At 33.2% G+C, this 72,089-nt stretch overlaps 2 protein-coding genes and 1 long non-coding RNA gene across 3 annotated transcripts; 1 reads left to right on the top strand and 2 right to left on the bottom strand.

The window, feature by feature from the left end:
* Window positions 1-1,894: 1,894 nt before the first annotated feature.
* On the bottom strand, window positions 1,895-2,708 carry LOC111392585 (oleosin 18.2 kDa-like). Its single transcript, XM_023017941.1, has one exon. It carries the CDS (start codon window positions 2,641-2,643, stop codon window positions 2,143-2,145), a length of 501 nt encoding a protein of 166 aa, XP_022873709.1. The 5' UTR covers window positions 2,644-2,708; the 3' UTR covers window positions 1,895-2,142.
* Window positions 2,709-25,289: 22,581 nt separating this feature from the next.
* On the bottom strand, window positions 25,290-27,790 carry LOC111392588. Its single transcript, XR_002702289.1, has 4 exons — window positions 27,681-27,790; window positions 26,066-26,323; window positions 25,667-25,968; window positions 25,290-25,534 (listed from the first exon to the last, which is right to left on the bottom strand). It is a non-coding gene; the product is annotated as an uncharacterized LOC111392588 (long non-coding RNA).
* A 42,212-nt stretch (window positions 27,791-70,002) lies between these two features.
* On the top strand, window positions 70,003-70,299 carry LOC111392582. The gene has a single exon (XM_023017939.1). The coding sequence runs from the start codon at window positions 70,003-70,005 to the stop codon at window positions 70,297-70,299; it is 297 nt and encodes a 98-aa protein (XP_022873707.1).
* Window positions 70,300-72,089: the final 1,790 nt, after the last annotated feature.

Raw genomic sequence — 72,089 nt, 5'->3', positions numbered from 1 at the left:
TATCTTGTAAAGAAATTCAACCTTGAATGTACAACACCCCAGAACTCCTAACAATACCACAAAGACCGATTTGAAAAGGATTTGGAGAGGCAGGGATCAAAATGAAATATTTTTTAATCGATATCCAAAATTCTTGTCCACCAACTCTATGCTTAAATCGGAATTTCTCGCCTACAATTAAGGTCACAGGATTTTCACTTTATTACATTTTATTTAAGTAAATTTATTGTAAGGACCGTACTACATGTACATAAAGATTTATCTAACCGTTTACACCCCACTCACATCATCAAGGTAGGGATCACAGCTTGACATTATTAAATACACGTGGGGCTCGCGTGTTTGTGAAAGGGGGGGGGGGGGGTAAATGCTTTGGTAAACCCCCTCAGTACAAAGAGAATAATCCTTAATGTAAATTCTTTTACGTCGCAATCTTCTCACATCGTGTTTAATCCAAATTAAGACTTGGCCGGAAATCTTGATTTACATTCACTCACATATCCACGTGTATGCATATAGGTTATAGGTATATATATGTGTGCGCTTATTGATTTTTGGGTTATGTGTTGTACATATAAATTTGTGGGCATGTATAGAGGTGTGTCTACCGTATACTTTATATATGTAAACAATATAATATATGTTTTGTGTTTTTATTTAAAAAAAATGAATTTTGTAGATTTTTCTAAATAAACGATATTTCCACTCCCATTGAAAAAGTATATCTCCTTTTATTTTAAAGGTTGGACCCCAACCTTTAACTTAAATTGTCCTTATGTGAACTTGATATTAATTTTTACATTTTATGTTATTAACGCTTCTCATGACATATTCATGCACATCAACGCATTCATAAGCATACATGATGTATGTCGAATATTTTTATTACGAGCTATATGTCCATGACATAAAAGGTGAGAGTGGGAAATGGGACGTAAGGGATTTACGTACCCGACCAATATTCAATGATAATGTTATCCGCTTTGCGATACTACTGATAAGATTCAATCGAGTTCCAAATAATAATTGCCCACTGTATTTCGATTGACTAGGCAAATGGTGATACACTAAATAAACTCACGACATCAATGTTAAGTTATTTTTTTATTTTATTTTATAAAGGAATGAAAGAAATGAAATACATATTAAGAAATGTTTTTATCTTAAAGTAATTCATATACATATGACAATCATACATTGCTTATTAAGCGTTAGCTCATTCCACGTTATCCTTCCTGATTTCAAATGACGAAAGCAAGATGATTCAAAATGATTACTTACTAATGCATTTAATGTTGACTCGAGTTGAAATAAATTTAACATTTAATTTGATTTTCTTATATTTTTATTAAATATAAAAGTTTTCTAAACTCTTTCTTTAAATGAAAGCCATTAATATTTTTATGTTCAAGAAAAATTTATAATCAGTTATTTAAGAAAATTAATGAGAACAAATTTAAATCTGGTATCTAGATTTGAGGGTGCTTAAAACTCTAATCGAGTTTGTAAATGTAATTAAGCCCTTATTTGATAAATTTTTCTTAAACTTAATGATTTTTTTAATAGTGAATTTTTTGAGAATGTGTGGTTAAAAATTAGGAAAAGTTTTTAGGTTTACATGACATATTTATGGTTAGAATGTGATTAAAAATGAGTGTGAATTTTTTTTCAGAAAAATGATTGTCAAAGCTAAGCGTCTATTTGGTGGCATTTATTTTTAAAAATCAGATAAAAAATACGCTTTAAATAGGTTTTTTTTTTTTTTTTTTTTGATGCTAAAAAGGAGGAATTTTTTTTTTTTTTTAAATTTACATGTAAAATAATTTATTGTGTGAATATGTATGAAAAATAAAATAAATTAAAGAGAAGCAAAGGAATCAAACTGAGGCTAAGATTGATAAAAATGAAGTAATTGTCTGAATTATGAAAGATGAGCAAGGTTAAACCCAGCTTGCATTTTACAAACGTTTCTCCATTACATTCCACAGTAAGCAAGCAACAGATTAAACACACACAGCGTGCGCGCACACATACACACACTAAAAAAAAAAAAAAAAAAAAAAAGAGAAACTTATGAAAACAGCAACAAGCATTTATTCGAGCCATGGAACCTGGATCTTAATAATGTACCATCATCCATCTTCAAGTTCTACCACCACTACTTTCTCTACTTTCCTGTGCTTTTGGCTGTATCACCTGCCCAGTCTCCTTCGTTTTCTGCCCAACATGCGTGGCCGTATCTGCCATCTGCCTCTTCGCGTAATCCAGCTGCTCCTGCATGGCCCCAGTAACCTGCCTCAACGAATTCACAACCCAAGAAAGTGACGACAGCCCGGTTAACCCAAAGGCACCGGAAGTAAGGAAAGCAGTGACAGCAAGGCCAATGAGAATTGCGGCTGGAACGAGAACCGGACTGAAGATGATGAATAGAGGGGTGGTCACAGCAAGGCCAATAAGGCTTCCAACAAGGGTCAGTCCGGCTAGTGCCAGTAGGGTTCCACCGACAGGGAGGAGAGTGACGACTGCCAAAACTTGGCTAGTTGATGGACCCTTTTGTGGAAACTTCATCCCGCCGCCTTGATCGTAGCGTGACTGAGTGTGAACTTGGACTTGGTGGGGCTGTGGACGATCACGATCCGCCATGAAAATAGTAGCGGAGTGAAGAAATTGATTGTGTGGTTTGTATGAGAGAGGAAGAAGAGAGAAAGAGGAGATTGAATGAAGAGAGATTTGATAATGAGGTGGAGTTTTAAAAGAGAAATCAAAGAGCAACGTGTTGGAGTGCATGTGTAGATCCATCGTTAGGGCATTTGCATGATGTACAAGTTGCATTGTGTGTTGCCACATTTCTTTCCTCTCTTTTTTTATTTATTTTTATTTTTTAGTGGGTCGTTTTATTTTGGTTTTCATGTAAAGAAACCGAGTTCTATGGGTTTAGTCTATTAAGGACTCGTTATTCATGTGATTAGTGTTATAACGCTCAGATCAATCGGACCAGACCAATCGATTCAGTCCAAAAGCCATTGAATCAAACCCATACTCGGTTTGGACCACTCATTTTCATAACTGTATTTTTAACCCATTTTAAAATCCATTGAACTAGCTACATTGTGCAAGTCAGTGTCCGAGTTGAGTTTGACAACTATGCATGTGATAGTAGCACAAATTGAAATAAGATTAATTTCATTTTTGGTCGGTAAACTTTTGATAAAATTTCAATTGAATAACTTATTTTTAATTTATCACAATTGGATCATTTAACTATGATTTACTTTCTAGCATTTTATAGTTCAGGACTTTATGTAAATATGTCACCTAATTAAGTCTCGAAATTTGCAGCCCCATCATTGAGAGAAAATATTTACCAATCGACACCTTTCACCTCCGCCAAGATGATAATCAAGCTCCGAAACATTGCCACCATCTTCCAAATTCTACTAATACCTCCATCAACATTAAGGTGACATGTTATATTTGTAGGGTAGCCCATGTCATACCAACAACATAACTCGATATATCTTAGCAAAAAATTCCAAACACTGCAAATCAACACCTTCCACCACCATCATTGTCGCTATGATCGGATCAAGCTCCCAAACACTATCTTCAGCTTCCAAATCCAACCAATAACGCCATCATTATCAAACATTAAGTTGTGATTTTAAGTAAATTTTGTGTTTATTTCACATATAAACGTCATTTTTGGTCACCTAACTTCGAAAAGAAATTTCAATTGGGTCACGTATCTTTAATATATCAATACACATTTAGTTATTTCTAGACAACTTTTTTGGGGGGGGGGGGGGGGGGGGGAATCCAAACATCAATTGAAGACAAAACTATTTAATATAAATTTCCAAAAAATGAAAACTTGCAATTAACACGGATTATTAAGACACAAAATTTTTATGCATCAATGACGCATGAGAGCATTATGTGGCTCCTGAATCTCACTAATTGCTTGGACTTTGTAGCATCTTCTGAAGAACAATCAACACGAAATGATTTCGAATGCCAGTGAAAAATTGTGACCTTTTGTATTTCAGGCTGTATCGCGAATAAATTAATGTAATAATAACTCTCATTTGTGTAGAAATTGGAAGTATTATAGCTTTGTGAAGTAGAAGACAGAGATTCGTATTTGGCGGTGTCCGTGAAATTTATTTTTCTTTATTATTTTTATTACTATCGGAATTAGAACTTCTAATTTCTCTTTCTTGAATTTATTCATCGGTGGTCGTGGATTCAACCTAGTTTTTTCTATTGGAAATTGTCTCAAATGGTCTTTTTCATAATAAAATAAGGTTTAACAATGAAATCATCAAATTGTAAAATCGAATCGAAATCACTTTTTTGAAACCTTTAATTTTGTCAACGTAGATTCGTGAACGTTTTGGTTTTGAACCAAACCTCATGGCTTTGAAGTGGTTTGGTTTATCTTTGAATCTTTGCAAATCGTTTCAAACCACTATATTGTTGACCAAAAAAAAAAAATTTAATTTAAATTTCATCCAACCAAATTAAAATTACACACATCCCACTTAAAAAGATACATCCATATGATACATAACCCAATCAAACTCAATACCTAGATAAACAATTATTCATTCTAATTAATAACTTAAATCATACACAAATACACATCAGTTATCACAATGGTGAATTCAAAACCCTCAAATTGCGTGAAGTATTGAACAACTACTGTTGAATCATATTTATCGACCGTCCATTACAATTGAATAGACAAATAAATCTAGATTTTAATTCAAATTCACACATTTCTTTTTCTTCTATTAATATTTTTCTCGAATTTCATCAAAATTTTCCTATTTTGTTTTGATTATTTGCTATATTTTATTGGTTTTGTGTTGTTATGTTCTAATTTTGTCTAGCTCTTTTAAATCTTTAGCGGAAAGCATTTTTTGTTTGTTTGCATCTCAACTTGCTAGTCAAGTTAATCAATTAATTATTTACAGTTTAACTTAATTTTTAAATTTTACAGTTAATCTCTAGGATCTAGCAATTGATTTGGTGGACTACTTAAATGGTCGTTTTGAAGATTTGACCAATGAACCTTTCGAAATATTGCTTTATTGAAAATTGAATGCAAATACAAACAAAATTATCTCCCAAGTTGCTAAAGATATGTTAGCTATTCGAATATCCACAATTATTTCCGAATCTGCAATCCTTATTAGATCCTCGATCTTTTAAAAAGTTCGTTGATTGCTAATATATTGAGGTGGTGATCTCTCCTAAAAGAACGTGTATTGAATCGTCAATGGTAAAAGCACTAAATGATTCATAAAAAGTTATAAGTTGTATTATCGTATTTGATATTTCTATTTATTTTCTATTATTGGTTGTTTAGATATCATTTAACTATAATAATCTAATAAATGGTCATTTAAAATGTTTATAAAATGAAGTGTTTTGATTTGGTATGGAAAAATTTTAAACCATTTTAATTGGTTTGATTTGAAAATTTGTCATAGACCACAAAAACCAAATAGTGTTCACCCCTATAATACAATTTGAATTTTTATCCTTTAACCATAATAATATTTTTAGTCAAAATCTATAAACTACCTAATATATCCTTATTCAACATCACAGAAAACTCTATTTCCCCCTTTGCTCAATGGAATCGATTGAATCCCTATATCCTAAACCTAATCTCCTCTCTCTTCGCAACTTCTTCATCCTCAAATCCTTCTTCTCTCTTTGTGACTTCTTTGTCCCAAAGTCCTTCAATTGAAAATTGGCTACTTCATCTTCTTGAGCGAAATGGGGAATTGGATATGAAGGTTTCATCCATTTCCCAAGCTCGATCCAACCGAAACCCAAGAAAAGTCACTGCCACGAAAAACCACTTTTAATAACCAATTTAGTAGTGGGCTATCCTCAAGTATGAATGTTTCATCCATTTTCCCTTATTACTACGATTTTATTCGGATTTATTATTTATTCATTCATTTATTTTTTAGAGAAATTCATGTGTATGTGCTTTTAAGTATCAGCAATTGCAGATTTCTGGGGTTTTAATTTTATTTCTTAATAAATTTTAAAATTGTTTGGACTTTGTTTTATTTAAAACAAGGTTTCACATTTTGAAACACAAAGTTCTTGAGTAAGTGCTACCTACTCTATTACTTTTAGTTGATTGAGTGGAGATTCATGTGGATTTATTTGATTACGAATTTGTTTGTATTTATACTATATACATTTATTTGAAAGAAATAATGCATTGTATGCATGTATTTAATTGAAGGAAACACGAACATTTACTAACATTTACCATACCATGTGCATTGATGCTTTTATTCCTTTTATTTTTGTATATCTAGAGGATTTGGCTGTGCTTTCTAAAGCAACAAACTTGTTGGGTATTTTAACCCAAAGACCACAAACAATAATAAATTGAACGAAACACACAATACAAAAATAGTAAATAATATAGGAAATTGTTCACCCAGTTTGGCTAAGGCAACATTTGTGTTCAATAACTGCTAGAAAAAAAAATTCAATTGAATTAACGCTGCAAGATTTTCACATTTGCAGTCCTACTTAGTCTTGTAATTGCATTATAAATACATTGCATGGTATTGCCTTTTCTATTCTCTTGCATTTTCTTGAAAAAAACTACCATTTTTATCTCTACAAATTTCTATGAAACAACTTAAATGGATTTAATGAGAGGACCCTTTGAGATGCTACTGAGTACAGAGTAGGAGGCTCAACAAATTGTGTCTACTGCTAAAAACTTAAAAATGAAATGATTGAGGTAAGCTAAGGAAGAAGCTGAGAGGAAAGTGGCAAACTACCGCTCCCATTTGGAAGCTGAGTACAAAAAGAGTATTTCTAAGTTAAGTGGGAGCTCAAACTCAACAGCTAAATGGCTTTACACAGAAATCGAAGGGAAGATTCAAAGCTTGAAGCACATTACAACCGTGAGAACATTATGTGTGAAGGTTTGTGATCGATATGTCAATTAATGACTTGCTTGAAGTTCAACGATTGCGAACTCGTGAACAAATCATTCTTTGATTTGACTATAAATTATTGGTTTTTCATTTTGTTATTTCGATTTTTGGTACTATGTCTGATCTCACAGTAATAAATTTGAGCAATGGAATAAAAAAAATTGCATTATAACATCCAAAATTTGAAAAATAGAATGAGCAATACAATATTACAACCTACTGGAGATGTAAGATTTGAAAACTTGAACACATAACAATGGATCCCATGAGAAATAACGAAAATCTTACGTGAAAAATAAAAGAAAGAACAAAGTTACCAAATAAAATGTAAAAAAATGACCATATATAGTGTAGTCTTCGTCACGATTAAGGCAAAAATTGGATGAGATTCAGTACCTATGGCTATGGGAGATTAATGGCAGGCGTGGGCGACTGAGAAATGGTGACTGGCATGAGCGATTTGTACAGGGAAATTGGAGAAGAATGAGAGATTTTACTAGCTATTTTGATCTCGTCTTCTTTCAATTAGGTCCTCTTCATTTGTTGTTTGTGGACAGGTAGGGTTAATTGGTTAATAGGGCTATAATTGGGCTACTTAAGTGGATGGGTAGGGTTGGAGTAGGTTTTTCTTTTCAACAACATTTAGGAAACTCGCAAAATAAATCGTTATAGCAACATTAAAAAAATGTTGCAAAAGAGGTAGATTTAGCAACGCTATTACAAACATTGCAAAATTTAGTTTTCACAACAATCAATAAACGCTGCAAAATTGGGTCGATGCCTTAAAATTGGATTTTTTCGGCAACGTTTATAAAACGTTACAAAAAATGAATTTCAACAACATTCATGTAAACATTGCAAAAGTTAGTTTCTGCAACATTTTTCAAACGCTAGCAAAAGTATGCATTTTTGCAATAGACAATAACTGTTGCAAAAGAACTCAAAATGGCTAAACTTTTCATAACAGCCGATAAACATTGCAAAAGATAATATTAACAACATCCATTTAAAAATGTTGCCAAACTTCAATTATGTTAACAAATAGCAACATTCACTTATGAAAATATTGTCACAGACCCTTTTAGTATTAGTGAATGTTGCCTTTTGTGTATTGCAAAAGCCAATTTTTGGTGGTGTCTTTGGGGTTTATTACACTTAGGACAAGGTGTAATACTCCCAAGGATTTTTATTCTGTCATTGTTTTGATTATTCCACTTTTTTCCCAATAACTCCTTGCTCTGCCGAGCATACTACTCAAATGTAATATTCTGATATGAAAGCATGAGCCCTCTCAAAAAATTCATGATATGAAGTGAAACGATGTGACATAATGTTCACGCCTATTACTTTTGAACCTTCTGATCTTCATAACTTCTGAATCTACCAAGTGTGGTGTAACCTTGAGAGCTACTCAAATTGCTCCTCGTAATCAGTGAGCAACATATCTTCCTATTTGAGCTGCAAAAACTCTGTTTCTTTGATGTCTCTCAAAGCCTATGAAAAGTACATTGCCATCACTTCATCCTTAAACTGCTCCTGAGTTAGTTTACACTACTGCTCTTTGGTACTATTGCGTGAGACAGACTCCCACCAGTGATTGATTGCTCCAACAAACATAAACTCTACACATAGTACATTTTGTGCATTTGTACAAACAATGTGTCGAAATATGCCCTTTAGACCTCTAATCCTCTCCTCAATAGCCAGTGGGTCGAAACTACTGTCGATAGTAGAAAGCTTGTACCTACAAAATTACTAAACTACTTAGACAGCTCCAGAGACAAATGGAGGTACATTTTGTTGTGGTGGAGGTTCTTGATTTTGTCCTCTCAACTTTTGTAACACTAGCAATACACTATGCATTAAATTTGTGTGGGAAGGTGATGTCATTTCCTAAAATTTATATCAAGTCACCCGTCACGTACAAGTATCAAGTCTAACATAATAATAATAATAATAATAATAATAATAATAATAATAATAATAATAATAATAATAATAATAATAATAATGGTTATTTAGTAAGAGAGTTAGTGATGATGTGATATTAAATTTTTATGATTTTACTTGTGATAGATGTTTATGTGTTTAGCATGATTTTTGCACAATGTTCGTTAATAATTAATAATTTTTCTTTAGACATAAGCTTAAATATTATGTAAATCTTATATAAAATTCTTAAATATATAATAATATTGAAGATTGTGGGCCCTCAACGACCACTGATTGATCACTCTCCAACGGTTTAAGATATGTATAGGGTAAAAAAATGATTATTCAAATCTTGTGTATAATTTTACATTTTCCAATTGTCACCTTATTGATAAATTTTATGATTTATATTTCAAGTAAATCATGATTAATTTACTTGTATACACAAGCATGAAATACATTATGTCACCATGATAAGAATGTAAGCATAATATGTTAGGCTTAATGTTTTGGTGGACAGGTGACTAGTCCACATAGGGACCATAATAGAATTGTACTACGTTACATTGAAGATTGACCAGGATGATATTTTATCATAAAGAAGAAGAGTTTAGGAACGAGTATCCTAAACTCCTCGATTATCCAAAATAAATTTCGAGAACGATATTCTTTTAAAGAGGAAAGATTATAACACCCGGAATATTTTATAGAATAAAATTGTATGTTCTATTCGCTATATTTTTGTAATCTTGAAAAGTTGTGGGATTGAAGTGATATAGTATTAAATTCATTTTTTATTGAGCCAAACAGTTATATTTTGATATAGCGAAAATAAGTATATCAATATTGAGCTTATTTTATTGTTCGTATTAAATAACGTAATATGGATTCAAGAAAAACTTGAGGGAAAATTTCATAAGTAAGAGTTTAAATATCACACATTTCAAAATCAAGAAAACAAGTTTCAAACTTCAAAAATCATATTTTAATTAAAATTTATTTATGATTTAATTAATTAATTAATTAAGTTATTATTTAAATATATTTAGGTCATAAATTTATACAATTTGATCCCAAATTAACAATTTAATTAATTACTTATTATTTTTTTGTCATAAATCAAAATTTTATGTCACAAATTATTTTATGACCACAATTCATAAATTTTGTAGGTCACAGTTTGTTCATCGATCACAAATCAAAAAATTAATTAGTCACGGGTTAATTTTTTGTCACAACTTATCAAATTATTGGTCACAACTAATTTTTTGATCACAAATCAAAAATTTTATAAGTCACATATTATTTTTAAATCACGAGTCAAAAATTTTGTAGGTTACAAATTATTCATTGGTCACAGAATGAAAATTTTTATTGGTCACAATTCATTTATTCATTACAAATTATTAGATTAATTGGTCACAATTAATTTTCCGAACTCATTCTATTGTGAGTTATAGTTACAACTTTTAGGTCACATTTTACAAATTAACCGATTATTAGTTACAATCAACCAAATAATTGGTTACAATCACCCCCCAAAAACTGTGTCTCGGCAGCCCTGTTTGTCATATCTGTTTGTCGTCGCAACAGTACAAGGAGCGGAGAGAGTGGTTGCAGCTGTGTGTCGTCCCAAGCAGAACCATGACCCTTTTTGGCCAACACGAGATAGAGATCAAAAGCCAGTTGCACATCTCGAGCAATTCTGCTTCTCTTGCAATAGCTTCCTGTACTGCTGATATGTCTTCCTGTGAGCTTAATCCAAGAATTTTTGCAATTTCAACAAGTTCATCAATATTTAGATAAGCATCACTTTGACAGTTAATTGCCAACTTAATGATTTCCATAGGATCTTTAATTTGCCTAAATGCCAATGGTAGAAGGTTCACCCCAAGATTTGGAAGTCTGACTGTGAGAGCATCAACAATATCAGCCTCTACTCTGGCATTTCTGCTGGTTGGAAAAATATTTAGACACTCCTTAGCCTTCCATATCTGATACAAATTGAAGAGATTTATGAATTATCAAATCGTGGGTGCCTTCTTCCGGACTATATTTGCATATGATTTTGAACTATCAAATATCAATTTCGGAACAACTGGTGCATGGTGAAGGGTGGGAGATGTAAAGAAATATCTTTATAGATTTCTGACTAAGCAATTGACAAAATCACCAAGAAAAACAGCACATTGAATGAGGGGATGATGGAAGTTAACTTCTCATTCTACTTTGCATCGCACATCCAGAACAGCATAAGATATTCACCAATTATTGCACTTCTTCTTTCACTAAAGCGAATATTTTCTAGAATAACTCCCATAGCATAACCCAACCTCACACAAATCAACAAGAAATCACCACCAAAACTCCGGAAGGCTGCTGAGAGTAGAGAGGCGGCAGCTGAGAGTGGAGAGGGAGACGGGTGAGAAGAGAGGACAACCACCACGCCACCGCCACTGCCAACACTACCAACTGTCGTTGTCGCAGCTGTTTTTCATTGGTGACATGCCACTGGAAGGCTGCTAAGAATGGAGAGGTGACGGCCAAGAGTGGAGGAGAGATGGGTGAGGACAGAGGGGAAAAGAGGAATGAGATAAATTAATTAGGGTTTGTAATAAATTTTGTATTATAATATTTAATATTTAAATATAAAATATCTGATTTTTGAAATGTCAAATTTTTAAAGTACAGTTTGATGTAATTTTCAAAAAAATTTAATTTTGATAAGTTGGGCCCAAGATATTGAAATTAAAAAATATTATCTTTTATTGGTATCGTTTATGATACAATTTTTATGGCATCCTTATTCTCGTTAAAGATAAATCAAAATCCAATTTTAATAAATGTTAAAAGATTAATTGTGATCTTAATCCTTCAGCCAAACTACGCGTGATTTGTTTTACTATTTGACTAGAAAATAATGGACTTGATATTATTCCAAACTCAAATACTTATCCAATTCCTTGTATAGCACGACTCCACTTCTAGTTGCACCAAGACTCTTTTCTTTTTAAGACTGCATAAATACTCTGCAAAAGTTCGGCTTTAGTCTCATATTTTTCCAAAGCATAAATCAATTCTCCATCCTTAAAAAGAAAAAAAAAAAAGGTTTATGGGAGCATTAGTAGAAAGTAAAAGATTTGGATTGAAAAGTTTATTTGATATAACGGTTAGAATGGGTCGTTGGTTGGCAGGCGATAAAGTGAGTCGTCGGGCCAAGATTCTTATGGGACTCAATAAAATAATCTGGTATAGCAAGACAAATATTTACAATTTTTATTACATGAATAATTCTTTTATGAATTTGAAACAATGATTATGTTTTCTACTTTTAAATATTGTGTGCCCATTAATCTTTATGCACTCATTGTTCAATGGAGCAAATTATTTGTGAGTTTGAGTTGTATACCAGGTGATAAATAGATAAATTAAAGAATATGGAAAATTTCAATTTAATCTTGTTTAAACCACCTTTACATAAATTTATGAGTTATTATTTGTCACGTAATTTTTTTTGATGAAATGTTTGGTAGTGATTTAAATTCTAAAATTTGGGTCGTTACATGCCATGGACAGCTTTCTGTTTTGCACTTGGCAATTATGCAAGGGTTGTCATTTTTCTTATATTTGTAAGCGATTAATCCATGGGCAATTGAGTATTTATGCAGTTGCTGATGGAATTCAGTGAAACTATTAAAGCTTTGGTACAGCACAGTGATGATGTTCTCCAATTGGGTAGCTGCTCTTTGACGCTTATCTTCGTTGCTAAATGTAGACAAGTCTAGTGGTGAAATTTCAATTGGCTCATTCGAAACAATTGCATCATCATCTTGCATAATATCCATAGGGTCATCAGAAGGAATCACTGCCTCTGACACAATTCTGCTTCACCTGCATAATGATGGAGATATAAGTTTTTAACGCATTCAATTTATGTCCCCCTTCAAATCACAATTGCAAACTCAATTTGTTCATGATCCGATGGCACAGAACAGAAGCACATTGCAGGAAGTAAGACCTTTAGATTTTATTTATTTTTTTATTTTACTTCATATGAAACCAGCGAAATGACACTAAGTTACATATGTAGAAATTGAATGTTAGAGAGAAGCTGAAAATAAATGGAAATGTATCCAGTAAAGCGGTGATTTAAAGACTACTTACAAGGGAAACAGATTGTACGGTATTCAGTGAAGTCATTAACATAACTTAGCTTCATTTTTGTTAATTTAATAATTCATTAATCATGGATAGGGATATGAGATGACACGGACAACACTTGCACATGGTAATATTTACAAAAGTAGAATAAGAACAGTGCAAATACCTACTACAAAGTTATTTCCAATGTCACTTTGTCGGGAGACTGAATCACTTGCTGCTCCTGTTAAGTCTCACCTTTGCCTAACATCCATTTCCTGTGAAAAGAGGCACTCAAAATTTGTCAAGCGATCAAAATCATGAAAAGCATTGTGTAAAGACTTCCATTACTTGAGCTAATAGATAAAGCCCATATAATGTGAAGCCAACTTTAGGTGAAAACTGCAACATTTGATGCACATCTGCTTCAAATGATGGTATCGAGTAATAGAACTTGCTATGTGTTATAACTTATATGGATATAAAGATTTGTCTCCTCTTTGATTATATTTAGTTCAGTTGTTGTGCTATATGGATCATGCCTCTAGCCAAGTCCAGACATCAATCAACAGATATAGTGATTCAATAAGTACATTCTTTAAAATCCTTAACACTGGTCATTAGTGGCAGTTGCACCTTATTTGAAATAACAGTTACAGCAGACGAATAGAATTGAACAAATTTTGAAGCCGTCAGAATAACAATATAGAACAAACAAGCAGATTAGTAGAATTTTTGAAGGTGCCAGATCTGCTCTTGTGGTAATAAATCGATTGCCAGAAACATCATTCTTAGGTTCTTCACTACATGATGGAGTACTTTACATTTTCATACTTCGGGCTAATGATTTCCCTTTGTGGCCATTTTGTATTGAAACTCTTCCCATGAGATTCTTCTCCTTTAGCTTTAATACATGCAGGCACAGAATAATTCTTAAGAGAGAAATGGCTAGGAGAGTTCATTTCAACAAGAACACTATCCTCAGAAGTCAGAACTCTCATTTTTTATGAATCTTCTATTATTTTCTCCGGAGACATTTCCATACAAAGAAGTGACTTTCCCTAGTATCAAAGTTTTAGAGGTCTTGCAACTTGAACTCTCCTGCTTGTCAAGTTGATTTGCCTGACACAAATTGTGCTCTACTGTCCCACTGGGCGTGCCAAATTGTTTCGCGCGGGTTAACTCGCTAACAATTAAAGGGGATCAGACGATTGTGTAAGGGACGAAACCTCTTGAGACAAAGTCCCAAAAAGGGGTGTTCTTTTATTGGCGATGGACTTTACAATTGGAAACGAAAAACAACGTGCCTCCAAGGGGCGCAAGCACACGAGTTACAGAAAGGAAAGTATTTAAGTCTAAAAGCTAAAGAAATGAAAATTACATATTCTCTTGTTCGAGAGTTTTGGATTCGGTCCTTTGCTTCTACGCCTTTTCTCCCTTTTATACCTCATAGACGATCTCTTTGTGATTAACTACTCTGAAAACTGCTTGATCGTCCTATAACTACCCACTTTCTTTGTAGTGGCCATTTTGTCATGAAACCGCCTTTTAACTGCTGCCATTATCTTTCATCGTCCAACTGCTTTCGATTGACTTCCTTGAGTTGTGGAACGTGATAAGGCTACTTTAACAACTGCCTTGATAACTGCATTCCTTGATAATCACGATGCGTTATGTTTATTGACACCTTGGGCGACTTGAAGGTTTGGGCGAGAGTAGAACAACAGCTCTGGGCGACCGTATGACACTCGTTCGTTCAGATTCTGAGCGACTTGCAAACTTGGGCGATGGCATTACCGCATTCTTGGGCCTCTTGTTTGGGCCTTCACCTTGACTCGTTTGATTGGACTTCATTCTTTGGGCCGTCTGTTTTGGGGATTCTCCCATTGGGCTTTACTCCTTGGACTGTTCGACTTGGGCTGAATTTTTATGTGTCAACAATGACTATCAACCAATTCAAAGTCGCATTACGACAATGATTTTGTGGTAATTACGCATCAGCTAAGTAAATACAGGACATTCTGTTGTATATGGTAACTTGTCTCGCTTTTGTGCTTGTTATCTATATTGGTCTTGTTAGATTTGGCCTTCCTATCTGAATATTCAGTAATGCCCGCAATAGCCTCTAAAAAATCTCTCCTTACACATTCAGAAGCTCCAGTTGAGGGAATAGGAACTTGCAAAATACGGGCCATAATTTATTACAGAAATATCAGGTCTTAATCCATCAGGAATTGAAAATTAAATTTACAAAAGCACATTGACATGCCTTAGCAACAACTTGAGCAAGATCTTCTGACGGAACTATAAGTGTTTTACTATCATTTGCAACATTTGCAGCTCAGTTCCCCTTTTTATCATCCTTGCGTTCTTCAGCTAAATAGCTGGGTCAAACATTTATAAGTCATAAAAAGTATCAAGCCAATAACTTTAATCATCATTGAGCCTGATAAGTAAGCAGTAGTATAAATTCGCAAGATACTTCATACGCACTTAATCTAATGTACGCAGATAAGGAATTGAAAGCTTTGTTCTTCAGTAGAATAAGATTAACAGAATCCGACTCTCAAAATCATAACTTATAATTTAATCAGCAAAAAATGATAAATAAGTTAACTGTGTGATGAAAAAATCAAAGATCAGATGGTAAAATTGAACTATAAATCATCAGAAAACAGGCAAAAGCATCATCAGTTGCCAATATAACTGAATCCCATAAAGGATGAAAGGTAACATACAAGATGCAGAAGGGATCTTGGAAAATTGCAAGAGTACCATAATTATTGTTGACACAGGCAGTATAAAAAATTCAGGTAACAATAGAGCTTTGCATGAACATCAGCTGGGAGCTTAATTCCACAAACCCTAACTCTTGATCAAGAACCCTAATCAATTGTTAGGTTGTGACTCGAATTCCATGTGATTTGGAATTGTAGTTCACGTTGGAAGCCAAGATAATTAAAGACTTTACTTCATCCATAACGCCAAGATTTGGCTCCTATAAATACTCAATGAGGTGTAGGCTCTTTAAAGGCTCATCATAACAATTAGTTCATTGTTTTACACATTAGAAACTGGAAAGAATTATTTAGATTTACATTAAGAAAATTAAATCTTGTAACTACAATTTTAGTTTCTTAGTATAATAAATTCTCCTTCCACAAAATTCTTGTTTGTTGTGTGATTTAATATTTTCATATTGTTCATATTTTCTCGTTCTATAATTATTTGGCCAAATTCTCAACAAATTGCTCAAAACTGTTCTGCTTTCAACAAAGTGATTTCGGATCTGGTCCGAATTATAAAATCAGTCATTTAAGCTTTTCAATAATATCAGAAATGACCACCCCATGTCTAGTGCCTTCATTGTTGTGAAGGGTCTATTCATGTTCAGCAGACTCACAAAAATCTCCCCACCTTCCTCGTAAATTTGAAAGCAGCATCACCTTGGCTTCTTGAGGTTGACAAGCATGTTGGGTCCCTCCAGTCCTTTCTCCACCACCTTAGATCCTTCGATTCCACCTCCATCCCAACTCCAAACCATCGCAAGGTCAAAGAAAAATAGATCAATATTTTGAGAGGAGGAAAGCATAGAAAGCGTGTGAAGAGAGAGAAGCAAAAGGCACTTTGTGGGAAGATATTTAGGACAAAGAAACATCATTTAGATCCAACTAGTCACTAAATAGTAGAAACTGGATTGGTGTGAAACTGAGATTTCCAAAATGAATAGTGAAGTTGGTATCCTCTCTCTCTCTCTTTTCAAATGCTAAATATATTCACACCATAGTTTTTAATAACTGGACTACATTTTAATTACATTATATCTCACTTTTTTTCATTGCATTCTTATTTTCAAATTAACATAAATTCTTCATGATTATGATTTCTCTTCAAAATTTTCTTTAAGATAGAGTATAGAGATTTATTTTCCGTTATATTTTTAAATAAGCAAAACAAATAATAATGCAAAAATGTGAATAAATATTTGACCTTAATTTTAAAGTACGTCAACAATATTTTTGGATGAAATTTATGACTACGAACAAAATTTTATGATTAATGAAATGTTAAAAATAAGAATGTGATAAAGAAAAAAGTTAAGAAAAAGTTAAGGATACAAGTGTGATAATGAATAATGGTTAATGTTTATAGTAATTAAAATGTGATGTAATTATTAAAAAAAATGTGGTGTGAATATAATCATCCTCTTAAAAATATCTCTGAAGTATGTTTTTAACCTTATATAAATTTACTTAAATAGACAAGAATAGACTAAATAAAATCTGTCACTCTAATTTCATCCACTAATATTTATCATCATTACGTGTTTTGGGATCTTTTATACTCTTTTAGACTTTACGTTTAACCAAAACACTAATATTCATAAAAAAAAATTCAACTAAAGTTGAAACAAACAATGGAACGATATCATTAGAGCAAATACATACAGTAATAGTAATATATGAAAAAGTCTTTAAAAGGGTAAAGGTTATCTTTTACATCTGATTTTACAGTAACATGGAACGCGCCAGCATGGAGTGTGACAAAGAATTTTTCCAATATTTCGTGGACAGTGAACTATCTGTTTGTTCTATCTTATGCAAGTTATCCTCGCGAATAACTGATTTATCAATTCACAATGAGGAAATTTTCTTGATATCAATGATCGCATTCTTGTAGGAATCTAGCAGTGAACTTTTGTTACCAGTTTATGAAAAGATACTTCAATGCAGTGTCCTGTATGTTTGTTTTTCACATTTTCTTTTTTGCGCTTTGTCCGAAATTAATTACTCAAAGAAAATATTTTTAACAGTTAGTTAATTTAAATGAAATTGATTGTATTTTCAGCCAAATAATGTTGGGTTTTTATACCTACTAAATATCAAGCGATGATGTTAAATGGTTTGAATTAAGTTTCATAGGTATCGGCTGATGAGTGAAATTATTATCTTTTGTTACCAGTTTATGAAAAGATACTTCAATGCAGTGTCCTGTATGTTTGTTTTTCACATTTTCTTTTTTGCGCTTTGTCCGAAATTAATTACTCAAAGAAAATATTTTTAACAGTTAGTTAATTTAAATGAAATTGATTGTATTTTCAGCCAAATAGTGTTGGGTTTTTATACCTACTAAATATCAAGCGATGATGTTAAATGGTTTGAATTAAGTTTCATAGGTATCGGCTGATGAGTGAAATTATTATTAACATATCAATCAATTGACTCAACCCGAAAATAACTTGGGGCCATTGGAAGCAACTTATTTAAGTCAATTCTTTGATGATCTCTTTTATGTTCATGCCCCTGTACCATTTTTTATACCCTAGATCTATTTATGGCCTTATTTTTGGAAGAAGCCGGGTGTGTGCACAATAGCGAAAAACAGGGAGCCAATCCCTTGTGATTTTTCTATTCATGTTGGAGATAAATGGAACCTATCTTCCTCTCTTCTTGGTTACATATTGCAGTCACCCTACTGTATTCTTTTTTGGATACATTAGTTGAGTAACTGAAGTAAAATATAGTTGTGGGTTGGAGTCGATTGGTTGACTTTCAATGTTGGTATAGTTAAACTGAGCCCAAGTGCACTAATTCAAGATCTAGGACCGAGCTTCCACAGCAAATGTATCAGAGCTCATGGTAATGTGAAATTTGTGTAAATTTGGGTGCAAAAGAGCTAGAAATCGACTAAAAATCTAGCAGTAAATCAGGTTTTAAAAATGTCTAGTTTTTTCTCTTGCATACGCACCTGTAAACATGATTTTTGGCCAAACCAAGGACCCATTAAAAAAAACAAGGGCAGATCCTAGGTGGAGGCAGTGTTGGGCTGACGGTGGATGCGGTAACGAGTGAGGATTCCTACAGCTATGCGTGTGGGTGCTTGAGGCCTCTTCTAGAGACGATTTCTTTAGACAGTTTTATCTCGATGATGAGATGGACCTTGCGGTGGTGTTTATTTCTGATTTTTCAACACTACTGTAAAATTTGGACTATTTTGCCTCTTCAATTCGGAGTTGACTTTTGCTCAATTGCTTGCTACAATTGTTGGAGACTTTGGGGCCAATAATGGAGCCCTAAAGTGGTAAAGTCACATCTCTCATTTTTGATGAACAGTACATTGGTCTGCTATGATATATTAGCTTATTCAATTTAAATTTCAGCATTAACGAGTCATCATGTAATGTGACAGTAGGATTGGGATTACCGTGAAGGATAACCATTGCTTGTGCTAGAATTTAGAAATCATTTCCTCTATTTGAAGTGTTGAATTTAATTGTAAGTTAGTAATTGCTATTAAGTAATTATGTGAGACTGCAATGTATGAGAAACTAAATTTTTGTTGGCATATTTTCGTGTTGCATTGATTATTTTAGTAAAACAATGGTATTTGACTTGTTTGACCATTTTCTCAATACCGAGATCTGGAACCTCACGGGACCTTAGAATCTAGAGCAGTGTATATATGTGAATCTAGGATTACATTGTATGACATAGTTGTGCATTTTGGTCATTCTATTTTTTCAAAAATGTTTTCAAATATCGAAATGGAAAATTTCAATGGAAAATTAGAATTTTTTTAATTTGGTAACAAAAGATGAAGAGGATTTTGGTTCAACAAAAGTTTCAAAAACTATAGATAGCAAATTTCCTGTCAATTTGACAGAAGCATAGGAAGAAAATTATGATAAACTTGCTTACGCTTCAATTATTTTAAACCCGTCGGATGTAATTTTGAGAAAAATTGAAAAACTTGATTCCACAAAAGAACTTTGAAAAAAGTTGTAAGACATATATTCATTTAATCTACTGCTAATAAATTATACTTGCTCCAAAGATTTTTTAGATTTAAAATGGATTCTTCAAAGTATCATGATTATTTTCCATATTTTTTAACAAGCTTGTCCAAGAAATTGTTAATTGTGATGAAAAGGTGTCTGAAACATATAAGGCCACTATTCTATTTAATTCTATGCTTAACTCATATAGGGAGGTTATGAATGCTATTAAGTATGGTAGGGACACCATAACATCTGAGATTGTCATTTGATTTTCTTAGAAGTAAAGGTGAAAATTAAGACTTAAAAAAGGATAAGATGAATGAAGTACATATGATGAAGAGCAGAGCGAAGTTTAGGAAAATGAATCTGGATAGGACTCAAGGCAGTGGTGACTCGAGTAGTGATTTGAGTTATGAGTGGTAAGAAGAAAGGCAAAAGTTGAGACAAGTCTAAGTCTAGCGGTAAACAGTGTTACAATTATGGTAAAGTCGAACACTTTGTAAAAGGCTATCCTACGAAGAAGGATAAGTAGAAAGGTAAAATTAGATGTAAGACGAATGTTGCTTTTGGGTCGAATAATGACCCTAGTAAGGTTTATTTGAGAATAAACATAATTATTGCATGTGCATCTGTGTGTAATCCTTTCTGCATATGTGTGATTTTTTAATTTTGTTGCATGGTTATATATTATATTTCAATGTGTTTGATATATGCATTTGCACAAATTTGAGATCAATCTAGTTTACTTTGTGTAATATGTTGGCATTCATAGTGGGTTAGGATGCATTAACAATAAGTGTGGTGTGTGTCTTTTGGTATTGTGGAATATAGATTCCTGATGGTACATTGGTGATGTGCATAGAGATGTGGAGAGTGACATTTAGATCGCATATGGAGAGGTAGTTAAATGTTTAGAATTCTCTATGACCCTGATCAGATGGAGTGTGAGAGATACTTCCATCACTTCTGTTGGGTGAAAACTCATTATCCACTTAAGCTAAGAGAGATGAGGTAGAGGTAGAGGATTATCCTATGGACTTAGGATATAGTTTGGTTTACCAATTAGATTTGTTTTATTGATTAGCCTAGTGAGCATGTTTGGTGATGAGAGGAAATACATGTTCTTGAGGAGCCAGCAACAAGAAATGTGGTAGGATAATTATGGTGAGATGTTTTCACGGGGTCATTTATGCAATGGTTGTATATGCTGGCCATACTTGATTAACTTGACGTTAATTTGTTGAAAAGATATGAGTATTATCTAATGTTTTGTTCTCATCACGTGTGTGCCATTATATGCTCTTGATTGATTACAACGATTACTTGTTTCTACTTAAGTGTTTTTTGACCTTAGCCCTGATGAGTATATGGAGTAGGTATTATATATTTTTTGGGTCCAATAACAAGGTTAGGTATGTTATTCCAATTTCATTTGCTTGCCTTGATTAAGCAAGTATAAACTTTGTGTTGTTTGCAGGTCGATAGGATATCAAAGTGGAGATTTGTTAGGTTTTGATATCCAATATATCACATGTAATGATTTTAAACGATTTGAATTAGTTTCGTAGACCTCGACCAATGAGTGAAATTATTATGAACACATCAATCAATTGGCTCGACCAAAAATAACTTGGGGTCGTTGGAAGCAATTTAATTAAGTTAATGTTGTTCACAATCCATTTACTTCGTGGACGACTCTCTTTTATAATCCAACACCTTTACCACTTATTGGTTCATAAGCCCATTATTAGAGCCCACCTAAAATACCTGCCAGACCTATATATGTCCTTATTGTTGGAAGAAGCCACGTGTGTGCAATAGCAAAAAAGAGGCAGCTGATCCTTTGTATTTTCTCTCTTCGTGATGGAGATAAACAAAACATGTCTTCCTCTCTTCTTAGTTACAAATTCCAGCCACCCTATTGTGTTCTTTGTGGATACATTGAGTTGAGCAACCGAACTAAAACATAGTTGTGGGTTGAAGCGGATTGGTTGATTGTGTTTGATATTGGTATACTCAAGCTGAGCCCAGATTCATAAATTGTAAATTTTAGAGCGAGCTTCCGCAACAGATAAACTCGTTAAGTTGATTTTGTTTTAAATAATTTGTTTTTGATTAAACTTTGTTGATAGGAATCAATTTAACAAGAGTAATGTCTGAAAATTTTAAAATTGTAATAGGGATATATTTTGAGTGAAACATGTATTTAAAGTGATGTGGATATATAGTGTTTGAATGAAATTAATAAGGATAGTGATGGAATGTAAGGTGGTTAATTATAGTACTTTGTTCTAATCGTAAAATTTTTATAACATAGGTCTAGAATGTAATAAATATTATAAGAATGGTGGATGAAAATTGCGACTCTCGAAAATAGCAAAAAAAATACACAAACATCTATGCCCTCGTAATTGGCTTAGCCATATACACACCGTCACTACAGTTGGTAACAAAATGACTCTTAACGGACCTTGAACAGTCCCATAATATCTTCTCTCACCACGTTGCTAACTTTCAGTCTTGTCGCCATCACTTTTACTTTCAATCTGGATTAAAGTCTTAGATACGATTCATTATGGTAGGTAACTTGCAAAAGGCGATTTGTATTCTCAAAGATGGCTAATGTTGGAGGAGATTTCGGAAATCAGTAGGATAGGAAATGCTAATTTAATATATAGTGGCTACAGGATTGTTCTTCAATGAATCAATCTGGAACTCATGTTCATAGATTTACATCATTAGTCATCAAAGCATGTTTTGGAATTCTCTAAGACGATGTTAAATAGAAACTCATGTGCTGCAATATAATGGAAACCTTATGTAGATAATATATTTATAATTGAATACGATGTTATGAATTTTATCATCTTTGCATATAAAAATTGGCGAGAGTACAATTTCATTAGATTTGCTAGATGTTCGGGTAGCAAGAGATTTTGCTCATATCCTCAATGCATTAGGATACTATTGGGAATTTACTTAATTATGTATAGCGAAATTTAAACAAAATTCCAATTCCTATCAAGGATCTGCTTTGTGTTTAGATAAAAATTGTGATAGAAATTATACCTTTGTTGAATTATGCAAACTCCTTTGCTTTTCTTGAACTCCAACAATGATGATATGTAATACACAGTTGTCTAATTGTTCAGCCTCTAATGGAAATCCACATAGGAAAAAGATTGAGAGAGTTAAGGTTTTTACTTTTCTTATGCTAGCAAAAATATAAAATTCTCTCTACAGTCTCATAACTTAATTTGGTCCAATATTTAATTAATCTAATTAATTAAATTTTGCACACAAATTAATTAATTCAGGCAATTAATAAGAAACCTAATTAATTAATTTTCCAATATTTGTTAATTAATTAATTGGTAAATCTCATTCTTCTAATTCTCTTTTTGTGTGTGACTTATTAGGTTCCCAATCATGATATCTAACGACGAAAATTATTTTTTTAATCTAATCAAAATCAATAAATTAAAACACCCCTTTTCGTTTATAACTAATTCACATTTCTCATCCTAGATTGATATCTAGCAATATGTCGGGACAATACATATAATAGGAAATGTCAAGTGGTATGACAAAAATAAACTTGTTTGTTTACAGTGAAACTATAATCCTTTTGTTAATATAATCTGATAAATTACGAGATATGAATATGTATCAATCTCAATTGTCGATCATATTTTCTACTCCACTATAAGTCAAATAAGTCAAAAACTCCTTTTCGACTTACGAGTACACCTTGGCCAAGGATTTCATTATCAACTTAATTGTATAAAATGTAGATAATAATCTCTTACTATCTAAGAGTGATGAATCTTTTATTAATTATTCACAATCTTCATATGATTATTGACATACCTGAACGATGCCGTATTAGCGACTTTGGCAGAGCAAAACATCTAGCATCACCAAAGTACGACTATCCTCATATAAGGCACTATGATGACCCAAAGTTGAAGGACTAATTCTACTACCGAACATTATAGATTAACCAATAACACTCAAATAGTTGTCCTTGTAAAATCTCCCCAATGGGTCTCAAATGTTTTGTTCTATAACAAAATATCCGCATGTTCATTTAAGTGTCATGATAAGACATAAAATGTCATGTTTTATATCCAGTAATACTTGCATTTTTGTGATTAATTAACGCCTAAATGTACTCAGTACACTTATATTTTGGTTTAGGTTGTAAATGGAAGGAAAATATGGATTTGGAAGAAAGCAACGAAAAACGTGTGAAAATGAAGGAATTCCTAAGCTTGGGGACTAGAGTGTAAACATCCAATAGTTGATTCGGATCACAAAATAATGATTGAAGATCATATGACATCAATTGGATGCAATTGGAGGTCAAAGGAACGAAATAATGTTGAAACATTTTCACAAATCAAATTCCAGTCGAAGAAGTTATGCGCCGAATTTTTAGCCTCAATTTGAGAGCCATTTTTCGAGTATCAAAAAACGAAATTGGAAAATTTGTATTTAGAAAGAATTATAGCTCATTAAGTCATCTTTTCAACGCACTTTGAATCACCTCAATTGAAGTTCGTAAGAGAAAGTTATGATCAAATTATCGAGAGCTGTCCAGGGACGACGCGTGTAACACGGTGCGCGCACTGACAAACAATTGCGCGTGCAGCACCTCTTTTTCTCCAACCCGAGAGCAAAGTCATCCAATGATGTGAGTCCAATTAAATATATGGTGCGCGAGCATGGGCCAAAATTTCTGTAACGAACCAGTTTCCTTATTCTGATGAAACTCTACATGGAAATAATATTTTTGATATCATATATATACCTAAAGATGCCAGAACGAGGGGAACCTCTTTCTGAATTGATGATGTACAACTAATTTCTCTCTTGGTCGAAGGATATTGAAGCCTTGGAATCGTTTTCAATTGCTAATTTCTATTTTTAGTATTGAATATTCTTCTATGCTTAATTTTATGATTGTTATGTTTGATTACTAAAAGGATCCATTATTTTATCATGCGTTTCAATCTATAGCTAAGTTAAATATCAAATTCGTAATTGTTCGATTAATTTAACTTGTGAAGCAACTAGGATTAGTAATTTGCTGTTTTGGGAAATTATTAAATCTTAGGAAGAATATTTATCTAGGTTAAATGCAAACACTTGGCTTGTGTTATCTAGTTCATTGATTTCTCTAATTCGAAAAGTCATTATTAAATTAAATTCTCCCGCTTGTCTAGGATTGTTTGGTAATGAGGATTAAATTCATAGCATCACGACATGCCTAAACACGCCGTAAATGACCATTCACTTTTTACGGTGTGCAGTTTTACGCTATATAAAGTGTTATACTCATGGCATGACGACATGCCTATACACGCCATAAATGATCATTCAATTTTTTTAAAATTCATTTATTTATTTTAATACCAGCAAACTTGCAATATTAACAAAATAAAATTACTCCATATATAATCAAGTTTTCCATTATTTCGATAAAAAGAAATATTGACTACGGTTCAATACAATATGCCAATGTAAAATTCATCTAAACAATTTTAAAAAATATTCGACTACTATTGTATGCGCCAATCGCCATTCAACTAATAAACCCGTGGATATTGAGGTTCCGTCATATAACAAAAAATTATTAAACCTATCAAAGTTCACTTCTTTGACCGACAATTTAGCTACCCCACAAAATATGGATCCTCTGCACACCACGAAAATAATAAGGATATAATTAATAAGCATCCAAATCAAAAATATATTAAACAACACAATCTTCAATAGAGACCGAACATAAAGGGAAATGGAATTAAAATAGAAAAGAAGTTAAGCATACCTTCGTTGTGATTACAGCGAATCCACTTCGATATATCTACTTGGCCATGCAATTGTACTTCCTAATGCATCTTCTAGAAGAAAAAGCTCACGCGTGGGACGATATAAGCTAACATTATTGATCACTTCATTAACCCAAACTCTCCAACATTCATTACCAAGGGGTACATGATGCAGTAGATCATTTGAATTTGTTGATGCAATTTCACCTTTTGCAACAATATTAGCTTTCCTAAACCAAGATAACAATTTGCACTTCTTATTTTGAAGGTTATCTAAACCATTCAAGCTTCTGTCTCTAGACTATAAAATTAATATCCAGTTGTACAATTTATTATTTTGAATATAGAAAATATATGTAATTTAAAATAACATTCATTGATTCTAGATTTCCACTTACATTATCTTCTTGTTCAGCACTTTTACTCTTCACTTGAAACAAAGCTTTTAGTTCTTTAATTTCATCCCTCAACTCTTGAACTTGAGTTTGCAAGTTATGATTGTGCACCAAAGCATTCAACTTTGAAGGAGTCGCACCGAAACCATGACCTCTTACCCGTCCTGGACGTTCTGGACCAAGTACTTTTGCAACACTATCACCTTCAAGTGAGTGTTTGCTTGGAGAGGAAATCGTCTCTGAATATGCTTTTATTTTATTCTGATATGAGGAAATACATTAATGAGCTAAAATTACCTAATATAAGCTTTAAACTAAAAGAAAACAACTCCATCAATTTCACTAGCTACATGGACCCATATATGCACCAAAACATGCAGCCACAGCCTAAACTTGAGGATTTTTTTGGAGGCAACTCGACGGAGACTCAAGATTCATCCCTAACTCACATCTACGACCACCACCAGACTCAAGATTCATCCCTAACTTATTTTTGGTCGGGGGGTCGGTTTTTAAAACATTGACAAGAAAGTATAGCAGAAAAAAATCTTTACACTTTATTACGAATTCTCAGTTTGATCAAATGCCTGGTAACTCAACTCTAGGTGTACATCTTTAGACTGAATTCTGGTACAAAATTAAGCCTGCCCCAACAAAATTAGGTGGTATCCAACTGTAATGACCAGTTCTGGGGGTGTACCGGCCAGTTTTGTAACTAACTAATTTTCATTGTGAACTCGCCAATTTCGCTGGTTAACAAACTACTTGATTTTGTTGGTTAACTGGCTGGTCCTTGAATGATTTTATCGAGTTTTTTTCTTCAAAATTAGGAAAGCGTTGTAATTTATTAATTAAGCGTATATTCTTGAAATGTTACTATTTCCTTTCCCAGGAAATGAGAAAAATTCCAAATAAAAAAGGAGGTGCACTAATTGGGCACATAGTTACTGAGAGGGTTATGAATTAAGAATAGAGATGACAAGAGTGCAATGCAACAATTGTAATTTAGCTACGATTATAATATTTAATTATCACTAACCATATAATGTATGCATCACACAGGTTGAACCAACGCATTAAGAAAAGCTCTTACAAATTGAAAAATGACTACGTGATGCATGAAAATGTAATATTATTGTTCATTTTCTAAATTAATCTATCCAGAATGCATAATATAATGTTAGAATTTTGGTAAGAAAGATTATATATGATATATAGACATTATCCACTTATCTTCTTCCTTAATTTTGATTAAATTTCATTAAATTGAGTGCACCAAATATCTGCATCAAAATAAATCACGAGATTAAAATAACTTATCACTACATTTACCCACTAAAATAACTTATCACAACATTCAAACTTATGTTTTCGTAAGTGATATATATACGGAAATTCATTGGTGGTGAATGATATATATACGAACAGAATCGATGGTGAATGATGACAAAAATGGCAAAAATTTGATGGCAAAAGTTAACTTAGACATCGACTCGTCATCCTCCACTATACCTAAGATGCCGTCCTCCGACAAGGTGGAGTGAAATCGGACAAAAAAAAAAATGCATGAGGAAATATGCAACTCCAATGAAATTTTATAAAAACAGCAAACAATTACCTTGAAATAATGGAGAAGACGGTTTCCAGATCAAACAATTGAGGGCTGGGTCTCGATATTGAGAGAGAGATCGAGAGAAATTGAGAGGGAATGAAAGTTATTTGCCTCCATCTTCCCTAATTCCATTAGGTTTGGGCTATTGGGTTGGCGGGTCTAATTTTATTTGTTTTGGGCTCCGGATTTTACCTCTTGCATGGGTTGTGATTTGGGCACGATTTACGGCGTACATAATACACGTCGTAAAAACTAACCCATTTACGACACGCCCAAACAGTACGCTGTAATTATTGCCTATTTAAGGCGTGTCTTAAATGTATGTCGTAAATACTTTAAACTATTAAATTTTTACGGCACACATTTGTAGAATGCCGTAAAAGGAAACCTTTCACGACATGCAGAAAATACATGCCATAAATGAATGCCGTAAAAAACTACTTTTGTTGTAGTGGATGAATGTTAAAAGTATGAATTAATAATTATTTGTGGATCAATGATCAATTGTAAATCTCCAACGGTGGATGTTGACTTAGACCATGGTTCATTCTATTGATTTCATTTAATTCGATAATTTGCATTTACATTAATTGCTATTTTTAATAATTGTTTCAAAACCAAAACCCCCCTTTTAGTTAATTTAGCATAAAAGATAGATCAAACACTCTTCGTGGGATCGACCCTTACTTCCACTACTACATTTATTTTGAGGAGAATAGGTTTTAATTTGGAGTGCTTGCGACAGCACGCACCAAATTTTGGCGCGTTGTTGGGCACTGATTTAGTTATTTTTGTGCTTTTATTTTGTTTCATTAGTTTTTGTTTTAAAAAAAAAAAGATTTTGTTTATTTTGTTATTTTGTTTAGTTTAGTTTTCTTTTCTTTCGTTTTGCTTTCTTGATTGTTTATGCCCATAACTAGATCATCTAACCAAGGTGATTTACAGTACGATCCAGAAATAGAAAGAACTTTGTGTAGGTTGAGGATTGGCATGGCTAGGAATCAAACTTTGAAAGAGCTTTCAGGTTCGGATTTGCATCAACAACCCTTATGCATAACTTTTCCTAATTTAGATAATAATACTACTTTTGAATTAAAATCCGGGCTAATACATCTATTGTCCACTTTTCATGGTCTTGCAGGTGAAGATCCCCATAAACATTTGAAGGAATTCTATGTGGTTTGCACAAATATGAAACCTACAGGGGCAACTGAAGTGCAAATTAAATTGAGAGTTTTTTCGTTCTCTCTGAAGGATTCAGCTAAGGACTAGCTCTATTATCTACCATCTGGAAGTGTCACAACATGGAATGAAATGAAGAAGCTATTTCTAGAAAAATACTTTCCAGCCTCAAGGGCAGCAAATATTAGAAAAGAAATTTGTGGAGTGAGGCAGGATAACAGGGAATATCTACATGAATATTAGGAACGTTTCAAGAAACTGTGTACAAGTTGCCCCCATCATCAAATCGGTGAACAACTTCTCATCCAATATTTCTATGAAGGCCTTCTACCTACGGAACAAAGTATGGTTGATGCTGCAAGTGGAAGATCTTTGGTGGATAAAACTCCCGAGTGCGCGAGGAATTTGATTGTAAACATGGCAACCAACTCTCAACAATTTGGCACTAGACTTGACACTCCTTCTGGACATGTTAATGAGGTAAATGTTTCATCTCTTGATCAAAAACTTGTGAGCCTAACTTCTCTTGTTCGTCAAATGGTTGCAGGTAATATGCAAACGGTGAAGGCATGAGGAATTTGCTCGGTGGTAGGACATCCAACTGACATGTGCCCAACTCTCCAAGAAGATAAACAAGTTAATACAGTAGGCAGCTTTCCTGGATAACCACAAAGGGATTATAATCCTTACTCGAACACCTACAATCCAGGATGGAGGGATCATCCTAATTTTAGCTATGGGAATCAACAAGTAAATCAACCAAACTTTCAGCAATATAGGTAGCCATATCTTCCTAGACGACAACAGGATCAAACTTCAAGTTCCAGTATGTCTCTAGAGGATATTGTTAAGTCTTTGGCAACTAACACTTTACAATTTCAATAGGAAACAAAACAATTCCAACAAGAGGCAAGGACAAGTGTTAAAAGTTTGAAGAATCAAATGGGTCAAATGACAACTGCAATCAACAAGCTGGAAGCACAAGGTTCGAGAAAATTACCCTCTCAAACAATGGTCAATCCAAGGGAAAATGTAAGTGCAATCTTGTTGAGAAGTGGTAAGGAAGTTGAAATTCCAAGGGCAGCTCCTACATCATTGGAGTAGGAAAATAAGAAAGATGTGCTTGAAGAAAAGAGTGTTCCCAACGATGATGACGTATCTAAGCGTAAGTTTCCACCCCTTTTTGAGTATAAACCAGTGCCTCCTTTCCCTCAGGCTTTAGTAGAAGCTAGAAAAGATGGACATAATCATGAACTTTATGAAACTTTCTGTAAATGTGAGGTAAACATTCCATTGTTGGATGCTATTAAACAAGTACCTCGTTATGCTAAGTTCTTGAAGGAATTGTGTACCCTTAAAAGAAAACGAAAACTTCAAAGGTGTGAAAAGATAAACGTAGGGGAAAATGTTTCTACAATCATTCAAAGAAATCTTCCTACAAAGTGCAAAGTGCAAAGATCCAGGCATGTTTAGCATCACTTGCACAATAGGTAACACTAGGTTTGAAAAGGCCATGTTAGACTCAAGTGCTTCTATTAATTTCATGACATACATTGTATACGCTTCTTTAAAACTTAGACCTTTGAATGAAACCGGTGTCATAATTCAACTAGCTGATAAATCTAATGCCTATCCTAAGGGTGTAGTTGATGATGTTTTCGTGAAAATTAATGATTTGATTTTTCCCGCTGACTTCTATATGCTTGATATGGGATATAGTGATGAAACTATCCCCATTTTGCTAGGAAGACCATTCTTAAGGATGTCCAAAGCTAAAATAGATTTTTATAGTGGCATGCTTACTTTGGATAAAAAAAAAAAAATCAGTGATTTATAATGCCATGAAACATCCTGATGAAACTAACCCTATTTATTCTATTCAAGTGATTGATAATTTAGAACAGGAAGTTTTAGAACTTGATGAAAATAATGCAGTGAAAGTTTCCACTGATAAGCATATTGAGAATGTGAATCGGGAGTTACCCTTGAATACTGCCTTGCAGGAAACCATTGCAGTATTGAATGCTTCTCCGAAGTCTTCAAAGTCAAGTAAAAGTTCGCATATTGTTTTGCCAATTGCTAACAAGAGGCCTTTCTATATAGGTTTCCAAATGGATGAAGTGAGAATATGGGACCTTGGGAACCCAATTGATGTCAGTTGAGGAAGGAAGCATTAAGTCTAGCGAAAGATAATAAACAAAGGCGTTGCCTGGGAGGCAACCCAAGGAGAGTTCGCTTCTTTATCTTTTTTATATTCATATGTTTGGTTAATATTATCATTTTCTTTGTGTTTTACCTTACATTGGGAACAATGTAAGTTTTAAGTGTGGTGGAGGAAATTTAGGTTGAGTCTAAAATTTTCAATTCGCATATTTTTTTTTTGGTTTATTTTAGACTTTTTGATAATACTTCGACATAAGATGGAGAAAACAAAGTGGTTTTGAATAATTTTGGTTGTGTATGCTATTTTCTAGATTCAATTAAGCTTCTGAGGAATTCATAACATGATTGAATAAATAATCCCCCGACTTAGAGTTAATTAGTGTGGTTATTTTCTTTGAGGATGGTAGTAACTACATTTCATAGACAAAAAAGCCAGTGAGATTTTAAGCTTTTAGACTGACACATCAATATCAGTCTTACTATTTTTCTTTCATGAGTGATACTCTTCCATGGACTTGTTTCTCTAGAACTTGCCTTGATTCTCTTTGAGATCACATTGATACATGCATGCATGAATATGATTAAGGCCATCTTTGTTGCATAAGTTAGCCACCTTAACCAAATAGCCTACCCTGTAATTAATTTTTCCCTTGTTGAACCCCTTTGAGCTTTATAGCCTTTTCTTTTTTGAATCCATGTTACCAGCTTCAAATCTGGTAAAACAATATCTTTACCCAAGCCGTAAAGCTAGTGGAGTGTTGGTCTTCATTTTGATACATATGAGAGTGCGAAAAAAATAAGTGTGTGAGTGTATGAATCTATGGTAGGACTACGATTGGTGTAATGGAACATATTATTCAATTTCAATTCATAAGTTCCATTATTAGTGCAATATTTTGAGTTGAGAAAAAAAGAGGGGTTAAAAAAAAAAAGAAAAAAAAAAGTGATGGAAGAAATGATCTTCAATGTTCCAAAATTATTCTATGTTCGTAATTCCTCCTAGTATCACAAGAAAATGAATGGGTTGTGTGAAATAGATGCAAAGAAGTTGTAAATGGAGAGGTTTGATCTTACATGCTTTATATATACATTTGAACTGAGTTAATTCATCTTTACTTCACTAGTTCAATGGCTTTTGAGTTACTTACACAAATACTTCCCACCTGGACCCTAAGTCACGTTACAACCCATAGAAAAGACCTTATGATTTGTGTAATGCATGTGATCTAATTGGTTGTGAATAAGAAGATATGTAAGCATATGGTAGATCATGTCCATTAGAATGAACTTGAGCGAATCACATATACCTTAAACACATGAGAGTTGAGTGCTTACATTTTGTGAGGGTTTACAAGTTTGGTTTACTCCATCTTTATATGAGAATATTTACTAATTGATTATAAGTTGTGTGAGAAGGTTTATAATGATGTGTTATGTGTTTTAAAGAGTTTGATTATTCCTTGTTGATTGCATTACAATTTTGATATTTTTGGGAAAAATAAAATTTGAGTTTACTCAAGGACGAGTAAAAGCTAAGTGTGGGGGATTTTGATAAGACATAAAATGTCGTATTTTACATCCATTAATACTTGCATTTTTATGATTAATTAAAGCCTCAATGTACTTAGTACCCTTATATTTTGGTTTAGGTTGTAAATGGATGGAAAATATGGATTTGGAAGACAGGAACCAAAAACGTACGAAAATGAAGGAATTCCTAAGTTTGGGGACTAGAGTGTAAACATCCAATAGTTGATTCGGATCACAAAACGATGATTGAAGATCATATGACATCATATGGATGCAATTGGAGGTCAAAGGAATGAAATAATGTTGAAACATTTTCACAAATCAAATTCCAGTCGAAGAAGTTATGCACCGAATTTTTAGCCTCAATTTGAGAGCCATTTTTCGAGTAGCAAACAATCAAATTGGAAAATTTGTATTTCAAAAAGAATTGTAGTTCATTAAATAATCTTTCCAAAGCACTTAAATCACCTCAATCGGAGTTCGGAAAAGAAAGTTATGATCAAATTATCGAGAGCTATCCAGGGACGACGCGTGTAACATGGTGTGCGCGCACGGGCAAACAATGGCATGCGTGAAGCACTTCTTTTTCTCCAACCCGAGAGCAAAGTCATCCAATGGTGCACGCGGCAATGAAAGGACCATCCAAACTTTGGAAGACATGCTGAGAACATTTGTTTTGGATCTAGGAGGTAATTGGGAGTCATACTACCTCTAGTAGAGTTCGCTTATAATAACAGTTTTCAAGCAACTATTAGAATGGCATCATATGAAGCTCTCTATCTTAGAAGATGTAGATCCCCTGTTCATTGGGATAAAGTCGGAGAGAAGAGAGTTTTAGGACCAAAAATAGTTGAAAGGATAGTCAAGGTAATCGATAAGATCCGTGCAAGAATAATGGCAGCACATGATCGACAAAAGAGCTATGCAGATACAAGGAGGAAGGATTTAGAAATCCAAGTTGGGGATAAAGTGTTTCTGAAAGTGGCACTGATGAAAGGTGTACTTAGATTTGGAAAGAAAGGCAAGCTACGACCCCGGTATATCAGACCTTTCGAGATACTTGATAGAGTCCGAAATGTGGCTTACCGACTAGCTTTGCCACCTGAATTATCGGCAATGCACAATGTGTTCCATATATCGATGATAAAGAAGTATATACATGATCCTAATCATGTAGTGAGTTAACAAACCTTGGAGGTACAGAAAAATTTGTCGTACGAGGAACCACCGATCAAGATATTGGATTGAAAAATGCATAAACTAAGGAATAAAGAGATTCAGTTGGTTAAGATACAGTGGAATCATCACGGCGTAAAAGAAGCCACTCGGGAAAAAGAAGAAGAAGCCAAAGACAAGTATCCAACACTATTCACCCAATCAGAAGGTAAATTTCAAGGACGAAATTTTAATTAAGGTGTGGGGTTTGTAGAACCCCAAATAATTCTAGATACCTTAGTGGCATTAAGACATGAATATTGGATGACTAAAGTATACTTCAGATTTTTAGTCTCATTTGAGACCCATTTTTGACATAGGAAACATTCGATTTGGAAAATGATATCTAAATAAAAGTTGTAGCTCTTTGAGTTAACTTTCCAACGCACTTTGAATTACCTCAATCGGATATCGGGAGAAGAAGTTATGATAGAAACACTGAAAGCTGTGCAGTGTCAACCAAACTACAATCGGTCGACCGAAACTGCCTGAAATGAAAATTCTCGTTTTTCTCTAGAATTTAAATATTCATTTTCATCAATTATTTTCTCAAAGGGCCACCCACGTTTTTGGCAATAAAAACCCCACTAAATTGAAACATTAAACCTCAAACTTAAATGGCACCCATGTTTTCTCTCTTAAATGAAATTTGAGCCTTCATTTGCTTTAAGTTATGGGATATTTACCTATAAATAGAGACATCATTTCACTCATTTTTTCTCACACCAAAAGCAAGAGCTTTTACATACTAAAGAAAGAGTTTCCAAGAGAGAAAAAGAGAGGGAAGAAAACTATTTTTCCTGGAAGTTTAAGAAGTGTTTTCAAGCATCAATTCTAAACGGTTTTCAAACATCCAAGGAGTGCATTTCTTTCAACGTCCAAGTTTCATCGAAGTTTTCAATTGAAGTTTTCAAAGTTTCAAAAGTATCAATCACGGTAGGTAGAGGTGCAATGTGTTTAACCATGTTAAATTATATGTTTCGATTCATGTTAATGTTTGTATGTCAAATGGTACTCCGGTACGACATATCCCTCTATGTTAATAGTTGTATGTCAAATGGTACTCTGGTATGGCATACCCCTCTATGTTGAAGAAATGTTCGTATGTCAAATGGTGCCCTCGGGTACGACATATCCCTTCATGTCAAATGGTGCCTCCGGGTACGGCATGTATGAAAAGTTATAAAGTTAATATTTTGAAATGTATAGCTTGATCACGAATGTATATACGACACCTATTGAGTTTTTCAACTCACGGGTTTAATCTCATCTCTACAGATTGAAGGAATTCTACCTCGGGCATGGATGGAGGAGAAGATGGAGAGTGATGGAACGAGCCCATGGAAATCTGGTGAATAAGTGATTTGGATTTATTTTTATGAAATATTTTTCAATGTTATTTCTTTAAAGTTTTGAATAACGCAGAATGCGAGAACAAGTTATGTTTTCTTCAAATAAATTACATTTTGTTATCTTGAAAAATGATTCAGTGTTTTTGTTTAAAGTATTTGAAGTATTGTTATTTAAATTATTATCCGAAGATGTAAGCTTCCGCTAAAATATATACACTTGTTACTAAACCACCGGTTAAACTAAGTAAAGTAAGTAGCGTTTCGGTCCACTAGAGGCCGGGGTGTTACAACTTGGCTTGTGTTATCTAGTTAATTGATTTCTCTAATTCGGAAAGCAATTATTAAATTAAATTCTCATGCTTGTCTAGGATTGTTTGGTAATGAGGATTAATTAGATCGCTTGTTTCTAATTAATTAAAAGTAAGGAGAAATAGGAAATTGTTTCTGGGAAATTATTTTCCCACGATGAATACTAAAAGTATGAATTAATAATTATTTGTGGATCAATGATCAATTGCAAATCTCCAACGGTGGATGTTGACTTAGACCATGGTTCGTTCTATTGATTTCATTTAATTTGATAATTTGCATTTACATTAATTGCTATTTTTAATAATTGTTTGTTTCAAAATCAAAAACCCCCTTTTAGTTAATTTAGCATAAAAGATAGACCAAACACTCTTCATGGGATCTAGCATTACTTCCACTGCCACATTTATTTTGTAGAGTATAGGTTTTAATTTGGAGTGCTTGCGACAGCATGCACCATGTCACCACACTTTAGCTCATGAGATTAGACACTTACTTCAAAAGTAAGAAATGCTATACGTGATGTACCCGTAATAACGATATCCGTATCTCGTTATTACTTGTGAACACAGATGTTTAAGATTTAGTCATCTGTAATTTGTATCTCATAATCACAATTCCCTGTGATTAACAATTCACTAAAACTTAAATCTACGGACTCTATTATTTAATATCATTTATTAGAATAATGATTCAAGTAAATAATAGACCTTCCAAAAATTGATGCATTAAACATATTAAAAGTGTTTTCAACCTAAATTGATTGGATCTAAGGCATAACACTTATAAATAAGGCTTGGGAACAATAGTGTATACAATTGCAAAGCCACTTAGTCGATCTATTGGGATTGGTGTTTTGCTACTTCTTTTAGAGAGCCATCTACACATTCTGCAGAGGATGGCAAGCTCATCTAGCTAGTGAGGTGGGTTCCACCTTATGTTTTTTACAACTGAACTGACAGAGTTTTTGATGTGGAGCTTTACTGGTGTCCAAACACCGAGGCTGAAATGGAGCAATTGTTTCACATAGCGATGATTTTTGTTGTAAGTGCTCCAGAGAGAAGACCTAAAAATGTCTATAGTAAATGATGTAACTCCTTATGATTTTTCATCAGTATCGACTAAAGGACTAAACCAAAGTTAATACCTTAACAAAATGACTCAACCTTAAAACTATTTTGGCCATTGGAAGTAGCCTAATTTATTTAGTGTTCTCATGGTTCACTTCTCTACCTCTCGAACGACTTTTAGGTTATGGCCCACTTGGTGCTATATTTGACCCACTTACCTGAATTAGGCTTGGTTCATTATTATTTTCTATTGACTTTTACTCTAATGGTTAAGCATATATGCTGCTTTTAGTATGTGTTAGTGTGTGTTATATGCTTCTTCCTTTGATAGCAAACAAAGGCTGCCTTCTCTGTGATTTTGAGCCTTTCACTTTTCTCCTTAGTTCTTAGCCTTCGTGGCTGCTAAACACACTATTATCATATGTTCTTCGTGGGCAAGCTAAAAGCAACCGAAGTAGAGATTATCTGAAAGTTATGGGTTGGTTCTTCATAGTGGTGTTGATTTATTGGGTATTTACTGAGCTCAAAAACGGCCTTGATTATCTTCCATTTTGCATAACATCTAGTATCAGAGCCTGTAGTAGGTTTTTCAAATCAAAAAATTGAACAAAGATTGATTTTTTCTTTAATCAACCAGACACAGACTCAATAGGTAGTGGTGCTCTTCCTAATGTGGTGCTTGGTGACGGTGGTGACTGAATGTGGCAGCAACGCGTGGCTGGAATTTTGGAGAAGTTTTCTTTAGACATGTTGCTCGTAATAATTCTTTGAAGTATTGTTATCATTAATTTCGTGTTTTAGGTTATATAAAAAATTTTGGACTATTTTTTGACCTTGGATGCTCGTTCAGCGATAAATGGTTAATCGCATTGATACATTTGCTGAATCTTTGGGGTGAACAATGGTGGCCTTAAAGTGGTAGATTCACATTTCTCAATTTTACGGACCTTTAGATGTGTTGGCTCTAGTAAATTGGCTTATTTCATTTAATTTTTAGCAATAGTGCATTATCGTACGGGGTGAAAATAGAGATGGGGTTATCGTAGAGGTAATCATTGCCTATGCTAGAAATTAGAAACTACTTGCTTTTAATTGTTACATGATTAAACTATTCATTTGATAAAATCAGCTTATTATTTCTGTCATATACTGTGTGTGAAACTGCTTGGTTGACATATCTCTTATTGCATCGTTGATTCCTTTAAAATACCTAGACCTTACTTGTTCGAATATTCTCTTGATCAAAGATTAAGAATCTTATGAAACTCTGGGAATCTAGAACGATCTATATTGTTTACAACCCTAGGTCTACTTATGTGGTTTAATTGTGATTCTGTGCATTTCTGATTGATTTGTAAAAAGGGAAAGAAATGGCAACTCACAATTTTGATTTGGTAATTTTTAATGGAAAATGTGATTTTTCAATCTGGCAACAAAAAAGAGGTATTTTGGTTCAACAATAGGTTTAAAAGCCATTGCTGGCGATATTTTTTGGTGATTTTTCAAAAGAACGAAAAGAAGAAGTCGGTGACCTAGTTTATACTTCAATCATTTTACACTTGTCTGATGTCGTTTTAAAAAAAGTGTGTAAATTTAAAATCACTAAAAAATTTTGAAAAAAAAAAATTAGAAGACTTGTATTTGCTCAAATCTATACTTACAAGCTTTATTTGAGCATTTTTTTTTCAAATTTAAAATGGATCCTTCAAAGAATCTTGAGACAATTTAGATATATTTAATAAATTTGTTCAAGATATTGTTAACTATAAAAAGTGATTATTGGAGACTTATAAGGTTATAATTTTTTTCTTAATTCCATTCCTGATACTTATAAGGAAGTTAAGAATGTGATTAAATATTCTAGGGACATTTTGATGCCTGAAATTGTCATTGACTCACTTAGATAAGAAATGAGGTGGGATTCACATGATGAGGGGTAGAACTCAATTTAGGCAAAATGATAACAGGGTTATTAGATTAGGTATTTTCCTTCTTCGATTTGACTGTCTTAGCCATCTTGGATGATCTTGTAAAGCCTCATTTAGACATTCTCTTAGTGCCCTTAGAGGAATCAATGGCCAAGACTTGCGCACTATATACTTTGATGTTAGGTTTAATCATGTTAAGCATGTTTAGCAACTCAGTAAGTGTGTACTCAAAGTTTATTCATGTCAAAATTCATAATTAACTATAAATTTCCCCCTGGCAGATATTGTAGAACCAAGTCAATACTTTATTTGTGGTCCATGACTGAACTCAATTGATACAATTTCTGAATGTAGTCAACATCTTTAGTACATGAGCACTAATTGAAGGCCATTATGCACTGATATAGTTACTAGGAAATCTCGTATTTTCCACACATGATTGTTCATCATCCAGCTCCTTGAGAAGAAAAATCATTTGTAAGCCTCTGTAGCTTTCTTGTTGCTTTTGTAACTAAGGTAACATAACTGCAAACATCATACATTGCAATATTATCATCATCACTGTGTTTATTGTAGTAGCAAGATCTTCGTTAATTGAGTCATCAACGGATGTCTCTGAAGAGGGCTATTCAAGGACAACCAATTTTCTCATGTCTGAGAACAAGTCTCTTATTGCAACGTTAATCAAGAACAATTTGGCTTGGTTGTTGGTATTCAGAATGTCTCTCAAATTCATCCAGTTATTCATAATTCAATAAACGTAAATAATGAAAAGCAAAAAAAAAAAAAGAAGAACATATAAAATGCATAAATTAGATTAACTTAATCTTTCATTAAATTAATTATGTTCCCACTGTTTAATTCAAATTTATGATAATCTTACATAAATTAATGGAATTCATCATTTCTAGTAGGCTGGATCCTATTTGTTATATTAAGACCTTGAGTGTACTCAACAAACCTTAATAAAACATTTGGATAGATACTATTATCAATGGCATCTCCATACAACTTTTACATTAGTAAGTTGACAACTATTTGTTTTCACATATCTTATTACACATCCCTAGAGTTTATCTCAATGAGTGTTTTTAACAAAAGATAAATTTTAGTTAGTCAAACATATCATTCAGAAATATCTAATATTTCATAGTGTCAAATATATCCATAATAGACTAGTTCTGAGTGTACACCACAAGTTGAGATTGATTGACTAGTCTAATTTTTCACTATAATGATGGAAGAAGAATAATAAATCAGACTTAATATTTTAGAGAGGGATTTATTACGCAAAGGTGTCATCAAAATAACTCTATATATTTTATTATACATCTAACATGCAAATAAACATAAATATAATAGTGTGGATAATTATAGACTTTATACTATCTAGCCTTCCCAAGCCAAAAAAGAGACTAGTTGGTTAGTTCCTAGGGGGTACAGCATTGACTCATGCAATGCACCATCTCAATGGTCTTCTCCTATTTTTGTATCTTAAATTAATCCAATTGCAACATGAAACCTATACTAGTTGGAACGTAAGCCTAAAAGAATTGGGCATATAGGTCCATCATAATAATAACAGACTCGTATATTCAAAATAAATAGAGCTCGTAGGCCCATAAAGCAATAAAAATAAAATTAAGAATTCAACACACATTATCGAATCCATAATCATCCAATATATATATATATATAATCAATTATTTAATTAGACGGTTTTATTTAATTAGAATATAATTTTGATTAAACACCGATTTAGAGTTCAATTCTAACTTCACAATTATTTGGCGAATAATTTAAGTAAAATAAAATTTAATTAAATACCAAATTGAAGACAAACTCTAATTCCAAAGTTATAAGGCGGAGCTATTTAATTAAAATCAAATCCTAGTCAAATTCCAGATTATAGTACAACTCTAATTTCGTAAAGAATTTTAGGACGGGACACTTTAATTAATATCAAATTCTAATTAAATATTAAATTAAAGTCCAACTCTAATTCAAAGAATATATTAGGGTAAGATAATTTAATTAAAATCTAATTCTAATTAAAAATAAGTTACAGTCCAACTCATTATCTAACTAAATTAACATTTTAATTAAGGAAAAAACTCCCAAATAAAATAAGATTAAATTTAGGGCCAAAATTTAATATTTAAGTTCAAATCTAAATTTAATGATAATATAAAAAGTCATCAGTTTTAAGTAAAACGGGTCAAAATTGTAAATTTAAGGTCAAACGTTTTAAAATCGAATTTAAAACTTTTTAAAAATTATATTTAAAACCCTTTTGAAAATTTGCATTCTAACAGAATTTAAAATTATAAACAAAGGCCTTGTAATTTCAAAAATTAAAAACATGCCCTTTATTTCAAAATTATAAATTAACCCTTGAATTCATATGGAGGTAGGGGCTGCAATTTCTCAAATTGCAATAGAGGCTCTCGCCTCCAATCAAACTGCGAACAACAGGCGACACTGCTCATTCTTATAGTCGCGACGGACATCACCACAACCAGCAGCCACACTGCTCATTCTTGTACCTGCAATTGATGCCATACAATGAGCAGCAGCATCCAATGTCGCTGCAGTGCTTACATAGCAACAACCTACTGGGCGCTGCAATGTGCTCAGTGACGAGTGTTGTCATGTGCGAACACTGCATTCAATGTTCCTTTTGGTTAATATGAATGAAATATTATGCCATTTGGTCTAAAAAATGCTCCCTCAAAATTTCAAAAAATTATGAATGGTAATCTTGAGTCCTTATCCAAATTTCGCTATTGTTTACAATAATGATGTTCTAATTTATTTAGAATGTTTTGAGCAACATTTTAAACATATCAATACATTAATTCATGTTATTAAAAGAAACGAATTAGCAGTTTCTGCTAAAAAAGTTGTTCATTGTCGAACAAGCATCAGGTTCCTACAACACAATATTCACTTAGGAATCATTACTCCCATTCAAAGAAGTCTAGATTTTACCAACATATTTTCTATGAAATCTTAGATAAATCAAGCATATAAAATTCTTAGGTTGTGTAAATTACGAGACTTTTTAAAAAAAATAAGGCTGATAGGTGCCCCTCTTTTCAAACGACTACAAAAGCATACTGTATCATGTAGTTACAAGCATACTTCAGTTGTACGGAAAAGGTCAAGAAGCTATCAAAAGCATTCCATGTCTTTTAATAATAGGCCCACTTGCATCCATTATTGTTGATACAAGTGAGTCAGACATTAGCTATGGTAGGGTACTAAAACAGATTCCAAAATCGTCAAATCTGTTAAGGGATAGAATCCCAAATCGAATAAAGATAAAAATATAGACCAACTTATAAGGTCATGGGCTACTCCTCTTAACAAAGTTGACAGTTTAATATGGAACATCAAGTCTTATCATGGTATCAAAGCCCATTAAGTTTCAACAAGCGATTCAATCCGATTAAAACTCAATAAATGAGCATACGAATTTCTAGATTGAACTGTTCAAACGAGCCACCATCTTGCAGGGACATATTAAGGGATAAAATCTTACATCGAATAAAGATAAAAATATAGACCAACCTATAAAGTCTTGAGCTACTCCTCTTAAGAAGGTTAACCTTTTAAGATGGAACTCCAAATCTTAACAAAATCTAGAGCAGTTGGTTAGGCTTTAGAGTAGAATGTGGACTGGCCCTAAAAGAAATTACTCAACCATCCAAAAAAAAAAAAAATTATCTATTGTTTTACGTGTTTATAATTTTCATAATGATTTAATCAATAAGGACTTTATTTTCAAAATAGATTGTAAAGCCTGACAAGACGTTTTGAAAAAAAAGGCATAAAATACTTTGTTTCAAAACGAATTTTCGCAAGATGGCAAGCCATCTTATCATGTTTTGATTTCAAAATTCTATATATACAAGGTAAATCAAACTATCTTATAGATTTCTTAACAAGAGTGTTTCTGCAACAAAAAACTTCCTGGGTGAAGTATTGGTGAAAATACTCAAAATGGATTTCTCCTCCTCCTCAAAGAAAAATAAGAAAAGGACTTCATTATCTTTACTCTCAATAGAAGATTATATTGAAAACTCTCATGGATCTTCCTGTACTTCTCAAAAAACTACACTTGCTTCAAAATATCCTTTCCAAAATATCTTTCAAAGCAAAAAGATTCCCGAGGAAGCAAAACCATCAAATTCCAAAAAAGCCGTTTTAATCGGATGTGGAAAATTGCTAGTTATCACCCTTAAAAATCTTTTCATTATTTTACTAAAAACTTCAATATCCCGTTTTTGAAATGGAAGCATCATGGACCCATCAGTATTTATTAATCTTTCGTCTATTTATATTTTATCTGACAAATTTTGCTTTAGAAATATTTAACAAGTTAATATACCAGGCACATGCCTTTGCAAGTCGCATGTTGATCTCTCTTATTCCTCTAGTTATGTGAATATTTATTATTCTCATAGTTTACATTGTTACATAATTTGTCATGCGAATACAAATTCAAAAGAAATGTATTAAACAAGAAATCATAAACTCAAGTTCATGAACATTTGTGCGATTTATGCTCATTTAAGACAAAAGCAAAAATATAAACACTTGCATAGATCCATTACAGAAGAGGAGTAGAAGTACTCATGACCTTGTACTTTTCTGAATTTTAAAATCAGGAACAAAATTCTTCAAGAGAAAGGGATGGAAGAAATTGTTTCGGTAAGGAGTTATGTAGAGGTACGTCACTCACTAACAGTTATTAATTTTATTTATTTATTTATTTATTTATTTTGGGTAAACATTTAGTTAATTTTCTTTGAAATTCTGAAGAATCTGTGAGTACCAACTCAGCCATTGGCAGATTTGTCATGGGCCTTCTTCTAGTAAGCGAGAGGTATGACACCGAGTTTGCCAGTATTAATCCTTTCTCTCCATCGTCTTTCAAAACAATATATTTAAAGTAGTGCGGGTTGCAACGAAAGTTTTGTAAACATGAACACCGGCTGTTGAGACTTTGATAAGAAGCTCAATTGAATAGAGAGTTGGGCTGAACTCGTCTGTAGCGAATCCCAGGTAGTCATTGTCTAGTTATTTCATATGTCTAGACGTGATTGTGATTTACCTTAGTTGATGGATAAGGGCTCTCTCCAGCCTATCCTAAGGACTGTTATTCATTTTCTCCTAGGCCAGAGAAACATGTATCATCATATAGAACTCAATGCACTTGGTTGTCTTCCCATGTTATGTGACTTCGCTATTATTCCATCCCTTACCTTCCATATTTTCCATTTGGACGCCTAGTCTTTGTCCAATGGTTATGAGAATGGGCCTTAGTTTTGGTAGGTGATGTTTCACGCACATGCTTCTACCCAGAATATTCCAACCCATACGAGGTCCGAAATTTCATCGCATAATGGTAGATTGAGGTTGCTGCTCCGAGTTCATGGGACAAATGGTTTTCCAAGGATGGTATTGTAATTGGAGGGTTATCTACTACCACGAAGTCATTAAACATTCATACTTCTTGTTGAGCATTGAGTAATTCAAATATAATGTATACTAGCCTTTGCTTCCACTATATTTCCGGTGAATCCTTGTAGAGGTTTATCAAATAGCTTCAGATGTCATTATGCTATCTGCGTTCAGTCTGAAGTCCATAGGTGTAAAACAAGTCTACATGTAATTATAAAGACTGGTGGTGGGCAAGTATCTTAAAGACACTAACATATTTCTTATTTGTAGAAAAAAAATTAGTTTCTTGATAATAATTGTTGGGCAAATTGTTGTCAAACGACCTCCAGGCCATGATGTAAACTCTGTTTTAATTATCAATTGATTTTGTCCAATTGACTGAACAATTACCAACTCTTCATAATTATTCGACTCGACCCTAAAACCAATTTTGGGCCATTAGTAGTGATCTAATTTCATTAGAGTCTCTCCGGGCCCATTTCCTAACTCCTTGAACGGCGTATTACATTGCTCACTTAGAAAGGTCCTTTACGCTCTTTTGGGCTTGGTCCAATGTCACACCCTAGTTACTCGCTTCTTGAGAAGAAAAGAAAGCGCCTCTTTCTCTGTGATTGAGACTTCATTTGACTTCTATTCTTTTCTTGGCCTTAGTGGCTTCCTTTGTGGCTACAATAACATTTCCATTTACCTTTCTTCATGAGCATAGAAAGCAACCGGAGTTGTGGGTGTTTGAGCTTTGGTTTTGGTTTGGCGGTGGCGACGGTTTCTTGAGGTTATGGTTGGTTTTTTAGTGAACTGAGCCCGAAGTAACCTTGTAGTGGTCAAGTTATCTTTCTCACATCTGGTATCGGAGCGTTAGGATGGAAGATCCACAAAAATAGTGTGGGAGAAGCGATTTTTTTTTATCTATACCCGAATCTAAAATTTGTCAATTCCGACCAAACGAGACCTCCATTGGATGAACAAAGGCTAGACCCATAACTAGTAGGTAGAGGGGCCTTCGGTGGTGAGGCGCGTGGCAATAACATGTGGCGATTTCAACGACGGCATGTGGCTAGGCATTCTAGTGAGCTTTCTTTGGGTAGTTTTCTTATTTCGATCTCCTGAATATATTGACACTGTTTCTTTCTTTTTTAGGTTACACAGAAAATTTTAGAAGATTTTACCCTTGGACGCTTGACAAGTGATTGCTAGATAGTCGTGTTGGCACATCTGCTGAATGTTTAAGGTGAATAGTGGTGGCAGTAAAGCAACTGATTCGCATCTCTCGTAATTTATGGACTCAAATAGGTCCGATCTGGTAAATTGGCTAATCCCATTAAATTTCAGTATTAGCGCGTCACTATGTGGGGTGACAATATGATTTGGGTTACCGTGTGGAATAACCATTACTTGTACTATAAATTAAGATTACTGACTCTTAGTTATTACAATTAAGTTCTTATTTTGATAAATTAGCTTATTGTTTTTTATGATATAATTGCCACTATTGTAAGTGAAATCCTTTTTTTATTGGACATACTTATTTGTTTCTTTGTCAATTCCATTGCGTTGTTAATTCCGTTTCAATACTTAGACCTTACCCATTTGAACATTCCCTTGATCTTAAATCGCGAGTTTTACAAAACTCTGGGAATCTAAAATGGAGTATATTATCTTTGACCCTAGGACTGCTTTGTATGGTTTGACTATGACTTTGTGCTTTTTGTTAGGTGTCTATTGTATTGGTAAGTTTTTAGGCAAAAGGATTAATACAAAAGAGTTGTAAAAGTCAATAAGTCCTTTAGATTTAGTAGTATAGTCATTGAAAGAGTCCAAGATGTCCAAGAAGATCACACGTGATCATTGGGATGCAATTAGAGGTCTAAAGGATAACAAAGAGCCGCACAAGTTTTGTTCCAAATTCTCAGTTGCAACTTACAATACATTTTTCACATAGTAAAATTGGAATTTGGACAATAAATTTAGCCCTTTGAGTTAGCTTTTCGATGTATTTTGAATCACCTTAATCAGATAACAGAAGAGAATGTTATGATGAAAATATTGACAACTACTCAGCTATTGCTCGCCTGTCGCTAGCTACTCGCTCAAGCGACATTTCTATCTGGCCAAACCCTAGGTCACAATTTGAAGAGTTTTACACGGCCCATGACACCTAATTGCCCCCATCTATAAATACCAGAGTTATTGACAAAAAATTGAGTGTTGCTCATTGTGCTTTCACATCTATAACACTTTCATATCATTGTTCAAGCGATCCAAGGCGCAATTCATTGGTGAATCCATCATTCTCATTCTTGTGATCCGACAACCAAATTTTGGAAAAACATCACATCTTTGTAGTCCAAAACACTAGCTTCCTTAATTCATTAAGGAAGGGACTCTCTTATTGGGGGATTGAGAGAGTTAAATTGAAGAGATATTCATCATAAGACTAAGAGGTCGTATGAGGTAGCAGATTGGGCTGTAGGAAGTAGATTAAGAAATCTAGTAGGAGGCTGGAGGTATCTAGAGTAGCAGGAGGTTTAGCAAGCTAAAGGTATCTACGACAGTAGATCATGAGATTGTGGTAGCGGGTCTTAGTGGATATAAGTGTTGAAATTGTTGTGTATTCCTTAAATTTTCTATAGTAGAGGTAATTGGCTCATGAAAAGTCTCGCCTAAAATGCTGTGATAACGCTTGAAACTTCACGGGACACTGTGATCACTAATTCAAATTTTAGTGTTACCAGTTTTATATTCTAAATTATTGATTAGTTCGATCTTACGTGCAAAATTGACTAATTAAAGCAAACAAGTCACTTTTAATTAGTTTCTAGATGATTAAGCTTACAATTCAATTAACCCTATGTTTGAATGCCATAGTTTGTAATAAATTGCTGGAAAGTAAAGAACTCAAAATTTGATGACGGAGAAATCCAATGTTGCAAAAAACTATGGGGTCAAGCCAGTTGCCTCCACTATAGACAGTTCATGGAATACACATCAATTCCAACACTTGTATTCACTAAGATCCACTGTCATAGTCTTACGATCTACTACCGTAGATACCTCTAGCCTGCTAAACCTCCCGTTCTACCTCATGCAACCTCCTTCTACCATAGATACCTCTAGTCTCCTACTAGATTTTCTTATGTATCTCCTGCAACCCAATCTATGATATGGCCTCCTAGTTTTATGCTAATTGTCTCTCCAAGTAGAAAACCCAGAACCACCTGTTCTTGTACTTGTAACTGTACTTCAATCCACATCTCTCAATCTCCTGATGAGAGAGTCCCTTCCTTAATGAATTAAGAAAGCCAGGTATTTTGGATTACAAAGATGTATGTTTTTCCGAAACTTTGTTGTCGGATTACAAGAATGAATATGATGGATTCACCAATGAATTGCGCCTTGGATCTCTTGAGTAATGTTATGAAAGTGTTATAGATGTAAAAGCACAATGAGCAACACTCAAATTTTCGTCCATGACTCTGGTACTTACAGACGGGGGGAAACAGGTGTCATAGGCCGTTTAAAACTCTTCAAATGTCACTTGAGCGAATTGCTAGCGACAGGTGAACGACAGCTAAGCAATCGTTAGTATTTTAATCATAAGTTCCTTTTTCGATATCCGATTGAGGTGATTCAAAATGCATTGAAAATCTAACTTAAAGGGATACAATTCTTCTAGAAATAGCCTTGTCCAAATTCTAATGGTTTCTAAGTGAAAAATGCCTTGTAAGTTGCAACCGAGAATTCGAAACATAACTTGTACGGCTCTTTGTTATCCTTTTGATTTCTAATTGCATTCCAATGATCATGTGTGATCTTCTTGGACGTCTTGGACTCTTTCAATGACTATACTACTAAATCTAGAAGACTTCTTGACTTTTACAACTCTTTTGTATTAATCCTTTTGTCTAAAGACTTGCCAATACTATATAAACCTAACATATTTTATATTTATTCGTAAAAAATGACAAATTACAACATTGATTTGGGGATTTTTAACAAAAAATGTGATTTTTCAATCTGGTAACAAAAAGTGGAAGGGTATTTTTGTCCATTAAAAGGTTTCAAAAACCATTGAAGGTAATTTTCTGCTAATTTTTCAAAAGAACAAATAGAAGAAGCTGATGAGTTCGTTTATACTTCAATCATTTTATACTTATCTGACGCTATTTTGAGAAAGGTGAGTAAAATGAAAACAACCAAAAAATACTTTGGAAAAAATTTGGAAGACACGTATAAGGAAGTTTGAAATGCGATTAAGTATGGTAAAGACACTTTGATACATAAAATATTCATTGACCCATTTAGAAGTAAGGAGATGGAAATTAGAGTTGAAAAACATGGTAAGAAAAGAGGTGAGATTCACATGATGCGGGGTAGAACTCAGTTTAGACAAAACAGCCATGATGGATACCAAAGTAGTGGCAAGTCAAGTGATAATGGAGGGAAAAATAAGGGCAAGAGTTGGTCTAGCTCAAAGTCTGGAACTAGGGTTAAGAAATGCTATAACTATGGAAACATGGGGCATTTCATTAAGGATTGTCGTTAAGATAAGGATAAGCAAAAGGTTAAAGAGAGAGATGCGATAAACATATTGTCTTCTACTTCCAATGTTGATGACGATAACGTTTATATGATTACAAGTCCAGTAGCTTGTATTGTTGAACTAAATCTAACTGTCAATTCCCGTATACATGAGTGGATACTTGATTTTGGTGCATCTTTTCATGTGACATTTGAAAATGATTGGTTTGAAAACTTGCATGAATCTAATGCTGGACATGTAATGCTGTGTGATAGTTTTGCCTACTCTATTATTGGAATTTGTGATATTAATATAAAGTTTAGCACTAACTTTGTGTATACCTTGAAAGATGTTAGATATGTTCCTGAACTGTCTAGGAATTTAATTTTAGTAGATAGACATGAAAAAGATGACTTCACCAATAAAATTGAAAACATAACATTAAAAATTATTAAGGGTGCACTAGTATCCATTAAGGGAACTAAGAAAAATGAAATTTATATCCGTACTGGAGAAGTTATTAGAGGTTTAAACTCTTCTATCTCTTCGGCCAAGATTGATCATACATTTATATGACATAATATGATTGCACATGTAGGCATTAACGAACTCAAGCTTCTTAATGAAAAATGTGCATTTGGTAACGACTATGTGTTCATTCTATGATTACCATCATAGAACTTTTCTCCAAAAGTATTCATAAAGCTAAATGCATGCTTGAATATGTGTATTCAGATCTATGGGGTCCTGCTAGTAATCCCACCTCGGGTGAAAATAGGTATTTTTTGTATATTATTGATGTTACCCAAGAAAGATGTAGGTTTATCTTCCAAAGGATAAATCCGACACTTTTCATAACTTTAATAACTAGAAAAGACAAGTTGAGAACCGAATTGGCAATAGGATTAAGTTCTTGAGAATAGATAATGACCTAGAGTTTTATAACACTGAATTTGATAATATGTGCAAAGAAAATGGAATAACAAGGTATATGACTATTCCTCACACTCTCCAGCAAAACGGGGTAGCAAAAAGGATGAATAAAATCATACTTGATAAAGTGAATTACATGATGTTAAGCTCTGGTGTCTCAAAGTCGTTTTAGGGTGAAGCTATTATGACTATTTGTTATTTGATTAATTTGACTCTGTCTATAGCATTGAATGGTGCTACTCTTCATGAAAAGTGGTCTAATAAACTAAGTGATTATTACTTAGAACTTTCAACTGTGCTACTTTTTTCCAATAGAGAGAGGGAAAGCTTGAACTGATAGCTAGAAAGTATTTTTTTTAAGGATACCCTGAGGGTGTTAAAAGTTACAAGTTATGAGATAGAAGCCAAAAGTGGGTTAAGATCATTGTAAATAGAGTGTCACATTTAATGAGGGTGAAATACCCTATCTTAAGAATGAACCTGAACATGTGAACGAAACAGAACAAAGTGAAGAGAGAAATTTGTTTAAGATGGAGTTAGAAAAACTTAGTACATTTGTTCCTACTACTACAAATGAGGTAGAGACTCAGGTTCAAGAATCTAAGGTGGAGAATAGATATGAAGTAGTGATAGAGAAGCATCCTAATAAAGAAAATTCCTTAGCAAACTAAAATTTAGTTAGGAATAGAGAGAGAAAACAAACGAGAGAGCCTAGGAGATTCAGATATGAATCTGAGTTAGCTTTTGCTCATGCTAGTTATGAGGAGCTAGTTGATAGAGAGCCAAAAAATTTTTAGGAGGCGACGAAGAGTGAACAACCTGAAGAGTGGTTTAAGGCAATAATAGGGGAGATAAGTTTCTTAGAGAATAAATCTACCATCGATTGTAAGTAGGTCTTTAAGGTTAAAGATGGTACAAGTGCTTTTGAATCCTTAAGGTTTAAAGCCAGGTTAGCAGTTAAAGATTACACACAGAAAGAGGGCATTAATTATAATGAGATTTTGAGCTGATTGTTAAGTGCACTACTATTAAGGGTCGTACTTGCACTGGTTGCACATTTTGGTTGGAAACTTGAACAATTTGATGTAAAAACTACATTTTTACATGGTGAACTTGATTAGCAAATCTTTATGAATCAATCAAAAGATTTTAAAGACAAATTAAAATCCGATCATGTATGTTTCCTTAAAAGGTCTTTATATGGCTTAAAACAATCACCTAGATAGTCGAATAAAAGATTTGACTCTTTTATACTCATGATCATTACATGTATTTTCAACATAAAAATGCTTATAATAATTGTGTGTTTTTATTGCTTTATGTGATGATATGCTTATGATTGGTTCATCACCTAAATGGATAAATAACATAAAAACAACGTTGAGTGACGAATTTGAAATGAAAGAACTAGGTAAAGCTAAGAGAATCTTGGGCATGGAAATTGATAGTGCTAGGTCAAATTCTATATTGTTTTTGCATTAGGCTCCTTATTTCTCAAGGATGCTAAAAAAATTTGATATGAATGATTGCAAACTTGTTACAGTATCTCCTTGGACGGCTTATTACATGGCCCAATTAGAAAGGTCCTTCACACTCTTTTGGGCTTGGCCCAATGTCGCACCATAATTCTACCCCTATATATTGGTCTCATTTGTACGATGCGTAGTGTGTGTTATTGTATTTTGAATTCCTCCCTTCTTAAGAAGAAAAACAGGTGTCTCCCTCTGTGATTGAGCCTTCCTTCTATTCCTCTTCTTCTCTTGGCCTTAGTGGCTACCTTTGTGGCTACAGTAACATCTCCATTCACCTTTGTTTGTGGGCAATAAAAAGCAAATAGAGTTGAGGGTGTTTGTGCTTTGGTTTCGGCTTGGCAGTGGCAGCGGTTTCTTGAGGTTTTGGTTGATCTTGGAGTGAATTGAGCTTGGAGCAATCTTTCGGTGGTCAACTTATCTTTCTCACAATAACATATGAGATATTTTCAAATTATTTAGTTAAGGTATTTTCAAACTTACAAGATTATTATTATTTTTTATTTTTAAACTTGGCCAAACAAGCACTAAGAAAGAATTTGTTTATACAGAAATTTAAAATTTGTTGTACGTTATTAATTAAATTAGATTAGATTGACTTAGTTCAATTTTTGAATTTTTATATACAAGACACATGTCATTTGGTTGAATTGGATGGCCAAATCTTAATTTTTAGTGGACTTTGCTCGTTGAGAGTATGCCCGCCACAATCTCTTAATGGTATTTCCAAAGCATATATGGGAAACAATAAACCCCTATATAGATTGCTTTATAGAGTGAATCTTATCCTTCAAAAATGCTCAGCTTGAATAACCTTAGATACTTTGACATTGATGCATTGGAATTATGTGGAATAGCATTCCAAAATACCTGGTGATTAACTAGAATACTAAGGATATAGCCGTCGCATATTTGTTGATTTGGTAGGATTAATAAATAGTTGGAAGATTTAACACACTCTTAGTTTTTTAAAAAACAAGTTATAAAATGTTTGAATAGGAAAAAACGAAGTATGAAGAAAATCTAAACATGCAATGTATATAGTTTCCCTTGAGTAACTTAATTAGCAAAAAGTTATAAAAACAAAATATAAAACTAAGAAAAAACAATTTAATAAGTAGTTGAGTCTATTTATATCATTCTCCACCCATTCAGTATTTGATTTTTGTTTTGTTACGCAATTCCAATGATCATATAGATGGCAAAGTGGAAAAAATAAATACAATATTTTATTTTAAACCCTAGCTTTTATGTGCTTAGGTTACTGTAGTTATTCAATATTGGAATGTTAAGAAATACATAAATATACAAATTTTCTTTTGTTGAGTTCCAACACACGGCAACAACCAGATGATGTGTGCAGATACGATCCATCTAATAAAAGTCATATGGATCCTGCAAACTGCAAGTTTCTTTGGAAGCATTTTGAATGCTTTTCCTTTGTCATCATATTTGTCAATACCTGCTTACTTGGCGCAACCCTAGGTTTAACTTTAGCAACCGGCCTCTATGTTTCGCATCCATTTCGACAGTCAGAGAACCTCTTCATCTCACCTACTCCATATAGAAGGGGAATTTCATTGATTAGTGATAGAGAGAAATTGTTACCCTTTGATCTCTCATACGGTAGATATTTCTTGGGTTCGCATCCTAGAGGATTATAAAGAAATTTGTGATGGGTGAGATGCATTTCAAATAGAAGTTATTATATCAGAAATAGTGTTTCTACCCATGGAGAACTAAAATTATGGTTTCTCCAAATTTGATATGCAAATGACCTCAAAGTGGACAATAAATTCAAGTCAAAGGCTTAGGCTTAGGCACAAGCTCGGATCGTTACACTACTGGCATGGTTGCGTCTTCAAATAAGAAAAGACAAGTATGTTGCAATATATATTGTTGAAGAAAAGAAATATGTCCTATTATTTTTTATGGTTACAATATATTAATAATATGGAGGGGGGGTGTATATATCAAACTACTGTTTATTTGCACACCCTCCATTTCAAATTGAAACGGGTTCCGATCTGGTTTTATTCCCATGTGTGTAGATGTACTATAAATACTTGTTTGTGACAAAAGAAATATGCGTGTCCACTGTAACTAATCTTGATATTTACTGTAGCTTCTTTATTCATATGTGGGAACAAAAACCTAGGTGTGTACGTAAGCTAATTTTTTGTGGTAAGAAAAGTAACAACACATGGAAATTTGCTTCCTATGTGGGCCCTATTTATTGATTTGTCAGCAAGTGGATTTTACTTTTATGGTAGTATATTAGCAGATTAATTTTTTTAATTCCCATCACTCTTAACATTGACTGGTATTGAAAATAATGTGTAGCTATAATGGGAAGGGTAATTGTGGCAAACTAATTATTAAACGGAGGTATGATCGAAAGTACTGCCTTATGGTAAACTTATTGGTAGCTCCATAATGATTTCTTCATTTTATTTTTCTTCTACATTCTTCACCCCCATTGCTTCCGCTTTAAAAAAACAAATTTGAAAGCTTTGTTGTCCTCTTCTATTCATTATTTTCTACATTCTTCCCTTTCCCTCTGGGCCGCTACTCATCACCATCAGGGAAACCTAACCGCACAATTCCTTCAATCCACGGAATAATCTATTAATAATTACTCAATAGATTTTAGATTCCATAATTTGTATGCTTCAATTTCTTCAAGCCCCAGACTCCAGAGGAGATCTTCGAAGATTATAGCGCTCGTCGTCGTGGAATTATTCATGCTTTAACTTACGATACTCTGTATAGTTCATTACATTCAAGAACTCGGAAAATAATTATTTTTTAAATATATAACTTAGTTTGCAATGTTGTTTCCATTATGGTTTTTACATATGTGGATAAAATTTATCTACCATCTCTGTGATTCATGTAGTTTATCTTAATTTAACTTCATATTTATTTTTATTTTTTTTCCATTTTTGTATATATGAATTTCTTGTTTTGTGTACATCAAAATTGACCTCTTGAGTTCGATAATGATCATTGTTAAGAAAGAATTAAAATTTTCGTAAATATGTAGCTTAGTTTGGAATGTTGTTTTCTTTTTGGTTTTTGCAGATGTCGATGAATTTTACCATCTCTATGTGAATTTCTTGTTTCATGTACATCAACATTGATCTTTTAGTTCGATAGTTATTGTTAAGAGATAATGAAAATTGTGAATTTTGGGGATTTTTGTTTCATTATGGGTTTCTGTTATGTTACTTGAAGGTAATTAATGGAGCTGCCTTTTTTTTAATATTGAAAGTTAATTATAGAAATTTTATATCTTTAACAATAGCTTCCTTTAAGGATCAAGCAATTGTTGATCTCCATTTTTTTAGTACATCGAAAAGAATTGCACAAAAAAATTAATAAATATATATATATACACACACACACACACATATATATTTCCACGAAACAAGTATTTTTTGCTGGGAATGTATGCTACGGAAATGGATTTACCTACAGCAGAACATTGTAACTATTATTTTTACTCTTTACTTGATCGGGGACAAGAGTTTTCTATTTTTCTTTTTTAATGCTAGATTTGATTATGTTAGTTAGTTTCTTAAGCATTGGAATACGAATATTAAGTTTAACCATTGGCTTATCGTCTTGTTATCATGCCTCTAGTCAAAGTTGTTGGAAAGTTTCATAATTAGCTTTGTGATTAACATTTTTATGTTTGTAGTTTTATTATTTTGTGCAAAATGAATTTAAAGGTGCATTGTTTGATCCAGAAACAACGTTCACATTATACTAAGGTTGATTGTTCCGGAGTCCGTTTTACTTATGAAGATTTTGTATTTATGTTATGAAATTTATTTGGAAGTAATAAAAGTTTAGGGGTTCAAATTTTGAATGATTTACTGTAGGAGTTTCGTGATTAATAAAAGTTTTGCTGCAGGAGGTTGTGTAGAATATTACTTTTTTACAGAAATTGTCATGCAAGTATGTACATACAAATGAAAACTTGTTAAACAACCAATTAAAACTTTTTCTTATCATTGTGCAATTTATGATATTTTGAAAATTGATGTGATTAAAAACTAGCCTCCCGAACATGCTAGGGATGCAGTACAATGTTTACTGAATACACTTAAAAAAATTGAAGTATTAGTATAGTATACGTTTTAGTGTATCTACAACAAGTGTACATGTTGTATCAATAGAGACTTTTGGTCAGCTAGTATTTTAAAGACATTAACATATTTCTTACATGTTATTTCCAAATCATGTTGCTAAAATAAGCAAGAAATATTTTTTAAACTTGGCCAAGCTAGCACTAAGAAAGAATTTGGTTAGACAGAAGTTGAATACTCAGTATACATTAAATTAATTAAATATGAATAAATTGACACATTTCGTTTGGTTGAATTGGCAGATTAAAATTTTATAAACAACTATAATCATATTTGCCAAATTTTAATTTTTAGTGGACTGTGCTTGCTGCCAGCCACAATCTCTTAATGGTATTCAAGTGTTAAATACATTTTTTTCCTGAAAGGATTGTTAATAAAAAATTCTCATCGCAGTTTTTCTTCAAAAAACTATTAAATACTATTGAAAAAAGAAGTATGTACCAGGAGTCCCCGAAGAATACATGGGAAACTGCATCTTTTTAAGTTGCCATCGGAAGCATTTTGGATGCTTTTTCTTTCTCATCATATTTATCAGCACCTGGGATACTTGGTGCCGTCCCAGGTTAAACTTTAGCAACAGGCCTCTATATATCACATCCATTTTGGCAGTATGAGAATCTCACTATCTCACCTACTCCATGGAGCATGAGAATTTCATGGAGTGGAGATACTGAGAAATTATTGCCCTTAGGTCTCTCATAATGCAGAGATATCTGGGGTTCGCATCCTAGAGGATGCGAAAGAAATGACTTGTAGGATGGATTACGAATGGAATTTATTACCTGAGAAATAGTGTCCCTAACCCTAGTGAACTAAAACTATGGGTGCTCCAAATTTGATGTTCACATGTTCTCAAATCTGACAATAAATACGAGCCAAAGGCTTAGGCATAGGCTTGGGCTCCAAACGTTACGTACACTACTGGCGTGGTGGCAATTTCAAATGAGAAAAGAAAAGAATTTTGTAATATATCTTGTTGAACAAAAGCAATATGTCTAGTTATTTTTATGGTAACAATATACTAGGAAACTAGGTAGTTGTATCTAATTTTAATTAGACTGCCATATTATTTCTATTTAAATTCTTTTGTCAACAGTACATTAATTGAATTTGAATATAAAAATATATCATGATACAACTAATCTCGTAGTGTAGAAATATAAAAAGGTTAATCCTGTTTCTATCAAAAGAAATATTGAGTCACAGAAACATATATACAAAAAAAATTGGAATTTACATACAGGCATACATAACTTTTCTCTTGGCGATTGAGGTACTCCCAAACTCAAACTTGCTACAAGATTTTGGCATAAAAAAAATAAAATTTCTGTGCATTTTCTATAGAAAAAAGTGTATAAAGGTTGCATTATCTTCAAATTTAGTAGCTAGAAAATGTCTTGCTTTGGGAATCCTATTGCTTATTCCACCGCAGTTCTGTCATGATCCTGGAAAAGCAGGTATGCTTGCACTAACCTATAGAACTCGATATGCTTCGTAGTTAGATGCCAAATACCAAAACTCCCTTTATTGGTGGGAAAGACCATCCTTCCAAATCTTCAATAGAATTCTGTCATCTGAAAGATAAATGTATCAAGCGTTGGTTCGTATGCCTACATGTGTCCAACCTCCGGTGGAGATACTACCAAAATATTGTTGCAGCCATTTTCTAGTGCTATGCCTCCTAAATATATTGGTGCTTAACTGCTGCACATCTAGTTCCTTAATTCTACGGAACCTTCGTGATATTCTTCTGATATGATGACAGACAACAACTCTTGCACCTTTAACTATGATGCCAAAGAAAACAAATAGTTCTAAGTTTTAAAAATAAAAATTCTATAGTTTGCATGCTGAAAATATTTAAATTCATATGATCCGTACCTTTCAAATAATAAAAGGTAGTTAAATTTCCTATACCACCCATACCAACAAATGGAACTCCTCCAACAATCTGACTATGTGCAGTTCCATTTTCCATTGCACTCTACAGATGAAGCACTTGATCAGTTTTATCGAAACAAAATGTTGAGCTATCTTCATTCCAATTCCTTTGCTCTGTAGGAGATCCTCACAAGAAAAACAACATTTCTTCAATTCTTCGTCAAAAGTAGAATTAGTAACTAAATTATTTTCACTTATACATACACATTTATCCCAAAATGATAACAAACTACTGTAACGTTTTGGATGCAAATAATGCCTTCCATCCCCACTCCATTCCCCCAAGTTAGGAGAGAGGATTTCCTTAAAGCTGTATTTTTTTATTATTTATTTATTTTTTTACTTCAATTTTGATTATTTGAAAATCCTAGGCATGTACATTGTTGCCCCTATCACCACCCCGTCCCTCAAAATTATAAACGCAAAACCATATAAATTGCATCATTGTCCTTGGTGATGGAATATTAAGATAAAGAAATGTGTTTGACATGGGAAAAATTAAATAAAATGGAACTCTTTCAAGAAAAATTAACGGACTTTGATTAGGGTTCATTGCACATTTTAGCAACACAAACAAATCATTTAACTTTATATTTACGTGGGGAAAAATTAAATAAATTGGAACTCTTTCAAGGAAAACAAATGGACTTTGATTAGGGATCATTGCACATTTAAGCGATACAAACAAATCACATAACTTTATCATTTTGAAAGCAAAACTATTTTTTCATTGTTCCCCTCGAAGGGTTATGAGTGTGTTTATCGAGAAACTTTAGGAATTCAACCCAAAATATATTTATTACATTTTATTTCAATAAGCAGTAATTCTCAATTTCCGAAAAAAAAATTTGCTAGAAAATGAAAATTTTATTAAAAAAAATATTAACCCTCTAAAACATTACCACTTAATAAATCATTCTTTATTTTCAACAAATCTATGCAAATCAATTTAAGTGAAACCCAAACCCAATTTTTAAGTCAAATTTATTTAAAATTGACATTAAAAATCAAGTAAATCATATTGAAGTCCGTAAGGCTGAAATCATATCAGTGCAAGGAACTTTATGTTTAAAATCCATCAAATTCAAAGATCACAAAATCGACATTTAAACTCAATCAAACACATAGCTAAACGTCAGTGAGTTCTCATCTACACTTACAAAACTGAAAAAACCCAAAAACTGTTAAACGAAAGTCAAATTCAAAACTCAATAAAGAAGTAACAGAATCCCCCCCCCCACCCAAAAAAAAAAAAATAAATAAAAATAAATAAATAAATAAAATAAAGAAAAGAAAAAATAAGATCCGAACAGCATTTTACCTTTCAGCAATTCGATAAAGGGAGCATATATTTTTATATGTGTGTGTGCTCTGGGTTCAATTGATGAGAATTCTCTATATTTTGGAGAGAGAGAGAAAAAAATGAGGGGGTTGTATTGAGGGAAACCCTAGGTGTTGTTTTATATATATATATATATATATATATATATAAAGTTGTCCAGATGGTTTTTATGGTGTCCATGGGTACATTTATTACAATCCTTCTTATAAAATATGTGTATTTGACAAAATTGAATTTATTTTCACTTTTGGTAGTTTTGTTTCCCTGTCACTATTCAATTGGCATTTATATTAAATAATTGAGACTTAATATTTATTTGAGAACAAGCATGAACGAATGTTCTTGTCAAAACACACTATCCCATAAGATGTTAATAAATTACATAGAAGTCCTTAATTTAGTTGAAAAATATGAAGATGCACCTTTCAATTGTAAACATTACTGAAAACTCCGTCATTAAGAATACTAAATATTCAGTTTTCATTATATACTTTTTTCCTTGCTAGATTTAAATTTATTTTTTTTAATTTGAATTTATATAAAACAAAATTTTAACTTTAGAGAAGTTAATTTCTTAAAAAGAAAATTAATTAAAAAAATCATCGTAATAGTACTTTTTTCAAGATTTTTTATATTAAAATGATCTTAAATATATATTTAAAGGATTAAAATAAATATTTAATCTTTAAACATTAAAATTAATTTTGTTGCTTTAATTTTTTCTGAACTTATCAAAGTATAAATGTAGTAATTTTTATAAAAATAAATAGTGTAAAAAAGAAAACTAATGATAGCGCTAATAAATCAAGTAATAGTGAGCAGTGAGCTGAGATGCTAATATGATTAATGATTTGCAGCTATTGAACCTCCCAACAAAAAATACTAGATTAAAAATACTGCGATAATAAGAAATGATAACTAAAAAATTGGTATTCACTTGCACAAGCCATGGCATCTTCTTATTGATTCTCTTAAAAGGAAGAAAAATTCAACATGGTAGTTTCATCTTCTTCATCTAGATTCTTCAAAATTTCATTCAAACTAAGGAGTTTGGAGCACTATAATTAAAATGTTTTGATCCAAAAGTCAAAAAAATTTAAAAATAAAAATTGACATTTAGCCTATCCCATTGATTAGCCGAGCATAGTTAAGCCTTCGGTTGATAGAATAGTAAATACAATTGATGATCTCTAAAATAGACATTTGGCATGGTATATATAATACCCCAAATATTTATATACACACACACACAGAAACGCACAAGAATGATCTCCACCCGTGCTTACCTTGTATTAATTACGTGTCCATATATGTATACAATTATATATTATTATGACGGAATAATTTAAATTATGTAATTACTACAATTACGTGCATCTATATATATATATATATATAATTATGATTCATTCTGAAAATTAAGTAAATTTCCGTATATAAGAAAGATAAGTTGGAAAATTTCCTTCCTAAATAAGTAAACTATCATTATGCGTAAATATATAAAATATATATTTATTATTAATTGAATTAATTATATGATGACTATAATTACGTGCATCTATGTTCGTATCATTATTTATAATTATGATTGACTGATTTAAATTATAGTATTACTACAATTATGTATCTGTATAATTATATATAATTATAGGTGGTTAATTTCAAAAATAGTATTTCTACAATTACCTGCATCTATAATTAGGGTTGATTAATTTCAAATATAATATTACTACAATTATGGTCGATTGATCTCAAATATAGTATTACCATAACTACTTACATCTATGAATGCATAATTATATATAATTATAATTTATTGATTTTAAATTATATAATTGTGACAAGTTCTTTTTCGTACTCCTAAATGCACTTATAAGCACCATAGCTAAATCAAACCAAAAAAAAACAGAAATTATCACTCTGTTGAAGAAGTAAAATTTCCCTCCACGTAGTTAATACGATTATCTTCAATTTGTCAATGTAAGTGGAGTCATATGGTGTTTGTTAAATCATTTTTCATACTTTAAAATATGAAATTCGATTAATGAATATGATATATTTCTCTATGTTTAAGTTCAATGGACTAGAGTTTAGTTGCACTACGCACAAAAATTATAGCAATGCAATCCGGTTCTTAATTCCTATGTCTCTTATGTATGTTATGATTATGTTTGGAGATTATGACCACCTAAGTTCAGTTTTCTAATCCCCGTGTTTCCTTATGTACGTTATAGATTCTTAAATTTTAATTATTACCTATGATTTATGTGGCTGATCACTTATTAGGATTTTATGACATTATTTATAATTTTCCCCATTTTAGGTAATTGAGGTCCGAGGTGTTGGAGTTTTGAACTGGTCACTCGTGTTATAATAATTAAGAGATAACTTAGGAATTTTTTAACAATAAAATTAATGATTAAGAAAATGTTTTATTTTAAACTTTGGGAATAATTAAATTACACTTCTAAATACTTCCATTGAAGCTTATTGTTGGATTTTTCTTTGTCAGTGTATTCGCCAAACTAAATCTAAATTGTCTAAAGAGAACTTGGAATTCAAGTAGTCCACTTGTAACCCCCTCCTCATCCGGAAGTCGATTAGTTGTGCATTATTCAGATCAACATAACAACAACAACAACAACAACAACAACAATAATAATACAAACTCACTCTAAATTTAAGAAAATTCCCATCTTTAAAAACATTAATGAAAATTCTATTTTAGAAACATTTATTTCAAGAATTCTTACCATATGAAAATTGTATTTAGAAATCACGATTTCATGAAATTTTCATTTTGAAAAGCATCTATTTTGAGAAACTACCACACTATGAAACTTCTATTTCAAATATTTTTTTTTTCAGAAGCTTCCATTTTACAAATATTTTTACAATTGCTTGTTGATGAAATCAAAGATCTGTTTGTTGATGGCATCTAAAGTAATGTTTGAGGAAGAAAATTTTTATCTGGACTTCTAAAATCTTTGCAGAAAGAGAAAAGAATTCCATCAAAAGTCAAAATGCACTACTAAAAAATATGATTTCAAGAACGGATTTTCCGTTCCTAAAACCTTAATATCCGTTGCTATTACTCTTTACCAACGGAATATTTGCAACCACAAATTCGTTGCTAATTTGAAGGTTGTTGATAGTTATCAATGAATTGTGCTGTAGGTAAAGAGTAAACATTTTACCAACAAAAATTCCGTTGATAATGTGTGAATTTTTTACCAACGGAATTTCCGTTAGTAAAAATCTTAACCAATACCAACCGACTTTCCATTGGTAAATGTCTACCATTACAATTGATAAAAATCAATATTGTAAATAGTTGTATAGGTGTGAGGCATGGTAAAATATAATAAAAAAATTTACTTATTTTTTTATTATTGTTATTATTATTTATTTAATAATTATAATTTTTTAAAAACTTTTAAACAAATGAATTGAAAAGTCAAAATATCGTTTAACCACTTATTGGACTACAAATTTATAGAGGACAATTCCAAAAACTTTGCTGTAAACTTCCGATGTGGGATAATTGAATTGTTTTTACCAACGGATAATCCGTTTTTAATTACCAACGGAATATCCATAGGTGAAAGATTCAAAGGTTAAATGGTCATATTAGGCACAGAATATCCGTTGATAAAGAGATATTATCATTTACCAATGGAAAATCCGTTGCTGATTATCGTAGTTGAAAGTGAATTACTTTTATCAACGGATAATCCGATTCTAATCACCTATGGATTGTTTCCGTTGGTAATATTTGGTACATCACCTACAGAATATATCCGTAGGTGATAGATCCCAATGTTAAATGGTTACATTAGGCACAGAATATCTGTTGGTAAAAGGATATCATTGTTACCAACGGAAAATCTGTTGCTGATTATCGTAGTTAAAAGTGAATTACTTTTATCAACGGATAATCTCTTTATAATTACCAACGGATCAGAAAATCTGTTGCTGATTATCATAGTTGAAGGTGAATTACTTTTACTAACGGATAATCTGGTTCTAATTACCAATGGATGCAATCCGTTGGTTATTTTCCGTAGGTGAAAAGCTATTTTTTAGTAGTGATGGTGATACCATTCCATATTCAATACTTGCTTAGCATACAATTATTCCTTTCTTAATACTACAAGCACACAACATAAATATTCCACATGCTCATCAAGATTTTTGCTATAAATTAAGATATCATCAAAATATACTACAACAAATTTTTCAATGAAAGCACGTAAAATATAGTTCATTAAGCACATAAAAGTGCTTAGTGCATTTGTGAGTCCGAAAGGCATAACAAACCATTCATATAAACCATATTTAGTTTTAAATGCTGTTTTCTATTCATTACCTTCCCGCATTCAAATTTGATGATACCCATTTTTAAGATCTATTTTACTAAAAATATAAGCACCATACAATTCATCTAACATATCATCCAACCTAAGAATAGAGTGGCAATACTTTACCGTTATATTGTTAATGGTTCCGCAATCCACACACATCCGCCATGTCCCATCTTTCTTTGGCACTAGTAACACTGGAACATAGCCTTTTTTCCATCAATTCATCCACTTGCCTCTGAAGTTCCTTAGTCTCCTCAGGATTACTCCAATAAGCTGGTCAATTTGAAATAACTGGTCCAGATATGAAGTCAATTTGATGTTCAATTCCTCAAATGGGTGGTAATCCACTCGGTATGTCCTCCAAGAATACATCTTGGAATTCCTATAAAATAGTTTTAGCCAAACTAGGGATGGGGGTGTTAGCTTTTTCAAAATTGAGGAGTGTTTCCTTGTACAACAATAAAAACATCTCTCTCCTCTCAATTATTGCCCTTCTCAACTCACTCTCTTTTGTAAAGAAATTCACCCCTGACTTTTCTTCTCTCAGAAGACTCTCTTTCTTTTCTCTCTTGCGGCTCCTCTCTCTTTTTCTCTCTAATAGCCACTCACAATTTTCTCTCTTGCTCATTATCTCACAATTTTCTATCTATTTCTCTCACTCATACTTTTCTTTCCTTTTTTTCTAACTCACTCACCCTCCTCTCTTCCTCATTCCTTAATTTAATTTGGTTCTCATGGACTTGTGCCGGCGTTAATGGTACAAGAGTGATAGACCTCTCATCCTTGACGAAACTGTAGCATTTTATACCCATCATGCATAGCCTTCCTATCATCTTCCTAATAAAATATACCCCGCTTGTATTGATACCACATCACACATTACTTAGTAACTACCAATTGATATATTTATTAACACCCTTCTATTAACCCTAACTTTTCCACTTTCATTTAACCATTGCAATTTATATGGCCTAGGATGCTTCAACGAAGTTAAATTTAACTTCTCTACAGGTGCTATGCTAATGACATTTGTGCAACTATAACTATCAATAATTATACTACATTCTATATGGTTGACGTGGCATCGAGTATAGAAGATGTTCTCCCGCTACAACTCCAAGTCATATGGCTTGATGTGAGTAGTAAGAGCTCTTCTTGTGACAAGTAAATTCCCAATGGCTCCTTCAAATTTTTCTTCGTCACTAACCTCCTCCAAAAGGCCGGCATGTAGTCATAGTCGCCTTCACTTTCGCTCACCACCTCTCCATTATCCTGCAATACCATTGCCCTTTTATTTGGACATTTGCTAAGCATTGTGCCCCGACCCTAAGCACCTAAAGCACTTGATGTCTCTACTCCTTGATGGTTTCAACTCCAGTATAGTACTATTTTTCTAGGGCCTTCATCTTTTCCCTTTTTTCAATCATTCCTACCTTTAGGTATAACCCTGTCACCTTGTTATTATTCCACCTCGACTCCAAGATGAATTAGAACCTGAAGTACCTAATGGTTGCCTAGTTGTTATCTTCCTCTTCAATTGTCTATCTACCTTCATGGCAATGTGCAATATGTCCTCTAACTCCACATAGTGTTGCAATTCAACAGCATTAGCAATTTCACTATTTAACCCATTCAAGAATTGTGCCATAGTAGCTTTCCGATCCTCCGCGACATTTGCCCTAATCATAAGCATCTCCATCTCCTTATGGTAATCCTCTACACTCTTTGATCATTGATACAAGCTTTGTAACCTTTGATGGGCTTCCCTATAATATTGATTAGGAACAAACCGTTTCCTAATTAACGTCTTCAACTTATCCCAAGTGCTAATTGGTCTCCATCCATGCCTACACTGTGAAGTAACCAACTGACCCCCCAAGATATTGCATAATCAATAGATTCGAAAACCGCTAATTTCACCTTTTTCTCTTTCAAATAGTTATGACACTCGAAAATCAATTCAACCTTCCTCTCTCATACTAAGCACGCCTTCGGGTCACTTCTCCCCTTAAATTGTGGTATCACCATTTTAATATTTTCCAAATTGCCATCTACCTCATCTCCAACATTATTCCTACCCTGTCTTTCTATCGTATCACCTCTATTCGTTGTTCATCCCAAATCAATGTCATTAACCTCATAATCATCCATATCACTATCGTACTCCTCACGCCTTACTCTCCTAGGTTCTCGTCTACCCGGTCCCATAGCATTCGACACCTCTACTGGTTGCTCCTTAGTAAGATTAACAATTGTCGGACCTATTTGTGCCATCCAAGCTGCTGTATATCTACTTTTTCCTTTAAATCCCCAAGCACCCTTTCAAAACACCGTATCATATCATTTGAAGATTTGTTGGGATTGCTGTATCGGCTTGAATTAGAATAATCTCTTTCTAACATCCTAAAAATAGAAATTTTTTGTCTCATCGATTTTCACTCAAAAATCACATAGGTTTTGGCTCTTTCCCTCTATTAAACTCACCACTCAGCCTTTTACCACTCAGTGCTTTCTTCCAAGAGCTTCAAGGAACAATAGTGAACTAGAAGAATTTTAAAAAAAAAATCCGTGAAATTCTAAATCAAATGTAAATCCAAGATTGTGAAACCAAAAGGACTTGAAGAATTTAATGGTACTAAGACTTCAAAGTAATTGACTTGACTTGAAAATTAACTCGAAAATTGAAATAAAATATGTTGGTAGAAAATTGAACAAAGTAAGACTAACAATATAACTTCTTCTTTTCTTTTTTCGTTTTTTTTTTTTTTTTTTTTTTGCCTTTTTTGGTTTCTTTCTTTTCTTTTCTTTTTTTTTTTTTTTAACAAAAAACAATAACAAGAGTTAAACTACCAACAAATTGAACAAAAGTTGTCTTGGATGCCCAAAAACAACCTTCGGAAGAATTTGACGATAACTTAACAACTCAAACAAAGGAGAAAGACAAGAACGACAAAAACAAAATTGGAGACTCGAAAAAAACAAGGAACAAGAAAAACACAATGAAAAGAAAATAACAAAAAATGTAGAAAACAAAAACATAAGACTCAACAAAAGAAAACAAAGGATATAATCGTTAATCGGGAGCCTGTGCTCTGATACCAACCGATGGGAACCACGTAGAAGCATCGAGTACGAAACCCATAACGAGATTGTTCCAAAAACCTAGAAAGCCTAATTAAAGGTTTAGAGTTTAAACCCCAAATTAATAAACCAAAAAACTTGGCAAGAGCATTGCTTGAAGAACCCCTTGATTACACAATGCAAGACCCGCACCCAAATTGTAGGATGCCACGAGAATTATGATTCTTGATAAGCTCAAATTTTTTGACGAAGAACGGATGAAGAAAGCAATATGCCTTTAAATTTAATTCTCTCAATAATAATGTCTTGTAAACTTACAATTGAGAGAAATAACCTATATTTATACTAAGCTCAAAATCCTAGAAATCTAGTTAATATTCATGAAAATATAAGTCAAATATTACAAGAATCTTGCTAAAATTAAAAATCTAACAAAATAAGAAAAATTCGGAAAAAGGAAAATTTTGACCAAATTGTGATCTATGCGGCGGTCCCATAGAAGAGACGGTCGCTGCCAAAAAATTTCTTGCACGCCTTCATGCGACCACAAGGTATGAATAACTATGCTGTCACATAGTTCTTCTTGACAGCTCGATCCATTTCACTTTAGCTCTCAACCCGAACATGAAAGTTGCCTCATTTTGCGTCCCAAACATTGTTCCATCAACAGTTGATTGAACTAGCAACCCTATCACTTGTTTCACTCGCTTTCCCCTCGATTGCATCATCGGTCCACCTTCGATTATCACTGGGTCTCGTTCTGTACTCGCCTTAGTCGGGCTTGACTCTTGGATTACATCACTCTAGTTATGTGAATATTTATTGTTCTCATAGATTTCACCATTACATAATATATCATGCAAATACATATTCAAAAGAGGTATTAAACAAGAAATCATAAACTCAAGTTCATGAACAATTGTAAGATTTATGCTTATTTAAGACAAAAGCTAAAATATAAACACTTGCATAGATCCATTACAGAAGCTGACTAGAAATACTCGTCATCTTGTATTTTTCTAAATTTCATAACTGGAAACAAAATTCTTTAGGCGAGAAGGATGGAAGAAATTGTTTTTGTATGAAGTTATCTAGAGGTATGTCACTCACTAACAGTTGTTAGTTTTGTTAGGTTTAATGCCCCAAAATTGGGTTGAAACCTTGGAAGATCACGTTTGGCTTGAATTTGGAAAGAAATCAAATTACATCCAAGTTTTTTTTTTCATTTTATGCGGTTTAACCTAATTCTAGTATATTTTCTTACCTTTTAAGACTCCATTAGGTTTATGAATGTAGCTTATAAATTAGAGACTCCTTTGTCAGTTTTAGATGAAGCATTATTGTTATCTTGTATTATTCTCTCCATATTGTCGGTTTAATAAATTTCATCATTCCCCATTCTCTTTTCCTACTTTACTTTAATCTTGTTTTCATGGTGTGATCTTTAATATTTCATTAATTGTCATTAATCTCAATCTTGCATTACCTTTGGGATTAAAAAGTGGTATCAAAGCACGGGTTGTGGTTCTTCGTGATTTGGCTGAGATTTTTCAAGGATGAATTTCGTTGATGTATGAAATATCACTGCTGGATAACAATACAAGATTTTCGCTATGGCAAGTAAATGTGAGGGTTGTATTGATGCAAATGGATCTTGATGATACTTTGCTGGGTTTTGAGAGGATGCCAGCAAATTTTTCTATGGAGGAGAATTAATGGAGGGATCAAAAGGCTCTAGCACAGATTCATCTTCACTTATCCAACAATATTCTGCATAATGTCTTGAAGGAGAAGACGACGACTGCTTTGTGGCTCAAGTTGGAGTAGTTGTGCATGACAAAGAGTCTGACGAGCAAACTAACTCTAAAGCAGAGTTGTATTCTCATCGCTTGGCAGTAGGATGGGTCACTACAGGACCATCTTGCTGTGTTCAATGAGAATGTTATAGATTTGGAGACGTTGGAGGTAAAATATGATGAAGAGAGTCTGGCCTTGATCTTGTTATGTTCGCTACCCAGTTCTTTCTCGTTGTTTTATGATACTATATTGTATAGTTGTGACACACTGACCATTGAGGAGGTATATGATGCCCTACTCTCAAAGGAGAAGATGGAGCTGTTGGTTAGAGATCCTATATCTAGGGGTGGGAATGCTCTGGTTACTCATGGTGATCGATTGAGAGGTAGATCGAAGATGAGGTATAGCAATGTGTATTATTATTACTGCAAGTGGAAAGAACACATTAAGCCCCTGTTTGATGCCCATTACTTGAAAATGAAAATGAGGGGAATAGTATTTTTTAGAAAAATGAGTGGTTGAAAGAGAGAAAAGTTCACGTGTAATATTATTTTATGGAAGATTGTGTGGTTGAAAATAGGAGAGAGAGAAATGGAATGTAATGTAATTTAATTTAATGGGGAACAAATAGGGGCTAAGAAAGATTGCGACAAGTTGTAGGGTAAAGGTGATTTACATGCAAATCATGCAGGGCAATTAGGTAACGAGACTAACATTGTTGAGAATTTTTTGGATGATGCAAATGTAATGTTGGTTGTATTTGATGGAGAATCCAAACCTGGTAAATGGATTCTGAATTTTGCATGTTCGTATCATATGTGTCCCAATAGGGCTTTGTTTCAAACATATGAGATGGTGAAGTAAGGTGGAGTTGTCATGGGAAACAACCAATCTTGTCGGGTTGCAAAAATTAGTTGGATCAGATTGAGGCTACAAGATGGGACAGTGAGGACACTTGATTAGGTTCCCCATGTTCCAGACTTGACAAAGAATCTCGTATCACTGAGTACCCTAAACACAAAAGGGTATAAATTCTCTGGTGAAGGTGGAGTTTTGAAAGTCCGAAGGGGTGTTCGAGTTGTACTGGAGGGACGGAAGAAGTCTCAGTTGTACATGTTAAGGGGAACGCAGAACCAGTTAAGAGACATCTGAACAAATTCAGCATCGTAGTGGAACTTCAGTTTAGTACAGTACCTCTTGTGACGAGCTCTGAATTGGTTAAGAACACTACTAGAAAGAGCGTTGGTGATTCCGCTTTGCCACCAATTTTAGCAGATACACTATGTTCAATTGCTAGGGTTGGACTCAAGGAGCGTAGGTGCTATGGTATCAATAATGTCTGGAATGCTTTAGGGGACGTTGAAGGTGACAGTTCTAGCAAGGGGCCTTCTAATCCAACATGTGGTATGATTTTTGCTATAGGGTGTGCTTCGACCCTGTTTGGTTTCGACCCTGTTTGGTCAACAATAATTCCATGGTGAAATTTTGGGAAACTGAAATTTGGGTTCGAATATTGCTTGTAGACCCCATGCAGAGGATGATGGTTTAGTAATGGAAAGTTGTGGTTACTATGTTGAGGAGATTGGTCAGTTCATTTCGAAGCAGATCAATTTGAAATTTTGGAGTTTCATTCGTTGCACCAGATTTTTGAGTCCATGTGGAGATTGTTACGTTTAATGCCTCAAAATTGGGTTAAAATCTTGGAAGATCACGTTTGACTTGAATTTGGAAAGAAATCAAATTACAACCAAGATTTTTTCCTTTTACGCAATTTAACCTCATTCTAGTTTATTTTCTTACCTTTTTAGAACTCCATTAGGTTTATGGACGTGGCATATAAATTAGAGACTCATTTGTCAGTTTTAGATGAAGTATTATTGTTGTCCTATATTATTCTCTCCATATTGTCAGTTTAATAAATTTCATCATTCCTCTCCTTAGTTTCTCTCTTTCTATTTTACTTTAATCTTGTTTTTGTTGAGTAGTAAACATCATTTTTGGACTAAATAATATGGGCTTAAGGATTTTGCTTATAGGTCCAAATCAATTAAAGGCCCAACATGCCTAGCATTTCTAGAAAAATTGTCTAGAAAAATCTATATAAATATCTACTAGAAAAATTTATATAAATATCTAAGTAAGATATGTGGTCTTATAAAGAATATCTAGAGAATTCTAGGAAAATATCTTAACATGTGGTCTAGATGTCTCTAGAAAATTGTGTATACTAGAAGTTTCATGCAAACACTATATAAATGGGTAGTGTCCTCCTTTTTGTAACAAGCCAAAAAGTGCACAAAAGTCTTGAAGTTGAGAAATATAATTTTCCTTTTGTTCACTTCCTTCTTCCTATTAGTGTTGTCCTCCTTAAAAGTCTTAGCCAATCCAAGTTAGTAAACCCTTCCTTCCTCCAACAAATTGGTATTAGAGCCCTAAGGTTCTTTTAAAAAATGGCAAGTGGGATGATTCCTTTTCAAGTTCCCCAACTCAACAAGGATAACTACAACAATTGGAGCACAAGGATGAAAGTGTTGCTCGGGTCGCAAGATGCATGGGAGATCGTAGAGAAAGGCTACACGGAGCCACAAGACGAGGTTGCTCTATCCCAAGCACAAAGGGATAGTTTGAAGGATGCAAGGAAGAAGGACAAGAAAGTGCTTACCCTCATCTATCAAGCCTTAGATGAAGGCATGTTCGAGAAAGTAGCTTGTGCTACTACAAGTAAGGAAGCATGGGAGATTTTATGAAACTCCAACAAAAGAGTTGAGAAGGTGAAAAATGTTCGAGCCCAAACACTTCGATGTGAGTTTGAAGCTTTACATATGAAAGAATCAGAATCAATTTCTGATTACTTCTCTAGAGTATTGGCTATTGTGAATCAATTAAAGAGGAATGGAGAAAAGTTGAATGACAATCAAGTAATTGAGAAGACACTTAGGTCTTTAGATTCTAAATTTGACTACATAGTTGTAGCCATTAAGAAATCTAAAGATCTAGATAGTATGAGTGTTGATCAACTCATGGGATCTTTACAAGTTCATGAGGAAAGATTAAAGAAGAAGGTGAAAGAAGAGCCATTAGAGCAAGCTCTTCAAACAAAGCTCACTTTGAACGAGGGTGAAGGAAGGTTTGGCAGTAATAAAAGCCAAAGAGGAAGATGACGAGACCAAGAGCGAGGAAGAAGTGCATTCTACAAGGAGGAAAGAAGACAAAGCTCATTTTCCACCAGAGGTCGTGGAAGAGGAAAAGGTACGAGGCAAAATGAAGGGCCAAGGTATGACAAATCTCAAATTAAATGTTACAATTATCAAAAACTTGGTCATTATGCTTCGGAATGTAGAAATATTACTAACCAAGTTAAGGAAAAAGCCAATTATGCTTGTCGGGAAAGTGAAGTGGATCATACACTACTGTTGGCTTACAAAGATGAAGAGAGCAAAGAAAAGAACACTTGGTATTTGGATATAGGAGCAAGCAACCATATGTGTGGAAGAAAAAACATGTTTGTGGAGCTTGATGAAACAGTAAGCAGAAACATTCTTTGGAGATGAATCCAAGATCCCAGTGAAAAGAAAAGGTAAAATCTTGATCCGCTTGAAAAATGGTATGCATCAATTTATCTCAAATGTCTATTATTTGCCCAATATAAAGAATAACATTTTAAGTTTGGGACAACTCTTAGAGAAGGGCCATGATATTCATTTCAATAAGAGATCAAAGAGAAAATTTGATTGCCAAAGTCCCTACGAGAAGAAATAGAATGTTTGCGTTAAGCATTCAAAATGACGTTGCTAAATGCTTAAAAGATTGTTTTAAAGATTCATCTTGGCTTTAGCACTTGAGATTTGGGTATCTTAATTTTGGAGGCTTAAAGTTGTTGAGTAAGAAGAAGATGGTGAAAGGTTTGTCTCCAATAAATTATGCGAATCAATTATGTGAAGGACGCTTACTTGGAAAGCATTCGAGGAAAAGTTTTCCAAAAGAAGTTTCTAGAAGAGCTAAGAAGCCGCTAGAACTTATACACTCCGATTTTGTGGGCCAATTAATCCAAGCTCTCTTGGTAAGAGCAATTACTTTGTTCTCTTACTTGATGATTTTAATAGAAATACTTGGGGTCTATTTTCTCAAACAAAAATTGGAAGTTTTTGAAATTTTTAAGAAGTTTAAAGCTCTTGTTGAAAAAGAAAGCAGATACAGTATAAAAGCCTTGAGATCGGATAGAAGAGGAGAGTTCACCTCCAAAGAATTTGAGAAATATTGTGAGGAGAATGGAATTCATCGTCCATTGACGGTTCCATTCTCTCCATAACAAAATGAAGTAGCCGAAAAAAAAGAATGGATCTAACAAAATGGAGTTGCCGAAAAAAAGAATAGATCCATTCTTAACATAGCCCACTGTATGCTTAAAAGTAAGAGATTGCCCAAAAAACTTTGGGCCGAAGCTGTTAATTGCGTTGTGTATCTGTCTAATCGATCGCCTTCTAGAAGTGTGTAGAATAAGACACCACAAGAAGCATGGAGTGGAAGAAAGCCCAAC

Source organism: Olea europaea, unplaced genomic scaffold (genome assembly GCF_002742605.1).
Source record: "Olea europaea var. sylvestris unplaced genomic scaffold, O_europaea_v1 scaffold941, whole genome shotgun sequence".
NCBI lineage: Eukaryota > Viridiplantae > Streptophyta > Magnoliopsida > Lamiales > Oleaceae > Olea > Olea europaea.
This window is presented reverse-complemented; position numbering and strand designations above follow the sequence as displayed.

Bases quoted from the DNA above. Each gene is read 5' to 3' on its own strand.
- LOC111392585 (XM_023017941.1), bottom strand. From the start codon at position 2,643: ATGGCGGATCGTGATCGTCCACAGCCCCACCAAGTCCAAGTTCACACT.
- LOC111392582 (XM_023017939.1), top strand. From the start codon at position 70,003: ATGGCAAGTGGGATGATTCCTTTTCAAGTTCCCCAACTCAACAAGGAT.